At 38.3% G+C, this 72,089-nt stretch overlaps 3 protein-coding genes across 3 annotated transcripts in view; 2 read left to right on the top strand and 1 right to left on the bottom strand.

Moving 5' to 3' along the window:
• Positions 1-16,568: 16,568 nt before the first annotated feature.
• On the bottom strand, positions 16,569-46,163 carry LOC306858080 (DNA topoisomerase 2-alpha-like). Its single transcript, XM_079398473.1, has 35 exons — positions 45,627-46,163; positions 44,628-44,774; positions 44,229-44,319; positions 43,741-43,804; positions 39,927-40,072; positions 39,731-39,828; positions 35,028-35,240; positions 34,752-34,925; positions 33,991-34,092; positions 33,756-33,893; positions 33,315-33,453; positions 33,076-33,233; positions 32,850-32,975; positions 32,660-32,770; positions 32,465-32,570; positions 32,136-32,245; positions 31,938-32,030; positions 31,712-31,826; positions 31,365-31,486; positions 30,987-31,135; positions 29,773-30,004; positions 29,522-29,656; positions 28,904-29,104; positions 28,578-28,773; positions 27,647-27,738; positions 27,400-27,546; positions 27,227-27,310; positions 26,838-27,035; positions 26,515-26,641; positions 25,888-26,028; positions 22,220-22,385; positions 22,027-22,094; positions 21,808-21,918; positions 21,227-21,468; positions 16,569-17,030 (listed from the first exon to the last, which is right to left on the bottom strand). Exons 1-35 carry the CDS (start codon positions 45,651-45,653, stop codon positions 16,893-16,895), a joined length of 4,707 nt encoding a protein of 1,568 aa, XP_079254599.1. The 5' UTR covers positions 45,654-46,163; the 3' UTR covers positions 16,569-16,892.
• Positions 46,164-53,820: 7,657 nt separating this feature from the next.
• On the top strand, positions 53,821-65,515 carry LOC306857502 (sterile alpha motif domain-containing protein 14-like; the record flags this gene model as incomplete). Its single annotated transcript, XM_079397476.1, has 8 exons — positions 53,821-53,863; positions 59,221-59,378; positions 60,496-60,853; positions 61,303-61,390; positions 61,931-61,999; positions 62,119-62,254; positions 64,124-64,237; positions 65,354-65,515. 8 exons carry the CDS (start codon positions 53,821-53,823, stop codon positions 65,513-65,515), a joined length of 1,128 nt encoding a protein of 375 aa, XP_079253602.1.
• A 2,382-nt stretch (positions 65,516-67,897) lies between these two features.
• Positions 67,898-72,089, top strand: part of LOC306857539 (mediator of RNA polymerase II transcription subunit 24-like) — a 21,941-nt gene continuing 17,749 nt past the window's right edge. The window contains exons 1-6 of the mRNA XM_079397523.1: positions 67,898-67,967; positions 68,179-68,324; positions 69,388-69,470; positions 69,716-69,754; positions 69,840-69,913; positions 70,020-70,243. Coding sequence (XP_079253649.1) covers positions 68,195-68,324; positions 69,388-69,470; positions 69,716-69,754; positions 69,840-69,913; positions 70,020-70,243 — 550 coding nt within the window. The 5' untranslated portion in view covers positions 67,898-67,967; positions 68,179-68,194. The remainder of the gene's footprint in view (positions 67,968-68,178; positions 68,325-69,387; positions 69,471-69,715; positions 69,755-69,839; positions 69,914-70,019; positions 70,244-72,089) is intronic.

The raw sequence follows: 72,089 nt of genomic DNA, 5'->3' as shown, positions 1-72,089 counted from the left end.
TTTAGAAGACTCTCGTCAAGTCAAGTCAAATCAATATTATTTGTATAGCGCTTTTAACAATGCAAATTGTGTCAAAGCAGCTTTACATCGGCATGATATAAAGCTGGGTGTCTTTATATCAGCTTTACAGTATTTAGACGGGGAAATAGTTTGTCGAAATAGTGTCATTCTCCTCTGGCCAGACAAAATCATCAGTTTAAATCTAGGCTAATGCAGAATCAGATTGTGTAAAGGACTCATCTGGTTCCTGTGGTCTTGTCCCGATGGCCATCTTGGAGACAGGGTCTTCACTGGGGATCAGTCTCTGGGGCTCATCTAGGTGTCCTGGCTGTAGAGGTCATCTCTAGGTGCTGATCCACCATCTGATCTGGTTACAGTTTGGATACAAAAATGGACAATGTGCTAAATAGCACAAAAACAATATACAAAATAGGCAATTCAGTATGTACAGGTATGTTAGGTGCAAATTTGAAATGTAATAAGTATGTGTGTAAAATAAACATAAAAAGTATGATAGTGTTGTGTGTTTCATGTTTATTGTTAAGAGTTCAAGTGTTCATGAGATGGATTGCCTGAGGGAAGAAACTGTTCTTGTGTCTGGTCGTTCTGGTGCTCAGAGCTCTGTAGCGTCGACCAGACGGCAGCAGTTTAAAGAGGGCGTGTGCTGGATGTGAGGGGTCCAGAGTGATTTTACCAGCCCTTTTGCTCACTCTGGATAAGTACAGTTCTTTGAGAGTAGGGAGGGTTATTAGTCTTGACACAGCTTCTGCTGCCACATTAGATCAATCTCTCTGGGCTCCTTTGATCAGCTCCATAACCTAGTGTGAGTGGGGGTCCCGATTCTGTCCGGCTGTGGTTTTTGCTGTTGGGGTGGCCATATGGGCTTGGGGCATCTGGTAGTTCCCTGGGGGTGGGTTTCCTGGGGGGTTCGGCGCTGGGGCTGCGATCTTGGCCTGGATGGGGTATTGGTGACTCTTGGGTGCTGTTTTTCTGGCGGCTGCATGCGGCGCTACTGGGGATGCCTGTGCCGGCGGACGTAGGTTGCCGGCCTGGCGGCTGCACTGTTCCAGGGTTGGTCCGGGGGGGGCTTGGGGTTCTGGGGGCGCTCTGCCTCCCGGTTGGGGTTACGGCTGGGCCTGGGGGGCTTGGGTCCTGGTTGGTGTGCCGCCGGGAGCATGGGTTGGTGCATGCGCTTGGGCCCGGCCCTGGTGTGGGGGTCTTCGATACATCGGTGCCTCCGCGGGGGGGATCCAATAGAGGCAGGGAAAACGGGCTTAACCTGGGTGTCTTATTGTCTTATGTAGTCTGGGAGTTGAATGAGTGATGGGGTGGGGTAGTTTTTCCTCTGCTGTGGGGTCTGGTGGGCCGCCCCGGGCTGCCATGGGCCCTGGTCTGGATGGGCCTGGGCCCCCCGCCCTGGGCAGATTTGGGGTAATGGGGGTGCCTATGGGGGTCAGCGGGGGAGCTGGCTCCAAAGGGGGGGGTATTTTGCCCCCTCTGATGCTTTCCTCCCCATCCCTAAGGCTTCACTTCTCCCGCTCCATCACACCAACACATAGGTAGGGTTTTGGGGTGCGGGTGTGTCGCTGGGATGCGGGGGAGGTGGTACTCCTCTGTCTCCTCGTGGCCACCTGCATCTCAATCACACATTACAGCTTAGACATTCTCATTACTTACTGTCACATGACACATACATATAGGGCCTTGGGGGTGGGCACACTGAATGGCATCCGGAGGGCGGTCTGTTCATTCAGCCTTCCCTCTGGTGCCAGAGCCCACTTCTCAATTTTAAGTTGCACATAGACATTGAGGGCTCTAGGGAGGGGACGAGCTGACACAAGCTTGTGGAGGGTGCCCCTCCCCTGTTTTAAAGCACCCCTGTTTTAAAGCACCTTAGAACAACACACACCAACACTACATTTGAGCGGGAGAGGTGAAGCATGGGGTCTTTTTTTTTTTTTTTTTTTTATCTCACACCCCTGTTCTCTGTTCTCTGTCCGGGGCCGGGGGCTGTGAGGATGAGCTGGCCGCCCGGTCGGGGTCTGGGCTGGTGGTCTTCTCTGCTGCTGCGGGGACCGGGGTGGTCTTCCTGTCCCCACGCCAGAGCGAAGGGGGTTCAGCTCCGGGATCGGGCGCTGATTACCCCTCTGGGGGTGGTGGTGCCCGGATCTAGGAGTCTAGAGTGCATATAGGGAGTGTGAGTGTGGGTACCATGTCCATTTTTGTGTGTCTACATGTGGGGCAAAGGTGAGAATATTCGTTGCGTGCAAGAGGGTGGGAACGTATGCTTGTGTATATGTGTGCTTGTTCGTCTACGTCTATGTGTCAGGTCGGGCCTTAGACTCCACCTCACTCATCATCTCAGTCGACCCCCACCCCACCACCATGCCCTGCCGGTGGAGGATGCCGCCGGTGCGTTGGTGGTTTCTCGCGCCGGGGCAGGATGCTCGGGTGAGCGCTGGCCCACTCTCGGCGGTCGCTTGGCGGGGCCTGGCCCTACTGGCCTTGCTGGGCCCCGGTTGGGGGGTGGGGGGCCCTTGGATCTCCGGGCCCAGGGCTCGGTCTGCCCTGGTGTGGTCGGCTGCCGGCGGAGCCTGCGGGCTTGCCGCCACGGCACCCTGGGGTGTCTATACTGTGGCTGTCGGATGTCCCACCTTCGGGCTCTCCTCTGCCCTTTTCTGGGGGGGGGCCGCAGTTGTCCCTGCGGTGGTTCCCCTGGGGGTCCCGTGCCCTGGGGGGCCTCCGGATGTTTGGGGCCTGGGTCTCTTCCATGCCTGCTTCATGCCTTGCGGGATGGGGCTGTTGTTCCCCACACACACACTATTAAACATTTACATGGAGGACCCTTATGAACACAAGCGCGCTCACACACACAGGTGTACACTCAAGCATTCACATTGGTGTAAAAACGGGTGCTCACAGACACACATTGTTCTGATCTGCTGTTGCTTCAAAACTTATTTTGTAATATTAGTTATGCGTGTTGCTCAATAACATTTAACATTTAGAATTTATTGTGATTCATACAGATGTTGGTTGTTGCTGCAGTTTCTCTGATGTTGTGTCTTCTGTTGTGTCTTCTGTTGTTTTCTCTTTTTGTCAGCAGGTATCGAAGCAAATTGTTCGAAGCAAAATATCGAAGCAATTTTTTTTTTTTTTTTTCTCTCTCTCTCTATCCCCCATTCTCTTTTTTTTTCTCTCTCTCTCCCCCTTCTCTGTTGACTTTATCCACAATGATTTTTTTTTTGTTTATTTTGTTTTCTAAATCCTTTTTTTTTATTATTATTATTATTATTTTTATTATTATCATTATAATTATTATTATTATTTTTTTTTATTTATTTTTTTTTTATTTTTTTTTTATTTTTTTTTTTTTTTCTTTCTCTCTCTTGTTTTCTCTGTCCCCTGGTCTTGTCGGTCATAGTATGGTTAAATAAAAGGGTATATAAAATGTAATTAATTAATTAATTGAAAAAAATAAATAAATAAATAAATGTATAAAAAAAATATATTAAAAAAAAAAAAAAAAAAAAAAAAAAAAGGCTGTGAATGATGATAGCATAGCTACACATACGTACTGTCATGTGTTATCTGTGTTACTGACAGGCCGGGAAAAAAAAAAAAAAAAAAAAAAAAAAAAGAGAGTAGGGAGGGTTGTACCAATGATTCGCTCAGCAGTCCGGACTACCCTCTGTAGTCTTCTGAGGTCAGATTTGGTAGCTGAGCTGAACCAGACAGTTATTGAAGTGCAGAGGATGGATTCAGTGATGGCAGAGTAGAACTGTTTCAGCAGCTCCTCTGGCAGATTTTGGGAAGATTTTGAGAAGTGTTCCCGGTTCCAGTTGTCCTAATTAATGCAGCCTAACAATCCTTTTAACGGATTTGAATTACAGAAATGTGATAGTGTATTATGTGTAAGCCAGGTTAAAGAGATGGGTCTTTAATCTAGATTTAAACTGACTTCCCAACAGTGTTAGGTAAATTGTTCCAGAGTTTGGTCCCGCCCGCAGTTGATTTTGATATTGTAGGTATTATCAAATGGCCAGAGTTTTGAGATCGCAGCGGACGTGAAGGACTATAATGCGATAAGAGCTCACTCACAGTACTGAGGTGCCAAACCATTCAGGGCTTTATAGGTAATTAGCAAGATCTTAAAATGTATACAATGTTTACATGTCTTGTAGCTGCTCCTTCAGAGAAAAGGGATTCCACTGTTGCCAGAAGGGGTTTTGAGGAAGCACATCTTTGGCTGGGGTTGCAGCTAATGGACCTCTGAATCGAAAGTCAGGGCAAGAAGCCAAATTTTGCAGTAAAGCCCTAGAGTACAGATCTCCAACCCTGCTCCTGGAGAGCTACCATCCTGCAGACTTCAGTTCCAACACACTCTAAAAACACCTCCCTGTAATTATCAAGTAACCCAGAACACCTTTCTTTAGCTGGTTCAGGTTTTACTGGGGATGAAGCTTAATTCTGCAGGACGGTAGGTCTCCAGGAGCAAGGATGGAGACCCCTGCCCCAGAGGGACATAAAAGTTGAGAAGGGAGTGTCAATTGCCTCAAAATAGTTATCTATTTACTATATCAAACAAAGAAAATTACTATAATTTTATTATACTTCATGCTGATAGTCTAAAGTCTGGCTAGATTAAAATCATTTGACTGAAATAAAAAGCTTTTATTAAGTAACAGCTCTCACTTCTTAATGTGAAGACGATGATTAAAAGCCGAACAGAAAAATGACTGTAAGTAGAATCAGAACCAGAAGTAGAGGGGTGAGTGAGAACACTGTTGAGAAATTATTTCAAAAAATTCCTGGCTAAAATATTTTAGATGCTTGAATTTCTGCAGAATGTCCAGAGTATAAAAATATGTGGGAGAGAAAAGAAACAGGGGGAAATACCAGAAATAATGCTAAAACATAAGGAGAAATTAATAAATGGAGAGAAGAGGGCAGTTGGCAAAATGAACAGCTGATGTTGACACTTCTAAAAACCCCACAGATCCTTCTCTTTCTGCAGTTATACTATACATTTTCAAACCAGAGATATATTAAGTGTGGTGGCAGATATAAAATAGGAGTCAAAAATAAATAAATAAAATAAAATAAAAAATTGTGGAAAATGATTCTTTGATAAATGGAAAGTTCAAAAGAACAGTACGAAAGTCTTTACTGTCACTTTTGATAAATTGAATGTGTCCTTGCTGAATAAAATAGCTAATTTATTTAAAAAAAGAAAAGAAATCTTACTAACAGCATTTTGCAATGTAAGAAAATGCACACATGCTTTCTGTACTCTCTCCAGCTCCACTGGTCTACTTTCCTCTATACCTGCATATGAATACTCTTTCTCTCTCTGTCTCTAGAGGGCTGTCTGGATTTCTAGGAGGTTCTGTCAGACACTAATATACTCTTTTGTCTGATCTAAACCAGAGCTATAAAATTGTTGCTGCTTTCCAGTGGCAGCAAAAGCAAATCTCAGCCGATGTTTGATGCCTGTTATAAAGGTCAGTAATACATAGTCATCCTGTCAGTCAAATATATGACTACTGTGCGCTACATAAATTATACCATTACTTCAGACATACTTGTGTTTTTCTCCTGGTGAAAAAGAATAGGCCCAGGCCATACCTAGAGACCAGGATTTCATAAGACCTGACGGTGGGCTCTTTTGGCTCAGGGGAGTAAGCAAGTGCCCCCTGAGCCAAACCTTATTGACTTAAATATTGACTTATAACCACTCAGAAAACCTAGACTCTAGAAAATGTAAATATCTTGTTCTCACAAACGCATGCACTTGAAGCTTGAGTTTATATATATAATCAATCTGCCTCCCAAGGGCACCATCAAATAATGTCATTCCCTCATTTACCTGATTCTCTCTATCTCTATCTCTCTCTCTCTCTCTCCCTCTCTCTTTCCTCCATGTCACATCACATTTGGCGGTGCTCTCGGGGAAAAGGGCATTGTGGCTGTGGATGAGTCAAAGCTCCAGGCTGACAGGCAGACCTGTGGTAAAGGTTACCCAGGGAGGGGGGCCTGTGGCTGGGCCATCACACAGCGATCAGCAGTCGTCCCCCCAAGAACCTACCGTCAGTCTAGCATTCATCACAAACTCACCTGCTTATGCACCTAGAAACTCATCCTGGAATGGCTAGGGGCATAAAAACATATTTTCATATATAGGAAAATCGTACATATATGTTGTTCCAATATCCAATAAACATATTTTTGCTAAACACTCATGGAGATTCAAATAATTTTCATATAGTACAGCATAGAGTTTGTGTGAGAAACAGATGTAAATTTAGGTCACTATTTACTAAAATTATTCTCTTTTGCTACAGCAGCTCTCAAATGTTATTCTTAATTCTGATAGTGGTTAATTCATGATAAGAACCAATGGGATTTTGGCATTCAAAACTCAAATTCATCACTGAATCTTCAAAGCTGTCACTTGGAAAACTCAGATTAGTCATATTGACTAACTTGATGGTACTTTTATGATACTTTTATGGAACTTGACTGAAAAAAAAACAAATATTAAAAAAAAAAAAATAAATAAATAAAATAACAACATTCAAGCCATACATTCTGCAACTTTATAAATGTTTACAGAGAAAAACTGGCCATCACAAAATGAATAAGATTTACAGACTACACATAATAATCAGACTTTGAAGTCCTTCTGAAAACAGACTCATTGCAAGGAGACAGATGAAAAAAAGGCTAACAAAATGAAGCCTCTCCCCATCTTTCACAAAGCAATTTATGTGAAATCGGTCAAATCTGCTCAAAATCTGCTGATTAGCTTTGAAGTTTGTAGACTCGTCCAGACTGTAAATTAGGGCAAAAGTGTATTCCAGCCTTAAATGTTGAGCTAATTGTTGCTTTAATGCTCACAGAATAAATGAACAATTGCTGGTTCATGTTCACAAATCTCTTTCTCATACACACACTTGTGCATTTAATGGGTCAGTAGGCCTACTTTTCTTTGACACGCCAACAGCCAACAACTCCATCTAGAGGCCAGGATGGCTTTAATGGCAAACACACACCAAAAACACGTAAACACACATCTTTCACGAAGATCGGAGCCTAATAGCCTTTTATCTCTCTTAGCCATGAAAAAAAACTTTTTGACTAGAGGTTGCTCTTTCACATCTCAGGAGACTTCATGGATTTCTCGGTCTTGTTTCATCTAAGTAGAGATACAGAGATAGAGAGCTATATAATTCATGTGGATAGTGAAACCTGAAGATCATATTGAGATGTCTTTAATGGTAATTTTGGTATCTTGGCAAGTCTAAGCACAGTTTGAAATCTCTTCTGAAATTCTAGAGGAGACATGAGATTACTGTGATCTTTTTCTCAGAAGTAGGTGATGTAAGGAAAATAAAATTCAAAAATAATAAGAGACCTAATTTTTTCTAATAGGAAAAACATGCACAAACACAAATAAAAACTAAAATATTCTTAGCTTTATTTTACACAGCATGAGTTGCCATTACCAAATATAAACAACATTGCATCGTATTTCCATGGTCATTTGACCACTGCAGTGATGACATCGAAGTAGGATCCCCCTAGGTCCCTTTACAAAAAAATTAATAGGATTTTTCCATTGACTTTTTGATTATTGCATAAAATAAAGTTGGTGATTAACAAAAGTTATATCACTATGGAAGACCACTTCCACCACTGAAAAATGATTATTATTATTAATATATAATAAGTAGTTGCGACTTTTTATTTATAATTTTATTACTTTTTTCTTGCAATTGTGAGTTTATATCTCACAATTCTGACTTTTTTTCACGGAATTGCATGATATAAAACTGTAATTGTAAGTTGCAAAGTAAGAATTGCTTTATATAAAGTTGGAAGTTTGTTATACAGGCAGAACTGCGAAATCTTGCAACAATTTTTTTGTGGGCTTCCATATACAGTATGTCATATTCTATCACAGAAATATTTGATGTTATCTTACAATAACTACAGATTCTCTCTGCCATTGGGTGCAACCATATGATCAAACAAATACAAAGATTAATTGCAGATAATTTTATATTTACAAACAAACCTTAGCAAGGAAAACACTGCTTTATTGCAAAATATGTCTTTCTGCAACACTTTGTCTTGTTCTTAAATCATGAAACTCCAAGCTACAAAAATTGTTGAATGAGTTGTTTCTTTTAACCAACAAAGAGGCTTGAAAAGGTCCATACTGCAGCTAATTCAGACAAGAACAGCCATCTGATAAACATGTAAAGTACCACATAAAGACAACTGATAAAACATTGCTTAGTGGAAGTTGCAAAAATAGGTGGATGGATGGATGGATGGATGGACAGCTTAACAGGTTCTGTATATGGTAGCGGTGCTATATAGCACCTCAGTCATGCCAAAGAACCGGTGAAGAACCGCTGAAGAACCACTGAAGCACCAAGATTTGGAGCTATACAGCACCAAAAGTGGTTCCTCTATGATTACAAGCCAAAGAACCACTTTTAGTGCTATATAGCACTATTTTTAGTGTAGATAGATAGATAGATAGATAGATAGATAGATAGATAGATAGATAGATAGATAGATAGATAGATAGATAGATAGATAGATAGATAGATAGATAGATAGATAGATAGATAGATAGATAGATAGATAGATAGATGCTGTTGGTACAGCAGTTTTTGGCTTGTCACATCAAGTTAGAGTAACATACTAACAACACAATGCAGGACAGGACACAACACGCACATATTTTCTTTCTCCCACACAACAGATAGACGGATGACAATGAAGCTCGACTAAACGGATAAATACACTGACCCCAAAAGAGGAAGGAAATGAACCAGAAACAGGATGAGCTCCATGTCAGAGAATTTCTCAAGGTCGTAGAGCAGAATATTTCTGCTGTCACCAAACCTTCCCCCACCGTAGCTACGTCAATTTACCCTGTTTACATCACACAAAGCCATTCCCAGGCCTGTGAGCAACACGAGAGGGCCACGGAGTTCATGTGCCTGCTGGAGATGTACTGTATACTCTAAAAGCTTCCGTACATGAAATATGATGTCATCTTTGAGAAGAGAGAGACACGTGTCCTTGGGGAGTAAGAGGAAGATTATGGCACAATAAAGCAGGGAAAGTTTGGTGGTAAAACCAGATAAAGACAATTCTTCTTTCCAGTGCTTGAAATGGTCTGATGCATATTCTTATATATCAACAACTCTCAACACTCACTACTGTCTTCTGTACTCCTTAAAAAGATGGTCCTCTATTAAACCATATGTGTTTTTATTCAGGCAGTTCGCATCTAGCTATAAACATGAAGATAATTTAACTAACTTAAATATGTTTTAAATATGTCGATCTAAAGGCTTGTCCACACCAAGATGAATATATTCGGCACAATAAACATTTTAATTTTAATGAATAGCTATTAATATGTCCATTCACATTCGTCAATGCAACAATTATTTATTTATTTTTATGCTTGTGCTATATTAATATGAGATTTCAGTGTCCACATCCTTGTAGAACTCGTATTTACAACTTGTAAATTAGAAAATTATGAGAGCTCTTGTACCACATGACCGCCATACCACCTGACCTCTGCAGAATCATTTTGCTGTTGATAGTGTTGCCAAAGGACTGCGTAATTCACAGGGTTTCATCTTGTAATTACCGTAACTACAACATGCTGCAGTATAATATCTTTTCCATCACACTGTGAAGAAGACTGGCCAACCAGATTTGCACTTTTGGTCACATACTCACAGCTGCTGCTGTTACATTAAAAAAATTACAGCTGCGTTCCGACTGATAGGATTCCTACACAGTGTTTGCTGTTCCCTACTCCCTGAGCATAGGCTACAGTATCTGTTGAAGTTCATCTCACTTGACAATGCGTTAATCTAGAACACCCTGCAATGTCAGCCAACATAGTCGACACTTGAGTCCTGCATATTATAGGACAGGGGTTCTCAAAGTCTACATTCAAAGGTCCAAATCTGAATTTTCATCAGTGTCAAAGGTCCGGAACAATTGGTTATTACAAAACGTGTTTTTAATAAACATACATAACATATAACAAATAAACACTCATTAAAAAAAAAAAAAGGTTCCCTTTGCATTCAAAATACTTTAATAACAAGTGCAAAAGTGGCAAAACAATTAATTTAAGTGTCAGCAGTAGAAGTCGACCTATAATGTTTTTTCTCTGGCCAATGCCAATATTTAGAAATCAGGGCAGCCTATGGCCGATATATGATGCTGATTTTTTGGGCCGATTTTCTCTTTTTTTCCCTTTATATCAAAAGAGAGTTTGCGTAAATGGTTATTGCAGGGCACAAGATAGTAATAGTAGTAGTAGTAGCATAATTCATAGTAATAATACATGGCTCAAAACTTAAGCACCTTCTCAAAACAGTTCTGAAGCATGCTTTTTTGTTTATGTTTGCTGACAGACACCAGTGTTTCCCGCAGACTAGCAAATGCAAGTTGATTCTCTGCCAGCAGGAGGCGCTGTTGGAGCGTGATATATAGCTGTTTCCCCGGTAACGACTGTAATCAAATAAGCGCTACTTTATCAGCCATTACAGGAATACCAAAATGAAAATTGACATCAAAGCTTTTCTTTTAGGTTTGCTTTTCTGAAGAAAACGGACGGTTCTTTTAAAAGATACATTCATATAAAAACACCCGCGCAGCATTTTATTTTTGAAACGCGCAGTGCTCAGTTTATTCAACAAAGTATAAGCCTTTTGGAAAATCTATTTGTAGCGGTCAGTTTTGATATTGTGACAAGCCGCCACAAATAAATGTATACACTGGGCACTGCTATAAGACAAATTGCCATAATATAAGTGATAGCAAAACAAAACAAAAAAAAAAAAAAATATTAGCGGTGAAATGTCGCCCGATTACGTCAAACGTCATACGCTCACTGGATGTCATGATGACAACAAATGTCATGAAGGAAAAGTTTCAATATCTCGCCTGCAATTTCGGACCTTCTCCAAAAAGACATAAAAAATAAGAATAAATAAACAAATGATTTACAAGTTTAACGTGCGTTTATCAAAGTAGGAAATATAATTAGTGTTCTTGAAATATGAAATAGAAGCGGGTCCGGATTGAATTCCCTCCGGGTCCGGATCCGGACCGGAGTCCGGACTTTGAGAAGCACTGTTATAGGAGCTTAAACTATGATGACATAATATACTTATGTAAATAAATATGATATAAATTCACACCTGGGAGTAATTAAATACTGGAGTGATGCACAATGACTAGTGGGCAAAATCCCTTCTCCACCTCATGTGAAGTACTGATGTTCCCTTATTCCCTACATTGCTTGCAGTGCCCTTCCAGCTAAACATGTTAGTTCCCTTTGGATTGGAATCTCACTTAAGATGGTGGAACAGCCTGTGAAGTCCATTTAGCAGGGCACTTACGGTCAAATGGAACACATTGTACATCAGACTATTTTGCTAAGCAACAGTGAAAAGCAGAGAAAGCATCTGAAACCAACTCGTATTGTACAGCTGTTTGAAAAAAGTCAAAACATTTGAGTTGAGTTTATCTATTTATCTATAGTGAGGGGAAAAAAAATTATTTGATCCCCAGCTGATTTTGTATGTTTGCCCACTGACAAAGAAATGATCAGTCTATAATATTAATGGTAAGTTTATTTTAACAGTGAGAGACTGAATAACAACAACAACAACAACAAAATCTGAAAAACGCATTTCAAAAAGTTATAAATTGATTTGCAGTTTAATGAGTCAAATAAGTATTTGACCCCTTCGCAAAACATGACTTAGTACTTACAAAACCCTTGTTGGCAATCACAGAGGTCAGACGTTTCTTGTAGTTGGCCACCAGGTTTGCACACATCTCAGGGGGGATTTTGTCCCACTCTTCTTTGCAACTCCTCTCCAAGTCATTAAGGTTTCGAGGCTGACGTTTGGCAACTCGAACCTTCAGCTCCATCCACAGATTTTCTATGCGATTAGGTCTGGAGACTGGCTAGGCCACTCCAGGACCTTAATGTGCTTCTTCTTGAGCCACTCCTTTGTTGCCTTGGCTGTGTGTTTTGGGTCATTGTCATGCTGGAATACCCATCCACTACTACTGGCTTCAACGCCCTGGCCTTGATGGTACATGGCCCCGTCCATCGTCCCTTTGATGTGGTTCAGTTGTCCTGTCCCCTAAGCAGAAAAACACCCCCAAAGCATAATGTTTCCACCTCCATGCTTGACGGTGGGGATGGTGTTCTTGGGGTCATAGGCAGCATTCCTCCTCCTTCAAACACGGCGAGTTGAGTTGATGCCAAAGAGCTGGATTTTGGTCTCATCTGACCACAACACTTTCACCTAGTTCTCCTCTGAATCATTGGCAAACTTCAGAACTTTCCTCACCGTTCTCATGATCATTGAAACTTCACAAGGTGAGATCTTGCATGGAACCCCAGTCCGAGGGAGATTGACAGTTATTTTGTGTTAATCCATTTGCGAATAACCGCACCAACTGTTGTTACCTTCTCACCAAGCTGCTTGGCGATGGTCTTGTAGCCCTTGTACAATCTTGTCCCTGGCATCCTTGGACAGCTCTTTGGTCTTTTCCATGGTGGAGAGTTTGGAATCTGATTGATTGATTGCTTCTGTGGACAGGTGTCTTTTATACAGGTAACAAACTGAGATTAGGAGCACTCCCTTTAAGAGAGTGATCATTTCTTTGTCAGTGGGTACAAAATCAGTAGGGGATCAAATATTTTTTTTCCTTTATGTATGTATGTATCTATCTATCTAGATATAATTTTTAGATATTCAATTCAAGTTTATTTTATAGCGCTTTTTACGATACAAATTATTGCAAAGCAGCTCTACAGGAATTTAAGTTTCCACAATATATTTATGTATTGCAGAACCTTAATATGTTTGACTTATGGCAAAATTTAAATGTAAAAAATTAAATTTAAATCTATCTAAATATAAATATTTAGATAGTTTTAGAGTTTATGGAAATTTGATCTCAATGCATCATGGGAGCAGGCAGTCACTGCTGAGCAGCTTCACATTGCAAACACACACACACACACACACACACACACACACACAATTGCATATTGTAGTAGCCCTGTGCTTGGTAAGCACACCATTAGAGAGCAAATAAAGACTATATATTAGGTCTGTCACAATAAATATAAAGTGCTTTACAGATTTTTTAGACCACCACCCAATGTAAGGTTTGTGCTACAGCTGCCTTAAACTAACAGTATAGGTGATTAGCAAACCCTTTTTTATATGTTTTTGTAATTGTAAATCCACACCAGTGTGTGTAAAAGCTCTTTACTCACAGTAGTCTTTCTTATACTAAAATATAATTATTGTTGGGATTTAATTGATTCAAATATAGATCACACAAAATTTGAATCTTTGGAACAGCTAGGGACTATTTGGAAGTCAATAACAACAGAGACTGTGGAAAAGTAAATGAAAACAATGCCAGCAAGAATGCAAGCTGTTATCAAGGCCAAAGGATTTTTTTTATTTATTATTATATAAAAATTATTTTTTGGTTATTAGATATGAATAAAGACTGTTAATATATATATATTAGTTTTAAACAAGATTTTGACAGATTCCAGATTCAGATGTTTATTTTGACAGATGGTCTAATAAATTTGTTAATCACTGTACATCAGCATTGTCAGTAAATAACAAATATTTCCATTTATTCTCGTTTTTTGTTTTTGCTTTTAGGAGGTGATGTACATTTCAGTTTGCCTCTGTCTCTACCCACATATATATGCAAAGAAGGGGAGTACCGGCACCTATATTTCCCACAGCTCCTCTCTGTTCCTTTTCTTCATGCAGAGAATCACTCGTTGAGTGAGATGACCTAAATACAGACACAGCTCCACACCGCACACAAGCCTGCCAGGCTTCAGAAAGGGAGGGAGGAAAACACTGAGAGCAAATCAGAATAAAGTTTGAGACGTTAATCTTTTCTTCCTCTTTGGGCAGGAGAACAGTTACGTAAAAGCCATCTATAATTCCCTTCATGCGGATCAAAGGAATCTGCAAGAACCCAATCTGCATACATGCTGCTACACACCCGCAGGCACAGACACACGTGTGTGTGTGTGTGTGTGTGTGTGTGTGAGAGAGAGAGAGAGAGAGAGAGAAAGGGAAGACAGTGTCTTCCTTTCTTTAGGCAATCTATAAACCAACATTAAACGGTGTTAAACTTATCGATATGTTCAATGATAACTTATGAAACAAGATGACTACAGGGCTTTTTACCCTGGGTTATCATCGTTCTAGACCCTGATTTTAACCCTGTGTGGGGGAACATTTCACACTTTTTTTGCAAGAGAGGTTATCATTGTTTTTGAAATCCTACTCCACCGCTTTTGCAGGGATAACCCTGCGTTGCTGCGAAAGAAGTGTAGGAAAACAATGTCGTATTATGGGCCATTCACACAGAAATCAGTTTTTTTTGCATTTAAAAATGTGGGACACATATGTAATGGAAAAAAAAAAAAAAAATCTTAGACACATTTTTGTAGGTGCAATAATCTAAGGGGTCATTCATGCAGAATGTGTTTTTGTGCTGAAAAACGCAACAGAAGGCACTGGAATGAAAAAAAAAATGCAAGGTCTGAGATGCATTTTTTATAAGTTGAACTAGAGTGATGGATTTTTAGAACACGAGACTCTTCAAATGATGCAAGACATGAGCACAATGGTCTAAGGGACCGTTCACAGAATGCAGCATGAATAATAAATAAATAAATAAATAAAACATGGTGGCCCGTCTTACAAATGTTTACATAGAAAAACACTGGCAGCGCAGTGAAATGCAAAAAAGCAGCACACTGGAGCGCACAAAGCTTTGACAAGGCACCTGATCAGAAATTGAACAGTGTGTGCCTCAAATCAAAGACTTTAGATATACCAAGACAATGCACTGAAATTGCTATAAATGGGAGAAAGTGCAATGTGAATTATGACAGAATAAGTCCCGCCTTCTAAATAAAAGTGCCAGTCGTCAGGTGGTAAGTCATTGCACCAATGCAGCTGCTGTTAGGAACTTCAGTTGCCAGGGCCGTACTTTGGGCGGTTGCACCAGGCCCCTTGCTTTGAAGGAGCGACCAGACCAAGGGGATCCCACACAATGTAATGCCAAAATCATGCCTCTCTTGATTTTTTGGAATGACATTTGTAACTTTAATAAATGATTGAATGCCTTTCATATGGGATTTTGGCGTTCTTTGACAGTTTACTTCCGGTTGCTGCTGCAACTACTTTAATAAGAGTTAAGAAAGATTATGAATATCCATTATTAATTGTTAACCCATGCAAAATATGAGCAATGTGCAACAACACCAGATAACGCAGGATTCCATTAACCTGGGCTTTAGAACAGTGGTATTATGAGGAGAGTATGTTGGGGACATGAAACGGAAATTGTGATCATATTTTCTTCTCTTTTGTGACACACAGCCAAGTAAAATGGACGAGAAAAAAATATAGGATGGGACTTGGTTATGTTCATTGGGAATTTTAGATTGGATCATTGTTGTTTGCTAATTGCGTGACAGTTTGCTAAAGGGGAGGGATAATTGCCTACACTTCACGCCAGATCACACGTCATCAGCAGAATCAAAGCTTAGTCCACAATTAAAAGTTATATGTTTGATAGCTTTCTATTTAATTTGACCAAGTATACGTTTGAACATGACCATGATATAAATAATATATTTTGACCCTTTTTAACTAATGGAAAAGCTATTTTTGCATATTTTTGAAAAATAAGAGTTCCACCTGCTTTAACATTTAGGGTTAAATTTACACTGCTGAACAGTGAACATCGTTGATGAACAAAGCTGATATTTTTGTCTCAGTAGCAGTGAAGAAAAGCAAAGACAACACAGGTTGAAACAGTGTTGTGAGTAAATGAGACAATTCCACCATCTCCTGGCTGCAATGAGGTGTTGCAAATAAACATGCTGGGCTCCACTCAGCATATTTGTTTTGAAGGAGAGTTTTATATAATGATATGTCCTGTTTATTAGACGATTAGGTAACACTATTATCCACTGAGAGAGAAAGTCTCTTGTTAGGTTTACTTTATCTCAGATTATTTGGAAAGTATGGAAAAAAATATTATGAAAGTCAACGGCTACCAGCAACATTCTTCAAAATATCTTGTGTTCAACAGAATAAATTCATACAGGTTTGGAACAAGAGGGTGTACAATGACAATTTTCATTTTTGGGTGATCATTCCCTTTAAATCAACAGCCGTTAGGGATAGTGTCACATTTTCAACATTTTGCCAGTGCAGATGTCACATTTAAATTAATTCAGTTTCTTGCTTATGTGCATGAACCCACTTTGGTATTAAGAGACAAGTTCAAATTGGAGATCAGAATCAATACTATGGATAACAGTACATACTTTTCAGTCATTCGTGGAATTAATTAATTCTGATGTGGTAGTGTAGTACTGTAGTGTATTCATTTAAAAATTTAATATAAAAGTAGTTCATAAAACCAATCAATTCTCACTGAAAATTTATTACAAGCTTTGAACAAGAGAACATATAAAATATTTACAAGACAATACAACATGTATAAAAGGCAACAATGAACAATATAATGGGCGATAATGTAGCATGTTATAAAAAACAAAGAAACCTTGTCACATGTGAGGCTAGTTTGTCATTGATCGCTTTAAAAAAAAAAGCCAACATAAAACAGGCTTTCTGCAAGAATAAACTTCCTTTATGTATATTAAATTTTATTTTATTTTAAGTAAAACAAGCGATCAAAAAAATTCTAACAACCTGTGAGTATCATACATACAGGCTACTTCAGGACATTTAATAGTCATCAGAATCTGAATCAAGTGCGTAGGTCACAGGTTTGGTGGTACGTGCAGCTCGGCTCCTGGGAGCTGCAGACGTCACGATCTTCTCTTCCAGCTGAAAGCTGTCGTCTTCCTCCCAGCACTTTGCTTTCTGGAACAAAAAAATTAAATAAGGATTAAACTCAAAAGCTTGTCAAAGCTACTACACCAATGTCTACTATAAAACTGTGTGTATTTGTTTTATTGCTTGTAGTTTCTTAGTACCAGGTATGTCATGATTAAAAAAATAAATAAAAATAAAAACTTATGACAACAGAATACCAGTTTCACACAGACACAAACAATCGTCAATGAGGCTTAGGATCTGTAGCGCTTGCTTTAAGCTTTAATGTTATATAGTTTCCTTTCCTTTCTCAAAACAAATACTTAAAAATGATAGATTATTATTCTTACAAAAATAAAATAGTACAATGACAACCTTGCTTGTTAAAACTTTTAATCAAAATAGACAGGTGATGTACAGAGCTACATTCGACATGCACAGGGAGGGAAAAAAAACAAACAAAGAAAAAAGTATATATATACTGTATATATTATCGTGGCCACAAATTAAGAATTAATTCCTACGACTTTTCACTCTCTTTTTTTTAAACCAAGACCACTTTGCAGTAACTCCCTCATTTTCATTTTTCAAAATGAGAGAAAGAATTGGTACAATGTGGCCACAACTGTCCTATTGGTAAGCCCAGTGATGGGGACTCGAGTTTGAGACTCGGACTCGAGTGCGACTTAAGTCGCACACACAGTGACTTCAGACTCGACTTGAGACTCGTCCTCGAAAGACTTCAGACTCGACTCGGACTCGAGCTGCGGGACTCGTGAACAATGTTTATTTTTAGGAATGATGAGCTCGCTGTTATTCCCCTCCCTCCGTTACCTATAACCTGCCCATGTAGCACGTGACGTACTACGTATCTGCTGCGCACAGGCGTGGCCACACTTTTTTTTAAAGTTTTATTTTAGGCGCGGCCGCCATACATTAGAGGACAACGAACAAACATGGCGACTGCTGTGCTATTCATCGTTAGCTTTGGATTTAAGGATAGATTATACAGTTGGTACATTAGTAAAACCATTACGCCTATGGAGAGTCCCGTAAACCACATATCCGAGTGAGTGTGTGTGCGTGCGTGTGTGTGTGTGTGCGCGCGCGCGTGTGTGCTTGAGTGCTTGCGTGTGAGAGAGTGTGTGACCAGTGTGGTCATTGAAAATGTGTTCAGATATATATTCTTCACAGAAAATAAGCCAAGGCCAATGAGTCTGAGTTTGAAAAAATTATTAATAGTATAATTTTTCTCTAGTAAAAAATGAAAACGGGTCCTACAGATCCGAACACCATACAAGGGTTAACGTTGTCTGCAAACAGGTTTCAGGATTATTGTTGATCATGTAACATTACACTGGTTTGAGAGTTTGGGATGTGTTGACTTACAGTAGTTTATAAACTATGATTAGTTGCATTTTCATTGTCATTTAAGTGAAATTATTGAACTTAAATATACAAGCTTGATAAAAATGATCATTCTAAAGAATTTCAGATGGCTTTTGCATCTGAACTCTTCATATATTTCACATCGTTTGGTTTGTTGCAATAGTGTTTTGCATTTAGCTACAATGTGATGTTTGACCATATTAAGTCTTTCTTAATTTTTGGTCTGTACTGTACTGTGTGTTCATGCTACAAGGCAAAATACAGATAATATTAACTTAAAAGTAAAGCATTCTTGGTGTTTTTGTCATGTTGCAATAGCCTGTTTACACTGATTATATATAAAAATCAAAGCTGATACTGTATGCTAATAGATAAAGGAGTCATAATAACATTACATGCTTTGAATTCCTTATATATAGCTATGCAGTGTTGGATGGGTCGCTGTACGTGATGCAACACTTATTATAACCAGAGACTTAATATAATAAAGAGACTTGAGACTTGACTTGGACTCTAGCTCAGAGACTTGAGACTTGACTTGGACTCTAGCTCAGAGACTTGAGACTTGACTTGGACTCTAGCTCAGAGACTTGTGAGCATCTCTGGGTAAGCCCCTCCTCTCAATCACAGAATAGCCAATAGGAGCGGAACTCTGACATCTTTAGGTTTCAGCGCCATAAAGAAACAGGAAGATACTAAGCTCGCATCGGTTTTATGGGGTTTATGCTTCAAAAAACAATGTGCCTGGGGTACTTATAACACTGACTCCAGGTATCCTGAGAGGATGGGAAATATAATTTATTCTATTACATTTCCTGAATCCAAACTAGGGCTGGGCGATAAAACGATAACGATATGTATCGCGATAGACACGTGAACGATATCAATAAAAAAAGGTGTTCGATAAAACGTTCGATATTTTTTATTCTTCGTCGGAAGAAAACAGAGGTTGCGAAGCAAGTTTGGTTGCATTAACAAAGGCACTCGCTCTCTGGTAACCTAGCAACGTAGGGAGTGACACGCTAACAGCCAATCATGTAACAGTATCATGTTTGGTTGCGCCATATCGTTGTCTCGTGCTGGTCTGCTGGATTCCTCTTCATAAGCAGAAAATGAGTGCCGCAGCGAGCGAGGAAATTGTAAATAAAAGAGAAAGTCAGCTCGCCAGTATGGCAGTTTTTTGGATATTATAACTCTGACTTGACCGTAGTCAGACCTAATGTCGTCTGCAAATTATGCAAGACCGTCGTCCCCGCCAAGACTGGTAATACCACGAACTTGATGTACCACCTTAAAAAAATATCAATAATTATCGATATCGACCGATATGAAACACTGATATCGTGATACAGTTTTCAGCCATATCGCCCAGCCCTAATCCAAACAAAACAAAATGTCCCTAAGTATTCAATCCCAATACAAATGAAGACAAACACGTTAAATTTTCTGGTTGTCATTCACTCATTAAGCTACAATTTTCATCTGCTCAAGCAGAACATTAATGTTATCTTGTGCTTTAGCAAGGTAAGTCTGGCTAAAACTAGCTAACGTTAAAGTTAGTGAGTCCATGCTAACGTACAAACCTAAATAGCAAACTGTTCTTGCGTCTTGTACAGTGTAGGGCAAAAACACAAACAAAGGTCTACATTTCAATGTCTCTCCATATTAAACTGGTTAAATGTACATTAATTTAGCGTATATTGGGCTTAATTTGTGTGTCCAATACATGACCTCCCTTGTCCCGTTTCTGCCAACTACTGACTGATACAACAGCAGGAGTGCTGATCACCTGAAAATGATCACCAATACCCGTCATCATCCAGTCAGAGCCACCCTCACGCAGTATAAGTAAAGTAAATTAGAAATCGTGAATAACTGTTCGAGGAAGGCCGGAATCCTCTGCCGGCTCGTCGCTACCGCCTCACAGCAAGCGGCGTTCGCACTAACGCCAATTTCGTCCGTGTTTTGACTTCAGTAAATCAGTTTTGGTGAATAGAAACAACGTGATTATTTTTCACAAGTCCAACATCCAGCCGCGCAAGAGACGTGATCAGTAAGGGAAGTCGTCTTTAATTGTTGTTAAATAGTGAGAAACATTTTACATTTTGAAACAAAATGGGAAAAAAAAAAAAAAAAGTGTCAAGCACCAAAAGCAGCCCATAATTAATCTATAAGCGGACTTTAGTATGTGAAAATGCGTATTTTTCAATTGATGTATGAGTGTCTGTCATATATATATATACACACACATACACAACCCCCTCATCCTCCCCAGAATGCGATTGTCCCGTATTTTCATTCTCTGAAGTTGGCAACCCTAGTGATGACCGCCCGTAATATGAGACTTCTCCCGCTTGCATTGTGATCTGTAAAACCCTCGCTTCGAGTTACCCACCATATTTTTTTTTTTTTTATATTATAAATCCCTCCATGGAATATTTAATTCCCATTTGGTGGCCTTCTGTGTCCGAAATTGTGTAAAAAGATCGTGGGACAAGGTTTTCACACTGCAGCTGTCATTGTAAGACAGTGAGCAACTCCGTTTGTTTGTCCGAGGAAGTAACAGAAACTAAGGGGGGCAGGGCTTACCAATAGGTTAATTATAGGTTAATTCAATAGTCCTTCATTACGGATTTTTCTTCTTGTACTGACCAATTATTTGTACAGCAGTTTAATATTGAATGCTACAAGCAATTGTATTAATTTGTAAGTCCATTTATCAATATTGAAATGTTTGAAAAAGGAGTTAAACATCAGCTTATCCACTGTGAATGAGAATAAGATTTGATATGGAGTAGGCAAATACTGATTTCATTAAAACACTCATTTAGATCAACAGTAAAGTGTCGAATTACCTTTCCAGCAGTGCTTTTGCCCTTGAGGCGAGCCATCAGATTGCCACTGTCAGAGTCTGAGCTGTCTGATTGGTCACTGCTCAGAGCGGGCTTCCTCTTCTTGGCTGGTTTCTTCTCAACTACAACAGGGGCTGCTCCATCTGAGTCAGAAGACTGTTTGACAGCAGCAGGCTTCTTGGTGGCTTTGGTTTTTTTAGGACTTGTCTTAGAGAGCACGTCAAGGATTGAGGGCTGTTTTGCATCTAGAAAGTCAAAATCATTCATTAATTATTTAATAAGAAGCTGCTATACTGATATCCAATACAAGAATTTACACTCTTGTAAAATAAAGGTTCTTTACTGGCATTTATAGTTTCATGAAGAACCTTTAACATCCATGAAACCTTTCCACTGCATAATTTTTGTGGAAATTTGAGATTTAAAAAGAAAAAAAAAACCTGCAATTACATATTTTCCCCAAATCGCACAGCCCTACTAAAAATGGTTCTTCTGTGGCATCACTGTCCTTTTGGAAAAACTTTTAAGAGCATAAGTGCAATGAAATTCCACCATTCTCTAAAAAGGTAACAACATTCAAACACCTGTTGCTTTCTTCTTAGAAGCAGCACTTGTCTTCTTTGCGGCCGGTTTCTTGGTGGCTCCTACAGCTGATTTTTTCACAGGTTTAGGGGCCGGCTCTTGGCTGGTCTCAGCTAGTTTAACAAGTACAGTGAACAAGTAAACCAGCTGACAAGCAATCATGTTAGAGACAAAGCTAAAAGAAATTATCTGTGATGGGCAGAGAGTTGTGTAGTACTTACAGCCGGACTTGCTACTGGCTTCGTGTTTCTCTACTTTTGTTTTGCTGGCTTTTGCTGGTGCTTTTTTCCTGAAAGAATCAAAGAAGACGATATTATAGAAAAATATAGATAGAATTTAGAATACTGTAGACAATTATAATAGAGAACAGGTGAAATCTGTGAAGCAAAAAGTTAGAAGTGGTGTCAGTCTTACACAACAGGTGCGGGAGGAGGGGAGTCAATGTCACTATCAGGTGCAGCGCTGGGTTCTGGGAGGAAGGACTCATCATCCTCAATGACAGCGCGCTTCTGTTTAGAGCTCTTCGCCAAGTCGTCAAACTCATCTTCACTGCTCGACAGACTGTACTTTTTCACCGCAGCTGCAAAGACACAAAATTATTCGTTTTTTGTTTTGTTTTCCAATTTACTTTCAGGGATCCCACACTTTTGTCAAATGGTTTTCCATGATCTGCAGTCTCAACTTGATGCAGTTGCTAATGTTTATATGGCCAAAAATTAAGATGAAATTGCAAGAGCTTATAACGTAAATCAGTGAGACTTCTAGAACAATACAGCAGACCTCCATAAAATGCATATCAGTTGTCACTATAGCGGATGCAAGGACGCACTGTGGAAGCATCCATAGGAATGTTGATTTATACCGGAGACCGCGAACATTCAAGAACCGAAAATGCGAGTGTTTTTTTCCAAACCAGTGCAACGAATCTTTTCAGTTTCGCAAAGTGAAAACACAGGCCGTCCAATAAGATTTGAGAATTACATCATGTGGCCAGAGCAACTGCTTTTACCCAAAAGGTCGACGTGGTGGCTTTAAAAGCTCAGAAGACTGTATTGAGCACGAATGTAAAAACACCAAAGTAGAGGACTTTCAGAGTCTGAGCACATTCACTCTTTAGATCTTCTGTATTTAAAAAAAAAAAAAAAACATTTCTCTACACAAAATATGAAAGCAAATAGATATATTTTCTGTATGTGTTTTATGCAGCTCATGTTTTTTTTTTATAACAATAAAGGATGTTTATGACCAATTTTAATCAGTGTAGCGTTATTCAGACCTGCAAACTCAGAGAAAAAAAGGTGACAGTGTTGGCGGGGGGGGGGGTTGCAGAATGGGCGACGCCGACACTGTGAACGCATTAGCCTTGCACGTTCGCCAGATTCTAAATAGACATTGTTTACAAGTAATGCGGCGCATCCAATGCAACAAGACGTCAAATTGCTTTGTTACACTGTATTACTCTCGCATCAGCTGTTGTCTAAACAGTCACATCTACCCACATCAACACATCAAAAACACTTTAAAAGTAGGGCTACATCCAGCTGACTTGAATGACTGCTGCGCACACGACAACCTCCATAACGTGTCGTTAATCAGGGTAGCTCAGAATTGGAGTAGTAGCCAGAACTCAGGGCAGAGCACCTGGCTTAAGTTAGGGGCTAATGATAAGGTTGCAACCTAAGTTGGCTATCTGAAATACTATATACTTACGTAGCAAGCTAAATGGTTAACTTTAGTTAGCAAGACGGTCAGACAATGCAGGAATTAACATTACAACTAGCTAACAATGTTAGATGGCTAGAAAATTTGCTATCTTGCTAACGGAAATTCCAGCATTGGATCCGCTTGTATTGCTTGCTATTAAGCATTTTGCTCGAAGCATAGGCTAACTGTATGAAAAAAACCGCTAACTTAGCTGACGTTATTTGACTTAAGCAAACAAATATCTGTTGTTTAGCTCCAAATAGGGGTGGGCGATATGGGAAAAATATCATATCACGATTTTTTTTAGAAATATCACGATTCACGATTTTATCACGATTCTTTGTCATGTTAGTTTTACTATTTTGGTTTTACAAGTTGTCTGAGCATTACAGCCAAACTAGAAAGACAAAGACGCATGGCAGATATTTAGGCCAAAGTGGGTGAAGATAAATCTTTTTCGTTATTTTATCTTTCTTATTAAAAAATAAGAACAAAGATACACATTACAAATACACATAATATACAAATAATAAAAAAGTGCTTTATTTTCAGGTACAATAGGTGTATTTAGCAGAAGCATTCAATGAAATTGAATGAACAAATATAAAAATAAAACACTAGATAGACTGATTCCTAAAGCAACTGTATTAAAGATTTTCAGTCAAGAATGTGATTTTTCTCTTTGTGTTTTGTTGTTTTGTTAACGTTAAATGAATAGTTCCCCCCAAAAATTAATATTCTGTCATCTGTCTGTCAATTCTGTCATAATGTTTTATTTTTATACCATCATTTACTCAAAAGTTGTTTTAAACCTGAAAGAGTTTCTTTCTTCTGCTGAACATAAATGCTATTTTGAAGAAGGTGGAAAACCAAACAGTTTCTGGTCCTCAGTGACTTCCATAGGATTTTTCTTTCCTGCTATCAAAGTCAATGTGGACCAGCAACTGTTTGGTTACCCTCTTTCTTCAAAATATCTTATTTTGGGTTCAGCACAAGAAATTAATAGAGGTTTGGGACAACATGTGAGTGAGTAAATAATGACAAATTAAATTTTAGGGTGAACTATCCCTTTAATGACAGTCGACAGCATGTTTAGTGTCCTGTCCCTTTAAGAGCTGCACGCATCTAATATACAGGCACGCATCTGTTTCTCTCTTAATTATTTACTTTCATTTTAGAGATAACCAACTCAGTCTGTATGTAAACCTTGTGTGTTTTGACAGTATTAGCGCAAAAGATAACTTAGTTGAGTAATCAGGCGCTCGCGCTGTTAGACAGGGTTTTTAGTGCGCGTGCTTCAGGTGTATGCGCTCAGAAAAAGCGCACGTCAGACCAGCGCGCGAATTAAACATTTAACCAGCAAGGCTTGTGTGCAAATAATGTACTTTTGCGATCGCGAATAAGTGCAGTGTCCTGTCAGAGTAACTCTACTGCTGTATGTCGTGTTGTACAGTAGAGACGGAGGCGCCAGAACTGTATTTGATATAATGTGTTCTGTAGCACGATACATTTTTATCGTCCACGATCAAAAATCGTCATATCGCACACCCCTAGCTCCAAAAAGACTGATTTACCTTGAATTCAATTTCCATCAGAGTTTCCACATTAGATCAGGTGTCTCTTGACAGGCGCGAACACAGATGGCAGTGTGTTTCAAGATCCTGAAGCAAGCGCTGAGATTCCGATTGGTCCAGAAACAATGTCATTTATAAGAATTGTCCAATAATGGCCTACATGGCACGCAAGCCCACCCCCACCTCCCTCTCTTGACAGGCGCGAGCTCAGTAGAGATTCCGATCGGCCCAGATGTCAATTAACGCAAGACCTGGTGTAGATTCAAACTTATTTTAATGCTTAATTCATAATTCTTAACGCATAATTTAATTCATCTTAATTTAATGCTGTATATTGAGCAGCGGACAACGTTAAATCCATATACGAGATGCATATCTGGGGAAAAATGCATTGCTGGTCGGCGCCACCTAGTGTGAATTAGTAGAAGACGAACAATCGTTTTGCGATCGGTGTGAAAGCACCGTTCGTCTGCGATTTGCCTCGCTTTTCTGCCTCGTGCTCAGTGTGGAAAGGCCTAAAGGGAGAGTAAACATGCATGAAGATTCTACCTACTTATTCTACCGTGCGACTCCACCGGGCAGGGACACTGGTATCGCTTTTTATTTTAGTTTTTTCATTTATGTTTAGTATTGAAATGTTGTTATATGCATGTGTCAATTTTATTTCATTTCTTTATTTTTTTTAAATATGTGGGTATATAGTATTTATATAGTTGTAACTTTAAGCAGACGCTTTTGTCCAAAGCGACTTACAAATAAGAAAAAGTAACAAACTAAATGACAAAATTAAAGTAAGATTTTCACCTTTGCGCTCTCTCTTTTCTCTTGGAGCCACTTCCTCAGGGATGAGCTCCATGTCAGATTCAGACTCTCCCTCAGAAGACAAGGGGTTCTTCTTCTGGAGTGGTTTAAAGGAGAGGGTGGTCTGCTTGCCTGACTTTGTGCCTGACACAAAGACGAGATGAAACCTTAAGATCAGAATTTGATGACACTGCATGAATGCATCTGATAGGTCCTATCAAAATTGCACGTTACAGAACTACAATGGACTCTGAAATGGTAAATCAACCGTTTATTCTTCTGTAAATTCAAATTTCCCCATTTAAGAACTACAGTCACGTAGATTGGGGACGTTTGAAACTCTGCATCAACTGTGTGATGGTGCATTTGTGTGCGCTACAGACTGAGGGCCATGTTGTCTCATGGCAATTCATAATCCACAATCTCATCAAAATGAAAACTGGTTATGATTGACTTACACCCTACAGAGGATTAGGTTTAGGGGTGTAACTTTAAATAATACGAAATCCTGTAATAGTCACCTCATTAAATAGTTATATTAATAAAAAGTGTTTTACTAATTTCGACTACATAAAAAGCAGCAGTCCATACACATTCAGCTTCCTCTATTTTCATACATGTCTGTCTTACTTTTGTCTTTGGTTGGCTCTTTCTTGACCTTCTTAGCGAGTCTTGCAGTCAGTCCCATCTCAGAGCCATCGGCTGCTGCGTCTGCCTCATCATCAAAATCCATCTTCATCACCACACCAGCCTCTTTCTGAAAATACAAGTAGAATCAGTGAAACTTCTAAAATGTCTGGCTATAGAAACTGATTGAATTTGCTGCTGTAAAACAAACAATCTGAATAAACAGCTAATGAAAAATCCACTTGAAATGCAGTACTGTGACCATTCAGAGATTTGCATACTTGCCGTTTATGCATGCACGCAAATCTCATTCTGCACACACATACCTTCACAGCTTTGCCTCGTTTGGCTCCCTCCTTCTTAACAGCCTGGACCTTCATGGTGCTGGTGATGCGGGGGATGACGCGGCGGCCCTGTGGGGTGGGCATGGTCTCGTTCTTTACCTTCACCACCTTTGATTTGCCCACTTTACCTTTCACTACAGGCACTGCATTCTGTGATTCAATCTCCTTCTGTTCCAGACGCTATATGCAAACACACAGATAACCATTGATGACTTTGCAAATCACTAAATCACACTAAATGTTAATTTTGAAATCAGGTGCGATTTTCATTATAATAGCTGAAACGTATTTCTTCATACAAAGCAATAGCAGTTAGATGTTTGGTACATGAACTTCCAAATGCAAAAAAAAAAACGATCCACATTGTTTACCTCCAGCTCCTCAGTAAAGGCTGCCAGATCCTCTTTCCACAGGTCAGCAGGTGCTTTCATCTTGAGCGTGTTCAACTCAGTCATCTGCAGAACAAAAGCATGACAATCTTTGTAAACTCCACTGCTATACTAAAATCACCAGCTGTGCTTCCATCCATTACAGACTTAGTCACCTTAGCATCTCTCTGTCTACACAGCTCATCTTTCTTTTCTTTGGTCAGGTACCACATGGGCATGCTGAGAAGGTAGTTATAATCAGGGCCAGATGTGTCCTCTTTTTCCTTCTCCTCCTCATCCTCCCCAGCATCCTCATCTGCATCCTGCCAAACACACAATGAAAATGATACTGATGTAAGTAACCGATCAAAGGAAGAAAACAAAAGTATTTAATTCAATAAATGAGGTTGTTGTAGGGCATACCTTCTCCTGAGAATCTTTCCAAGCCTTAACAGGGTCTGAGTCATAGCCCATCTGCTGAAGCATGCGGATCAGCTCCTTCTTAGGTTTATTTTCTAAATAATAAAGATAAGAAGCTTGATATCAAAAACAGTTACCTTAGAATATGTATTTACTTTAACACCTAGAGATACACAATATATAGTACCATACAGTTTTTCCCATCAAGCAACTGGCCAGCCAGTTTCAAAATGAACCAAAAATACATTTAGACCTGTCATAATGCATGTCATTCCACCAGCAGGGAATAGTTAAGGTACGGGTCTGTGACGGTGAATGTGATTTTGTGCCTCTTTAGGATGGCAATGTAATGAGCTTCTGGAGGGCACACAAGTCTGAAGTAAGTGTAAATGTAATGTGATGTCGACCAAGACATTATCACAGCTAAATCCCATAGTCTAAAACTCTGTGGGAAACATGGATATTAATTCTGAGGTAATACTGCACATTTAATAAGACATTCATTTTGAGATCTAAATGTAATTAAAAAAAAAAAAAAAAAAAAAAAAAAGGTCAAATGAGTATCCACTTTCCCCATGTACCAAGGTTGTCATTGTTATAATTTTATCTGTATTGGCCAAATAACACCCATAAAATATGAGCGTCATTAAATAATTTAGTAGCTTAATCCATTTTATTGTAATGTACACTTAGAAAGCAAAATAAGTTGATAGCAGATAAATAGGTTGAAAGTGCACTTGTAATGTGTTGAGGTTAGTGTATGGCACGAGGCAAAAACAGACTTCATGCCAAAACATTACCAACTGCCACATCCATGACACTGGTACTATACAGTACCAGTCTTGTGTAGCATGAACGCTCTATCCTTTTAATATGTGCTGCTTTCTACGTGTGGTGTGAAACCAAAGACAAAGAGAGAAAAAGCATGTCTCACCAATGACCAGTGTGCCCTGGATCTTCTCCAGAATGAATCGGGCCTGGTTGGAAAGTTTGGCACTTTCAGCCCCCAACATACCTAGCAACCAGTCTTTCCTGAGGACATAATACTTCATTCTGAGCTCAAAGAAATCCTTCAAGATGTCCTGAACAGACTCATACTGCTTAAGACTGCCCACATGATCAAACAACACCTGCATGAGAATGAGAACGAACATAACGGAAGACAAAATGATTTCAGGATTAGGCAAAAATTAAGATTATTTTTTTTTTTTTTTAAAGGATGCATATTGTGATATAAAGTATGCGGTGTGCGCGGTTCACCATGGAGTGACAGGTGAGCAGATTCTGTAGTTTGAAGACTTTGTGTAGTCCAGCTGCCTCAGCCTCTCTCAGGCGCTCCTCTGTCATCTTAATGACGAAACGCACTGTGGTGTCTGTATGATACTCCTTATAGTCTGTGATCAGAGGAGGAGCCTTCTCCGTGCCATTGAGCATCGCCTCCAACACATTCTCCTTATAGATCTGAGAGATGTCACGTTATTCATCATTCATTCCAAAGAAAATGTTCATTTTATTTCTTGAACTGCCTGGCATAATTATCTGCTCAATATTCTGCATCACACAGCTTTACTCTAAATTTCACAGGTTGAACACACTGCTAATTTTAAATTCAGCATGAAACATGAATTTGCAGTGAAGGAAACATTGGCATAAGCATTTTAAACCCTAGCAGATTTTCATGAAATTCTTTGATGAAAGTCCAAAGTCAAGATTTAGTTGCACTAATTTTACTAGTTTCTCATGTCAACTGAATATTTCCAACCACTACCTTGCCACATACCAAATGGGCATGGGTTATATAAAAAAAAAAAAACCTGAGTCCGACAAGGAATCGTGAATAAACTTCCCAAAGAAAGTATAAAAACAGACTTCACGCACCTGTGTCCAGGATTTGATTGGCAGTTCAGTGATCTCAATGGTTGTAGAGTCAATGATGGCCACCTCTCCATTATTTACATACTGATTCTTTGCCAATTCATCAATGGTGCCTTTGAACCCCTTATAGCTTGGCAGCTAGACATAAATGGGACGAAATGAGTACGTGAATCAGTTCTGGTTTGGAACAATATGCATTATGAAAAGAATTATGCATTTATGGTAATTAAATTTAAAACATGAATTTCTTTTACCATGGTAAGTGGATCTTCTCCATTGAGCATGCGGAGAATATTGTTGATGATCTCTCTCACGTCATAGTTGGGGATGCGGCTGGCCCATCCTGTGCCGATGCCCTCACCTCCATTAGCCAGCAGTAGAGGAATGATGGGCATGTACCACTCGGGCTCCACTCGCAAATTATCATCATAATTATACTTCAACAGGTTATCGTCCACAGCAGGGAACAGCAGACGAGCAAGTGGACTGAGAATTAAAAATAAAAAAAAAAGTTTTACTTTACTAGTTATTAGGGATGTAACAAGATTATCAATTTCGAAATATTGCGATAGCAAAACTGTCTCGATATTATCGTGGTCACATAATATGAAACGATAGGTCTTCTGGGCAAAAATTGTAGTTTTAAAATATTCAAACTTCTTAACTTTAAAGACATTTTATGCCTTTTAGAATGCGTTTTGGGCCGTTCACACAGAATTCGAGGTGTGCGATATGACGATTTTTGATCGTGGACGAGCACATACACCTGAAGCACGCGCACTAAAAAGCCTGTCTAACAGCGCCTGATTACTCAACTAACTTATTTTTTGCGCTAATACTGTCAAAACACACAAGGTTTACATATATACTCAGCTGGTTATCTCTAAAATGAAATAGTTAAGAGAGAAACGGATACGTGCCTGTATATTAGATGCGTGCAGCTCTTAAAGGGACAGGACACCAAACATGCTGTCGACTGTCATTAAAGGGATAATTCACCCTAAAATTTTATTTCTGTCATTATTTACTCACTCACATGTTGTCCCAAACCTCTATTAATTTATTGTGCTGAACCCAAAATAAGATATTTTGAAGAATGTGGGTAACCAAACAGTTGCTGGTCCACATTGTTGTTATTATTATTACAATAATATTCTAATTTGTTTGGCTTCCTAAAACACCAGTGTGGATGTAATTTAGACTGTGACTGATCAAAAGTAGGTTGAGTTCCCTTTAAAGTTCAGTCAATTCACTGACTTTTCCCTGACTTAAGAAAATGGGTTGCAGCTCTTCATTTTGAACTCTCAGAGTGCATTAGATAGTAATTTAACTTTAAAATGTACAAAATTTTCACTTTGTTTTTTAATAAATCACCATAATTGTTTGATTTTGATTTCGTTACATCCCTACTAGTTATGAATTTTTTTGATTTGTTAGCCGTAACCATTCGCAGTGTGCACCTGTATACCTGAGCATAGTAAAGATATATCTGGGGCTGGCAGAGTCTTTGCCTCCATGCAGACGTGTGCCAAACTGACCCAGAGGCTGAAGCAGGTTCAAATTATTACTGCCCACAAAGTTCTGAGCAAGACCCACAATGGTCATCATTAGAGAGACCTGAGGAATAGAAAAACATTTAAAGAGTTGTATCATGTGAAAGCTACCAGGTTCACTGGTTTTATATTATAGTCATATGACAGTAGCTTGATAGACATGTTAGCACAATTTTACTTTTAAATGTGTATTTTCAACAGGACAGAGTCTTGCTAAAAACAAAAGCAATGCGACAAGATTTTCCATATACAGACTGAACAATGAATGAGATGAGTGGAACAAAAGTCCTCACCTCTCCATGGTGGTATGCTGACATTTCAGCCACTGATCCAGCCAATTGAGCCACTTTCACCTCTCTCTTATCATTTCTCTTAAAACAGCAGAAAAGCACTTTCCTTTGGCCTGGTTTTAGACCTGAAACATACATGCATATTACTTCTCTCCATCTTTGTTCAGTAGTTCTTTGCTTGTATTCTGGGATTGCCTTGACCATGAATGATACATGCAATGTTAGACTTGAGTTAATCTTACAAAAGCAGCATAATTGCATTATTTTACTAACTAGCCAATGTTAGCCTTTAAAACTATACACAATAATTCAATGACAATTGTAATGCTGGGGAAATTCAGGTTTCTCACCATCCACCAAACAGGGGATTGATCTCTCGTTGTCAGAGTTGGAGAACTGCACAAGCTCTTTATTGATAAAGTCATGGTAGGTGAGGGATGTGGTTTCCTGTCCGTACAGGTACTCCTGCACAAAGCAGAAACAAGATCATGCTTTCTAGTGGCAAACAAGTCAGCTCCATTAAAAAAATAAAAATAAAACTCCACATTGATTTTTTTTTTTTTAGGGTTATAGCACCTCAGGCAGGTTGTGTTCTCTGCGCTGACGTCTGTTGATCATGAAGCTGGTCAGCCATTCCTTCCTCTCATCTACCATCTTCTTACTAAAGGCCTGCAGATAGACAAAAAGTCATAAATATCATCTTTAGGAAACTTACATTTTTATTAAAAGTTGCTCGATTGTGTCCACTGCAAATTCAAACTGAGACATGGTTACCAGGGTGATAGCTTCATCATCAGCCGGCCCAGAGTACTTAAAAGGGATTCGATGTCTCGCCATATCCGAAAAATACTCTTTGGCCTCCTTAGATGTGCTGGTACCCAAACCTGGAGAGAGGCAGATAGAAAATTACATGAGATATTTGCAAATGACCATGTATACATGCACGTTTCAGAACCACTTTCAAATGTTATTGGAAACACCCAGTGTGTGCTGGCTACCCAATCTGTGACCCCTTCACTTTCTACATCACTTAGACACATAAAAACAAAGTAAAAACACTGCTTACGTTTGCCAGTGGACTACCACAGGTGTTTGACATATACCTTTGTAGTATTTGATCTTCCAGGATTTGATGTTACTTTGTTTCTCCTTCCACTCACTGAACTCTGGGATACTATAGAAAGCAAGCTCCTGCTTCTTATTGGATGCCTAGAGAGCGACAACACCAGCAGTCAATGAAATGTTTCCACAACCAGCATTTTTGCATATTGTTGACGACAAGGGCAGCTGGAATCTACCTTGATGATAGGTGTGATAAACTCTTCTAGGAAGTTGTGGCGCAGCAGTGATGGCCAGTTATGATGGATGAAGTTGATGAGAAGACCTTTAATGTGAGATCCGTCTTGATCCTGCAGAAATCACCCATCATTTTACATACAACAAACTACACCCTATATTCTGTAACGGGCACACTGTGTACAGTCTGACCTGATCTGTCATGATCATGAGCTTGCCGTAGCGCAGGCTCTTGAGTGACTCAGGGTCACTGTAGTTCTTCTTGTACTGCAGACCCAAGATCTTGATGACGTTATTGATCTCCGCATTCTCCATGATCTGCAAAAAAAAAAAAAAAAAAAAAAATTGCTTTTGTGGGGTCTGTAATTGATACAATTACCCATGAAGCGGTCAATAAAATTCTTTTGAATTTACTGACCTGTTTGTGTGACGCCTCTCGAACGTTGAGCATTTTACCACGCAGAGGGAAGACACCATAGTGGTCACGTCCCACCACTCCCAGACCCGACACAGCCAGAGTTTTGGCCGAGTCTCCTTCTGTCAGGATCAGAGTGCAGCTATTGGAGTTCTTCCCACCTGAAATAAACCAGCAATCCCAAAATGAACATCCAGGCTGAAAGTGTTTTTATATTTTAACAGCACAACAAACCTTGTTACCTGCATCGTTGGCATCATCCAGCTTGGGTACTCCCTTAATCTTAGTGTGTTTGACAGCGGAGCATTTCTTATTGAGCTGAGCCTGGGCTTTAAACTTCACCCAGTTCATAATGCTCTCCACAATTCCACAGTTATTAGCCTACAAGCAAGACACAGAGGGGTGAATTAGCTCAGGAGTTTATGCAGCTGTAAAGCATCTTAAAATCACAAACTACGTGCTAGTGACAAATTAATCTCAACATCTCAGTAAATGGAACCAATAAGAGTAATATTTAACAGTCCTTGATACCAACTTCACCAATGCATAACAATCACCAATTTGGAATTATTTAACAATCATGGCAGCAGCAATTCATCAAATATTAGAAAGAGGAGCATTGAGTCCAAATTATACAGCATGGTTCAGGCAATTCAAGATGGTTTAAGAGTCCCATGTCTCACCTGTTTAACAAACTTGTCACTCAGAGGGCAGGTGGAACCGAAATTCTTCTGCTGTAATGTTAAATTCTCTTTGGTCTGAGAGTCAAAGCTGGGGTTCTCAATCAGACAGTTCACAAACAACCACATGTGGTTCTTCACCTGCACACACATAGTCCAACCACCACTTTACATCTGATCATAAAATTAGTGTCATAATCTTTGAGATGTAAAAGTTTTGATAATCATCAGGATGTACCTGGAAAGGTTTGACAGTCACTCCAGCCTTGTTCTTCTTTTTCACCACTTCAATCAGTTTGGACACAATCTGGTCTGAAACATAGTCGGTGTGTCTACCACCCTGAAACACAACATCATATTTAAAGCATTTTCTACTGTCATCTTAAAGTGGCCAAGAAGGATGTGTCCATCCATGTTTACAGGTCAACAACATTTAATGGAGTTTCAGATAACCACCCAGTTAAGGCCCCTACAAAAACGATACTACAGCATCAACACCAACGTATGTTAATTTTCTTGTTATCCAAATATTCAGTTATGTCAGATAAATTTAGGGTGGCCGTCAGTGTCTTTGCTGGAGGTGGAAAAATCAAAGATATCTTTTCCTGCCCCATTATCATTAGCTCTTACAGTTATGGCTGGCTCCGATTTTGGCAACATGCACACTGCGGCTGATGTTACGGAAAATTATGCCTTGGTGACGCTCAAAGAGTTTTTGCTTGGTAGAAACTGACATTTTTTCACTGCTTAAACTTGCTTGATGCATGAGAACAAACAGTGTTCTCTCACATCAAGCTATGATATGCTCCAAGTATACACATTGGGCAACATTTATATGTGAATAAGTCTAAATCAAATCCGTTTTTCATATAAAGAAGTCAAGTCCCTTTGGAAGATCACCAAATTCACTTTAATACCGGTTGTAAGCAGGCCTTTTGGAAAGGTTTGATTAATGCAGAAACATTATGCTGAACATATTGCAAACATGAAGATGTTTACCTTAGTCGTGGCGATGCCGTTAACAAAGCTGACTTGCTGGAAACCTTTATCACTAAGGGTAAGACACACCTCCCAGCGCTCATTCACAACATCATGGACTATTGTCAGGGGAGAACCAGTCTCATCCACCTTATCCTTTAGATACAGGTCCACATAGCTACGGAAACTATTAACCTGAAAAGATAAAAGGAAATTAAATTTAGGTGGAAGATACAGTTGTGTAAACAAAGAGAAAAGTTTCATGAGGTCAAGAGCAAAAACTAATCGTATACTCACTGGCAGCTTCTTGCCGTTGAGAAAGACACGGACACCCTTAGTGGACCCAGCGATGTCATAAGCTCGTCGTGTCAGCAGTGCAACAGTGTCTTTATCTAAAGCCTGCATCTTAAACTTTGCCAGGTCCGGCTGGAACATGATGCAGGTGTAGTCATCACCATCAAAGGGTTTGATTTTACACTCGCTTGCTCGGCCCATGTTATCAAACCATGTCTTTGGGGAAAAGATTAAAGAAGTTTTAACATATTGGTCCAAGATAAAGCACATCAGTTCTGATCAATGTTGCCACTATTAAATCACATTGATTGCACAATAGCTGAAGCATCAAAATCTGACTGGATTGCTCACAATTCTAAACTACAGGAGTGTTCAAGTGACAATACTGCTTTTTCCAACCACCAGAGGGCCTAGACTAAAACGACCTGGTGTGCAATAAAAAAAAAAAAGTCTCCATGATCTACTTCTGAAGAAATATTGTAGTATCGTGTTACAGTGTACATTCTATCAGATGCAGTTCTCAAGACACATACATTCACTTCAGTGTCAACTCAGGGGTAGAGTTACTCAGGGACACTGCACTTATTCGCAGTCACAAAAGTACATTATTTGCATCTGCTTAAGGCCCTTGCCAGTTAAACATTTCTTTCACGTGCTGTTCTTTCATGCGCTTTTTCTGAGCGGCGCCTACACCCGATGCGTGCACACTAAAACCCCTTGTCAAACTGCACCTGATTACTGAACCAAGTTATCTTTTGCACTAATACTGTCAAAACACACAAGGTTTACATTAGGGATGTGCAACAGCGATCGAGTACTCGGCCATGACAGCGATGATCGATCATGAAAACGATGATCGTGGGAAAACAAATAAGATTCTGATTGGTTAGAGCAGCACTTCGGGCGGCACCCTGAGCTCTGATTGTTTAACTTGCAACAGCATGCGGTTCAAAGTATCGACGTGAAAAGAGAGAAGCTTGGCTTTGAAGTCGCGTAGTGATGTCTGGGGTAGCTACATACATAGGATTAATCTAATATAGGATGCGTTGGGATATTAACATTTATTTACATGCTGAATGCGCTGCATATTACCAGTGTTTAGTTTCATGCTCAAACGCAATGGCCGATATTGACTGAGTAATTTGAGACTGTCGTATTGCTTTTAGAAGTTTCTTTTTCAAAAATACTGATCCTATAACAATGCTGCAGTGATTTTTCGTCATTTTTGTTCAACAGTAGGCATTAGAGCTGGGCGATATGGCCTAAGAAAAAAAAATCCCCGATTTAAAAAAAAAAAAAAAAAAAAAAAATCTGATTTACGATTTAAATAGATTTTTTCCCCCTACTTAAAATCAATCTGCAAAGAAATTGTTCAAAACAAGTTTTAACTTCATTTTGTTTTGATTTTCCCTTCTGGGATTACTTTGTACGCTCAGGACGCACATGCACACTGAAGTTATTTAACAGTAATTCGTTTTTCCACATCGTGGCAAAACTGTCACGGGCCGTTGTTTCACAGTTGAAAACAAAACTAAAGATACGGACAACAAAATAGCGGAGACTGCAACAACAGACGCTCACATTGACAAGCGCTTGTGAGCGAGAGGGTATGAGACAGCTTTGGTTTAAAAGAGTAAAAAAAATTTGTTATCAGTCATGACTTAACGGGGAAAAATAGAGTAGACTAAACATGGTTGAAGCTTTCTAGAGCGCGTGCGCCGACCGCCCGCATTCGCGTACAACTTCAAATGGAGTATACTTTGAAAGGCTGCTTGCAAAAACTAAGTAACGTTAGGCCTTTGAGATCATGATGTTTATCAGCCATCGGCGATGGCATCGTCTATCGGCCAAACCCTATATGGCAAACGCGCGGGGGAGGGCTGAACCCATTTGGAACTACGGGAGTCCAAAGGGGAGCATCGGCGAATGTTAAAGAGAAAACCGATTTTCATTCAAACAAATCGACGTAAACTACACATTCAAGTTAATCGATAAAATCGATTTATCGCCCAGCCCTAGTAGGCATACGTCAATTAAAATTGTTTTTGTACTTCATATGGCTTCGAAACCACGCAGGCGATTTTAGGAATCACTTGATAAAGTAGATGAAAATATAGCACAAATCTGCCATAAACATTAATGACATAAGCATTATAATTTTATTACCGATTTTAGCCTAGGATTTTCAAAATTTGTCTCAGACAACCAAATCGTGGCCAAAATCGCACAGTGTGAGCCAGGCTTTAGTCATTATAATCAGTAATTATGTCCCTACTTGATGCAACAAATGCCTCGTTTATAATGGGTTTTATTGTTTTAGTCTTGTCGCGCCGGGAAACGCCATCATAATACGGTGAGGGGCGTAACATTTCTGTCACACGCTTGAGGTGTTCGGCAAATTACAATGCACTGGATAGCTGGCTAATCAGAGCACGCCTCGCATCTCAGAACGATGAGCTTTGTAAAAATCGACACGTTTCAGAAAGGCAGGGCATAGAGGAGCATAAACATTGCATTACACAAAATACACAAAATCCTGTTCTTTTTAGTAACGTCATATGACCTCTTTAAATCAACAAAATGTGCAAAAATCCCAGAATGGCGGCATCTCATGACATATGCAATCTAGTTCTTTATTATAGATCATGGATCACAATAGAAATTTGTATCATGTACAGGGCTCGCAAAACTTCAAAATCCCTGGTAGCCCTTCAGGCAGGTACTCTTCAGATTTTGTTAGCCCGAAAATTTAACTAGCCCAAATAAAATAAAGACCAAAAATGTTAATCAAAAACATTTTCAATACACAAATATCAAGGAAAGAGTTTTATTTTACTATTCACAAGGTATTTGCAGAATTCTTAATCTATTTAAGGCAATTTGAAAAATTATTTCTTATACCATTTAACGCATTTAAAACTGTCTAAGGCCTTAAAAACTCTTCAATTTAGTCGTATCAAATTTAAGGACCCGTGGGAGCAATGTTGTCTCTAATTTTTTTTTCTTGCTGAGCAAAACTTCTCTATTTTGCAGACATTTCGGGCACCTGAGCAAAAGCATTCTTTATACCAGACCTGTACAGCACGCACAAAAAAAGTGTGTAACTTTTAACTTTAATGTGCTATTTATATTTGATTTGACCCTTGATGTAAATAAATGTACATTTTAGGTTACCTGAGAAAACATTTTTACTGTACAATACACTGCAGTTCAAATGTTTGGATCAATTTTTAAATAAGTTTCTTATGCTCATCAAGGCTGTATCTATTTGATAAAAAAAAATACTGAATATTATTTCACAAAATAATATTGTGAAATATTATTGCAGTTTAAAATAAATGTTTTCTATTTTAATATACTTTCAAATGTAATTAATTCATGTGAAGCAAAGCAGTATTTTCAGAGTCACATGATCCTTTAGAACTTTTGATTAATCAGAATCAATGACAAAAGTAACAGGTTCCAAAAAAATATTAAGCAGCACAATAGTTTCAACACTGATAATAAATCAGCATATTAGAATGATTTCTGAAGAATCACGGGACACTGAAGACTGGAGTAATGATGCTGAAAATTCAGCTTTGGCATCACCGGAATAAATTCTATTTTAAAGTATAGGTATTAAAATAGGAAACCAATATTAGAAATTGCAATAATATTTCACTATATAACTTTTTTCTGTATTTTTGAAATTAATACAGCCTTGATGAGCAAGAGACTCAAAGTCAAAGACTCAAAAACAAGGTCAATTATTTATCAGGTTTATAATATAGCCCTAACATAATATATTCTCAAAACAAACTATTTAAACTGATAGAACAGAATACAAACTGAAGCAAAACTTAAGCTGAGATCTGTAATTTAAATATAAAAAAGTGAACATAAGAATTATTCTATAGCTGTCTAAACATCGTTATGAAGTACAGTTTGTACAATACTCTTGTGACTGTACATGTTTCAGAGTTTTGTTATCGTTCTTTGCCCATCCTCCACTATTTCCAGCACTTAATCAAGCCACTCTTTAATACATGAGGACGTTTTATTTCATGTCGCATGTCATTGCGTTTGCTCTCGTGCTTCAGTATTCAGTTTCTACAGCGATTCATTTGGTGCATATCGTTCTCTTTCTATGTGCATATCGTTCTCTTCTACCTGTAAACTGCATTCACCGGCTCTAACTCTGTCGTGACATAAGCTCTACAGCGGTTTGCCCGAGCATTGCTATTCTTTCCCTTTTACTGTGGCATTCAATCAAATGGCTTCCCAACTCATTTTTGTGTGTGCGAGGCACATTATTTCTTCTGCGCGGGCGCGTTCAGCTTAGAGGGAACACTGCATGGGAGCCCTGTATTTAAGGTAGCCCATCGGGCAGGGCAGCGATACATTTTGGTAGCCCGACTGGAAAACACAACAGCCCCGGGACGTCAGGCTAGTGATTTTGCGAGCCCCGATGTATAATACCACTCCATGTATCAATGTTATTAATATTATAACAAATATTCTAAACAATACTATAGTAATCAACATTTGAAGTGGATCAAAAAAGTTCAAAGTTATCCTAAGACAAGAATGCATTTTGGTTTTAGGACAACTTTGATGAAAGGCTTTGACGATCCACTTCAAATGCTGACTACTCTGTATTAGTTTTATATTTAAAAACATTTGTATAAAACTTTTGTTCAACATGCATCAGGTATCAAGCTTACCTGTTTGAAACAGTGTTTTGACTCTCGGCACGCAGTCTCCACCGTGAACTTGGTGCTGAAGATGTTACACAGCTTCGCACCGTATCCATTACGGCCACCTGTTGACAACACACACACACACACACACACACGATTAAACACTCCAATCAAGTTAAGTCCATTCATATAAATCCATGCACTTCCAGCTCGACCTCACCTGTGACCTTCTTCTCATCATCATCATAGTTACTGGAGGTCAGGAGTTGGCCAAAGATCAGAGCAGGAACATACACCTTTTCCACCTTGTGCTCAACCACAGGAATACCCTTTCCGTTGTTCCACACGCTGATGGTGTTATTCTCCCTGCACACAAAAACATGCATCACTTACAGTGGGGCAAATAAGTATTTGATACATTGACGATTTTTCAAGTTTTCCCACTTACAAAGAATGGAGAGATCTGTAAATTTTCATTGTAGGTACACCCAGAGCCGGCGCCAGGGCACCTCCATCAGGGGGGCATTTGAATTTCCAGGGGGGGCACAAATCACGTGTGTGTGTGTGTGTGTGTGTGTGTGTGTGTGTGTGTATTGGGGTGGGGGAGGGGGGTGAGTCGCTGACGCTCGCTAAAGCATGCAATCGCTTATGTGCGCTGTTTTATTGGTTTCACTTTTGAAATCGATCATGTTCAGCAAGGAGATTAAAAAGAGATTGTCAGTTAAAACTTCATAACGCCATTGGATCCTCAAGATCTCAGCGAAAGCTCGTAACTAGAGCCCTGCACTGGCCTCAAATTTAGGCCCTAGCCCGGCCCACGTCCGACAGTTTATCAGAATTACTGGTCCGAGTCCAACCCGAGCCCGTTTCCACCAGCGCGGCAATTTTTTTTCATCGCCAATGGATAGATGTCTACAATATAAAATAAGGAGAAACCCAAAACAGGCCCGATGCCCGGCCCGCGTCTGAACTATGATGTGGAAATTGGCCCAAAGCCCGGCCCTAGAGGCGTAAAAAAGTCGGGGCCCGTCTGTTTGTCTTTAAGAAGCACTCCTATCCTCCACTCATTACCTGTTTTTAATTGCACCTGTTTGAACTCGTTACCTGTATAAAAGACACCTGTTCACACACTCAATCAATCAGACTCCCACCTCTCCACTATGGTCAAGACTAAAGAGCTGTCTAAGGACACTAAGGACAAAATTGTAGACCTGCACAAGGCTGGGATGGACTACAGGACAATAGACAAACAGCTTGGTGAGAAGGCAACAACTATTGGCGCAATTATTAGAAAATGGAAGAAATTCAAGATGACTGTCAATCTACCTCGGACTGGGGCTCCATGCAAGGTCTCGCCTCGTGGAGTATCAATGATCCTGAGAAAGGTGAGGGATCAGCCTAGAACTACACGGGAGGACCTGGTCAATGACCTGAAGAGAGCTGGGACCACTGCCTCAACGGTTACCATTAGTAACACTACACCGCCAAGGATTAAAATCATGCAGCGCGCGCGCAAGGTCCCCCTGCTCAAGCCAGCACATGTTCAGGCCCGTCTGAAGTTTGCCAAAGACCATCTGGATGATCCAGAGGAGGCATGGGAGAAGGTCATGCGTTCAGATGAGACCAAAATACCGCCGTGTTTAGAGGAAGAAGGATGAGTACAATCCCAAGAACACCATCCCAACCGTGAAGCATGGGGGTGGAAACATCATGCTTTGGGGGTGCTTTTCTGCAAAGGGGACAGGATGACTGCACCGTATTGAGGGGAGGATGGATGGATGGGGCCATGTATCGTGAGATTTTGGGCAACAACCTCCTTCCCTCAGTGAGAGCATTGAAGATGGGTTGTGGCTGGGTCTTCCAGCATGACAATGACCCCAGACACACAGCAAGGGCAACTAAAGAGTGGCTCCGTAAGAAGCATTTCAAGGTCCTGGAATGGCCTAGCCAGTCTCCAGACCTGAACTCAATAGAAAATCTATGGAGGGAGCTGAAACTCTGTGTTGCCCAGCGACAGCTCCAAAACCTGAAAGATCTGGAGAAGACCTGTATGGAGGAGTGGGCCAAAATCCCTGCTGAAGTGTGTGCAAACCTGGTCAAGAACTACAGGAAACGTCTCGGTAATTGTAAACAAAGGTTTCTGTACCAAATATTAAGTTCAATTTTTCTATTGTATCAATTATTTCATGCAATAAAATGGAAATTAATTATTCAAAAATCATACAATGTGATTTTCTGGATTTTGTTTTTATATTCTGTCACTCACAGTTGAGGTGTACCTACGATGATAATTACAGATCTCTCCATTCTTTGTAAGTGGGAAAACTTGAAAAATCGGCAGTGCATCAAATACTTACAGTTGTGGTCAGAATTATTGGAACCCTTGGTAAATATGATCAAAGAAGACTGTGAAAATTAACCTGCTTTGTTAATCCTTTTGATCTTTTATTTAAAAAAAATTCACAAAAAGCTAACCTTTCATTGGATAATAAGAATTTAAAATGGGGGAAAATATCATTATGAAATAAATGTTTTTCTCAAACACACGTTGGACACAATTATTGGCACCCCTAGAAATTCTTAAGAGTAAAATATCTCTGAAGTATACTCCCATTCATATTCACAATTTTGAGCACTCTAGGGTGATTATGAACATGAAATTATCCAGCCATGGCTTCCTGTTTCACAGAAATATAAATAGGAGGGAAAACAAAGCCCAAATTCCCTTAATCATCCATCACAATGAGAAAAAACAGAGAATATATTTCTGATGTGCAGCAAAAGATAATTGAGCTTCACAAATTAGTGAAGTGGCTTTAAGAAAAGAGCTAGAGCAGTGAAAATCCCCATTTCCACCATCAGGGCAATAATTAAGAATTTCCAATCAACAGAAAATGTAATGAAACTGCCTGGAAGAGGACGTGTGTCTATATCGTCCTAATGCACGGTGAGAAGGAGAGTTTGAGTGGCTAAAGACTCTTCAAGGATCACAGCTGGAGAATTGCAGAAAATAGTTGAGTCTCAGGGTCAGAAAACCTTAAAAAAATAAAAATTGTCAAACAGCCCCTACATCACCACATGTTGTTTGGGAGGATTTCAAGAAAAATTCTCCTAGCTCATCCAAAAACAAACTCCAGCATATTCAGTTATCAGACAGGACTGGCACTTCAAATGGGACTGGCTTCGATGGTCAGATGAAACTAAAAAATGAGCTTTTTAGCAGCAAACACTCAAGATGGGTTTAGTGAACACAGGGATAAAAAGTACCCCATGTGTACAATGATATACACTGCTGTATTTGTGATGTTGTGGGCCTATATTTCTGCTGGAGGTCCTGGATATCTTGTTCAGACACATGGCATCATGGATTCTATCAAATACCAACAGATAAAAAATCAATAAGTGACTGATTCTATTAGAAATCTTATAATGGGCCATGTTTGGATCTTCCAACCGTACAATAATCCAAACACAAACCTCAAAAACAACACAAAAATGGGTCACTCAGCACAAAACCAAGCTTCTGCTGGCCATTCCAGTCCTCTGACCTGAACCCTGTAGAAAATGAGTGAGGTGAACTGAAGAGAAGAAGCACCGTCATGGAGCTGTGAATCTAAAGGATCTGGAGTGATTCTGGATGAAGGAATGGTCTCTGATCTCTTGTCAGGTGTTCTCTAACCTCATCAGGCATTATAGGAGAAGATTTAGAGCTGTTAAACTGACAAATGGAGGTTTCAAAAAGTATTGAATAAAAAGGTGCCAATAATTGTGTCCAACGTGTGTTTGAGAAAAACATTTATTTCATAATGATATTTCCCCCCATTTTAAATTCTTATTATCCAATGAAAGGTTAGCTTTTTGTGATTTTTTTAAATAAAAGATCAAAAGGATTAACAAAGCAGGTTAATTTTCTCAGTCTTCTTTGATCATATTTACCAAGGGTTCCAATAATTCTGACCACAACTGTATTTGCCCCACTATAGATGCCTTCCCAATCTACAACAGTGAACAATCAGAGCATGAGAAGTACTTACGAGTCAATGTTGACCTTGATGCAGTTCATAGCTTTGTCCCTCTGTTTGTTATCAGCAGCATTCACTATGAAACAAAGAATGAGTATTATACTCATGAAAGAGCAATGGAGCATAAGCAATAAAGATGCAAAAATGCATACTAAAAATACTGTTGTGCGTTCATTATGTTTGCACTTGTTTTTATATTTAATGAAAAGAAAACATGCACTTGAGTAGTTCAAATCAAGTGAAGAAAAAAAAAAAAAGAGCAGGCCTATTTTATCAATAAAAATGCTAAAGCTGACTTTTCTTTAAGTGAAGGTAATTATTCAATATAGTTTTCATAATACAATAAAAGGTAAACTGTTTAATTAAGAGCTGTTGGTCAAAGCAATGACTTCTAATTAATCATTGTTCATGTTTAGACCATTAGTAAAAGTCTTAGTAAAAACTGGTAACAGCAGACTGCTTGACATTCCCCACACACACACACACACAAAAACCCTCACCCAGAATCTCGTCAAAGATCTTGTAGAGTCCTGGCACATATGTGATGTCTCTGCAGTTCATTCCCTCATTCTCATCAAACACCCACATTTGCTAAACAGGAAAGAGAAAGCGAAGGGACGATGGGTCATACTACAGTTGTGATGGCACCGCCATCTGAAAACATTTGAATTATTTTGAAGAAATACGAGGCCAGGTTCTTGACAGAATGAAAGACAAACTTTTAATTGTTATTTTTTAGTATAGTTCAGCAAGAGTTCTTGCCTTAAAACGAGTGACCACTTTAGAATAACCATTGATTCTACTGCTGTATTAATAAAACATGTCATGGGCAGTATGCATTATTCATAAAGAGTGGGTGCCAGTGGCCCTGATAATTAGCAGATGTGGAAGATCTCTACCTGGGTAACAGGCTCCACAGAGCCTATGTAGGTGTCAGGCCGGAGCAGAATATGCTCCAGCTGGGTCTTCTTCTGATAGATCCTTTCCACAGACAGACGCTTCTCATCTTTCTTGGCCTTACTGAGAGCCTTATTCTCAAACAAACTCTAAAAAGAGACAAAAAAACAATGTTACAGCAAATACGATGCAAGGTAAGATTGCTAAAAGAAACTAAAGCACTTTTTGAGAAGTCGAGACATGGATGATGTGGGACAAAGGAAAGTATGTTTTATGACTAAAACCAGTCTATAATATACACATATTTTTATTTAAATTTTACACACGTTTGATAAAGTTTAACATTAAAGATTTTTTTTCTTCTTTATAGTGTGATTTTTGATCAATAGGATGTAGTCAAATTATGGTCAATTTGACCCCCCTTCATAAAATCAGCAGAGATTTTGAAGATACAAAGCTTAAGATGTGTTATTAGGGTGAAGGCCAGTCTCAATCTATAAAGCATTTTGGACAAAATTTGCATGGCGCCATCAATATTGTGGACAATTTACTAAAACAGATAACAGGCATCTAAAATGTTACCGCTCAACTTTCAGAAATACACGTGCTAACCTCAATGCTAACAGACATGGCAGACTAAAAGCCAGAGTTTGCAAATCTAAGTGAAAAAATAAAGCGTCACTTTCTTTTTCTGCTTTCGGGAACACGTGACGAACACCACGCTATGGAACTGTAGCGGAAATGATGGCTGTGTAATGCAATGTAATGCAAAATGTGATCTAACGTTACAGTAAAAAAAAGCATTATGCCACAGAACGCAGTACAAAACATTTTTCAACTATTTAAGTAAATACTTGAACAAATAGACAACATGACACTGTATCCCACAGAAATATGTATTCTTTCAACTAATATTTTTTTCATACATAATACAAGAACACGGATTATACATCATTAAGGGTCCCGGTTTTTTGACAATGATCTTGTATAAATGAATTTACCTTCAGAGGTCCTTCTGTTCCAGACATTTTTACTGTTTAAGTTAACGTTACCTCTCTCACGAAGCAAATTAAACTATAATGCAAACTGATCTGCCTTCAACTGTAACAAATCACTAAGTTAGCCCTCCTAATTTACAGAAAATGATTCAAACTATCTGAATTAAACGTATGAACGCAGGAACTAATTCACTGACACGCGCGCGACTACAAACCAGATCAACAGTAACCGATTTTCACATTTCAAATCACGCATATGTCCTCTCGCCAAGGACGCTGGCCAATCACTGTCAGGAGTGGGTTGGGTTTTTAGTGTTTCTTAACCAATGGCGTTACATATTTTGAGCAGCGACCCGCCTACTTTCATAGGTCCAATAACATAGGCGATAACACTCGTTAAGCCAATAAGATTTGTGTTCCGGTCTCTCTCGGTCAACCGGTCAACCGGTCAACCTCTCTCGGTCAACCGGTCAAAACATTAGGCTTGTTTGAGATGAGCAAAATCTGCGCAGAACCGATCGCCGGTGATCAGCGCGAGATGCATGCCGGTTAGAAATGTGTCCGAGGGCGGTCCGCCTTGCTCTGATGTCATGCTGACGTATGTCAAAAATCTCTCGCGAGCGCAAGGCGCACGTGTCGGATTCTGCAGTCGAGCGCAGTTGCTCTCCACCAACTGCGCTGATCAAAAGCATCATGGGAAACGACTTGCTGACGACACAGCTTAATGCTCATTGGCTGCGAATGTCATCTGATATTTTCTCCCCTTAATCCTAAATCCATTAGCTATAGCCTAATACTATTTACTTTTTCTATAGTAATTTATTAGTAATTAGGACATATGCTTTATTTATTTACCCTTTTATTTTTATTTTCTTGCTTTGAAGTCCTGTTTGTTGTAATTTTCTCTTTATGTATTGTATGCTGGTGTTAATTTTGTACATTTTTGTACAACATTATTCCATTAAATAAATTAGTCAATCCATCCTACATGCATGCATAGGCTACATCTAATGTGACGGTTTTGCAATTAGGCCTCATGTTTGTGTGTTTTTATCTGAGATCTTTATCTGGGTATGTCTTATTTCAGGAGTGCAGTAAACAAAGCCCACACATGCATGCTAATTTCTTAATTTGAAATGTGTTTTTGTTTCATATTAATTTTGAATAATAATTTGCTGTACACACTTTTCCTAATCATTAAACATGAAATTCAAATTTAAATTAAGGTGACAAACAATTGTGTAATATATTTATATGGAATATGTTTCATGTAAAAAAGGTATAGTTCACCCAAAGATTTTTTTTGGGGGGGGGTAAACTGTCCCTTAAGTAGGATACACATAATTAGGTTAATCAGCTGTGCCATATCCCACTCTGAAAAGTTTAACCCATAATTAGGGATAACAGTGTAAATTTAGAGCAGCATCTGTGTGCTCCTCATTTCTCATTATGGCTTTGATTATAAAAGGCATCCACAAAGTGCGATAAAGAACGCGAACGTGATCTCTTCCATTGCTGACGTTTGCAGTCCAACGACACAACGAGATTCAGGAAGTGTCCGGCTTGCCTGCACTTTTTTCACTCCTCCCCTCACTGCAGCCGCCTACTCTCGACTAAATTGGTTCCAAAGAAACACAAAATTACTGGACTTAATGACTACAGACCTGTGGCCCTAACGTCTGTAGCCATGAAATCATTCGAAAGACTGGTTCTGGCTCATCTGAAGGACATCACTGGACCCTTACTGGACCCCCTGCAGTTTGCCTACAGAGCAAACAGGTCTGTGGATGATGCAGTCAACATGGGACTGCACTTCATCCTGCAGCATCTGGACAGACCAGGGACTTATGTGAGGATCCTGTTTGTGGACTTCAGCTCTGCTTTTAACACCATTATCCCGGAAACCCTTCAAAATAAACTAACTCAGCTCTCCGTCCCCACCTCCGTCTGCCAGTGGATCAACAGCTTCCTGACAGACAGACAGCAGTTAGTAAAGCTTGGCAAATTCACATCCAGCACTCGAACCATCAGCACTGGAGCTCCTCAGGGCTGCGTACTCTCCCCACTGCTCTTCTCCCTCTACACCAACGACTGCACATCTAAAGACCCCTCTGTCAAGCTCCTGAAGTTCGCAGACGACACCACACTGATCGGCCTCATCCAGGACGGTGACGAGTCTGCTTACAGACAGGAGGTTAAGGAGCTGGCTGTCTGGTGCAGTCTCAACAACCTGGAGCTTAACACGCTCAAAACTGTGGAGATGATCGTGGACTTCAGGAGAAACCCCCCTGCTCTCCCCCCCACTCACCATCATGAACAGCACTGTGACTGTAGTGGAGTCATTCAGATTCCTGGGCACCACCATCTCTCAGGACCTGAAGTGGGATATTCACATTGACTCCATTGTCAGGAAGGCCCAGCAGAGGTTGTACTTTCTTCGCCAGCTGAGGAAGTTCAACCTGCCACAGGACTTACTGAAACAGTTCTACTCTGCCATCATTGAATCCATCCTCTGCACCTCAATAACTGTCTGGTTCAGCTCAGCTACCAAATCTGACCTCAGAAGACTACGGAGAGTAGTCCGGACTGCTGAGCGAATCATTGGTACAACCCTCCCCACTCTCCAAGAACTGTACTTTTCCAGAGTGAGCAAAAAGGCTGGTAAAATCACTCTGGACCCCTCACATCCAGCACACAACCTCTTTGAACTTTTACCATCTGGTCGACGCTACAGAGCTCTGAGCACCAGAACGACCAGACACAGAAACAGTTTCTTCCCTCAGTCAATACATCTCATGAACACTCAATAAATAAACGTAGAACACACAACTAATACATTATCCATTCACCACACTCACTTATTTTATTTTTATTTTCTCATTTCTAATTTGCACATACTTGACCTGTACATACATAGTCGCCTATATTATATATTATATATTGTGTATTTTTATTTTTATTTATTTTTTGCTGCTTTGTACATTGGTTATTGGCTATTTCCTGTTATTTTGTTTCATTACCTGTGTCCTGTCCTGTTACTGTCTTTCTGTTGCACTGTGGAGCTTCTGTCACTATAACAAATTCCTTGTATGTGTAAACATACTTGGCCAATAAAGCTCATTCTGATTCTGATTCTGATTACAGGCGAGGCAAGGCGCATCTCAAACAAGCCTATTAGCTGTGTTCGACTTGAAGCGGCGCTGCGCAGACTGATCAGTGTATGACATCAAAGTACCGCGAGAGCGATTGGAAAGCATAAGGATCCATCTGCTCTCTTATCGCTCTCGCGGTACTTTGATGTCATACACTGATCAGTCTGCGCAGCTCTGCTTCAAGTCGAACACACCTATTGACATTATTGTTGTCAACAAACAGAAGAAATGTTTGCGTTGTTATCATTATATTTCTGCGAATGGCATAAAATACATTGAGAAAAGGATCCGAAGAATGAGAGTTTGAGGATAAAATACTAAATCCCATTTAAATGTCTATAACGTTTATTCTTAATTTCTTCTTAAAATTATTATTTAAAAACAATAGTGTTAAGAATAGAGTAAGGTATTAAGTACAACAATTGCATGTCTACTCTGTTGCCATATATCTAATAATAACTGTTAAAAATGATTTAACCTATAAATTCAAATGCTATTATTAATAGTACACATATTAAAATGATCATTTATATGTATTTAAAGTAGTGTTATTGCATTTTTAAAGATGATAATCCACTTCAGATCAGATATAGTCAGATTCACCATACATAGCCTACTCTTTTTTTTAATTTAAATGTATTTGTAAGTGAAATGGAAGCAGACACACAGATAGATTTCCTCTGTGATGGGGCATACAAGCTGATTGGTTGTTGGAGTGGTAATAACATTGATTCATGATGCACATGTGCCTCTACCTCCCTCCCCTTTCTGTCTCTCCCTTCCTCTCTCAGCCTCCTTCATTTCATCACTGTCCTTGGGTGTGTATAGCAGAGTCTGACATTCTGTTGCTGAGCTCTATGTGTGTGTGAGTGAGTGTGTGTCTGCACGCAGAGTAGCCCAATGACGTTGTAAATTTGTGCTTATCCAGGATCAGAAGTCCTCCAGCAGCATCCCGTGAGCAGGGCAGAGGAGCGGTATGTCAGCCCATCCCAGCAGCTGAGCTTTGCTGTGGGATACGCAACTACATAGAGGTGAGTCTGTTTATCCATCTTTCCTTTTCCACCCTGTCCCCCTGCCATCCATTTGTCTTAATGAAATATTCATGATTTACAGCCTCTGTTTGTCCTGATTGTCATCTGCAGCTCTTATAGCAGAGTTGAGCTAGGTTAATGCTTTCTATAAAGAATGTAAGTACTTCTTTTCACACGTTTTTCTTGATCAGGCATTGTGTGTTTTGAATACAAGGTTATGCATCTCGGCGTAGCCAAGGAAATGTTGATGAGCATTTACCATTTCTGTTGTTTTAGCCCTGCAGTGAAAGTAAGCTTTTATTTGCTGATATGTGCACACAGGTCAGATTCGTCCCCTCCCATCTCCATATCGATTTGTTTGCTATTGCCATTCCCTGCCTGTCAGCTACTTAACAGCCCCCCTCCCCTAATTCTTATAGATAGGATAATGTGTGTGGGGGGCAGTTTTATGGCCATTAGCTTCATATCTCCATCACAGTGAGATGACTTGTGAAAGTGAGGCACTTATAGTTATATAGACAGTGTCAGTGGCCTAGACAGTCAGATTACAGTGATTGCTCAATAAGTTAGACGTTTGCTGTAAAATTGTAGTCCTGTCTTGTGTTTATTCTGTATTTACTGACTGTTTAGCAGAGAAGAAGGTGTAAAGGCTGTCACTGGATTAGTATCATTTCAAAAGGTACCTTTAAGGTACTAATAGATACCTTTTAGTGGTAGCTAAGGCATGAAAGTGACAGCTTTTTACCTTCTTTTTTTCCTGAGCGTGTTAAGAGGCCTTGGATAATGGATCAGAGGTTTGAACGTAACCACAGGGGAGATGAACCTTTTTCAACCACCTCTCCTAATCACAATCCCTCTCTACATGCTATTCCATCACTGTAAAAATGCTGCAGTAAAAACCTGTTAATTGGTCAATTATTTGGTAAAAAAATATATAATATATGTAATTGAGCATTTTGTGTAATTTTACAGCAAAATACTACAGTTAAATACAGTTTTTGGAAGTGAAAAATAAGTCATCTTATAGTTTACAGTGGAAAAAAAGTAAATTTACAGAAATCTGTGACAGGTCACATTTGATGATTTTCCATTTAAATAACTGTTTCTGCTTATTTTCTTATATTATGTGCATTAGGGTTTTATATTATATTTTATGTTGTTAAATAAGGCTTATTATTTTAGTGTTGTTTAATGTTTGTTACCATGATGGTGTTTTGTATTTGTTTGCACCTTCTATTATTTACCTCAGCTTGTGGAAGATCTACTTGTGATTAGCTTTATGTTTATATCTTGTGTTTGTCAGTACATTGTGAAGGTAAAGCATATTTTAGTAATACCTTATAACATTATTTCAGTTTATGAAATATATATTTTTTTAACTGTACATTTAATTTCAATCTGTAAAACTTAAAATGTTCTAGGCAACCACAGCTGCCTTTTTGATACCATAAAATTCACATTTTTTTTTATTATTTATCTATTATTATTATTATTATTTAGTCATTTAGCAGTCGCTTTTATCCAAAGCGACTTACAAATGAGGACAACAGAAGCAATCAATTGTAGTATTAAAACAACTAAAACAGATCCAAAACTAAAAGCTAAAACGTTATAAATACTATATCTACACATTTAAAAAAAAAACAAATATTAATAATATTTAAAAATGAATGTATTAATAATAAAGAAATTAAATAAAAATGACAAATGCATGCAACAAAATATCAAAACTTAACATTTAAATGAAAACAAAAAATAAAGCATTAAATTAAAAACATTAAAGAACAAAGGGTATAAGAGTATAATAGTGATTCTAACATTACACAAAGCCAAACACAAAAAAGCCACTACATCTGTGTATGTACAACCACACACATACACATTTATAAATTCAATATTCTTTCATTTCAATGTAGTTTGTTGAAGTATTAAAATAACTCAAATAAAATAAAACCTAAAATAAAAATAAAAAAACTAAACAGACAATATAAAGAAACGAATAAAATGACAAACGTTACTCCAACTTTAACTCAAATTAAAATAGATAACAAATAAAAAATCTAACTACATTAGTTTAACAGTAATCCTGAAAAAATAACACTGAGCCAAACACGCATGCTAAAAAAACAACAACTTACTTACACATAGTAATAAAAGGTTATAAAAACTGAAACAGAAGTCAAACAAGTAGTAGGAAAGAGGAGAAATAAAAGTGATATTTATTTTTCTTTAACAATAAAAATACAGATAAGCAAAAATGTGCAGATCAGCCAGATAGACAGACAGACAGACAGACAGACAGACAGACAGATAGACAGACAGACAGACAGACAGACAGATAGCCAGACAGACAGACAGACAGACAGACAGACAGACAGACAGACAGACAGATAGACAGACAGACAGACAGATAGCCAGACAGACAGACAGATAGACAGACAGACAGACAGACAGACAGCCAGATAGACAGACAGACAGACAGACAGACAGACAGATAGATAGACAGACAGACAGACAGCCAGATAGACAGACAGACAGACAGACAGACAGACAGCCAGATAGACAGACAGACAGACAGACAGCCAGATAGACAGACAGACAGACAGACAGCCAGATAGACAGACAGACAGACAGACAGACAGCCAGATAGACAGACAGACAGACAGACAGACAGACAGACAGACAGATAGACAGACAGATAGCCAGCCAGCCAGACAGACAGACAGATAGACAGACAGCCAGATAGACAGACAGACAGACAGCCAGATAGACAGACAGACAGACAGACAGACAGACAGACAGACAGCCAGATAGCCAGACAGACAGACAGACAGACAGATAGCCAGCCAGCCAGACAGACAGACAGATAGACAGACAGCCAGATAGACAGATAGACAGACAGACAGACAGACAGACAGACAGCCAGATAGACAGACAGACAGACAGACAGAGAGATAGATAGATAGATAGACAGACAGACAGACAGACAGACAGCCAGATAGACAGACAGACAGACAGACAGAGAGATAGATAGATAGATAGACAGACAGACAGACAGACAGACAGACAGACAGACAGACAGACAGACAGACAGACAGACAGACAGACAGACAGATAGATAGATAGATAGATAGATAGATAGATAGATAGATAGATAGATAGATAGATAGATAGATAGATAGATAGATAGATAGATAGATAGATATTATGATGAATATTATGGTAAGGGCACCGACCGTTCTAAGGTGCTGGGCAGCAGATGGTACAGTGGCCTGTTGCCTGGACACTGTGTATGTGGCAGCCAAATCCAACCTGGCCAGCTGGTCAGTGCCGTTTATGTGTGTGTGTGTGTGTGTGCATGTTTATGTGGTTTATGAGGACACAAATTTGTATAATGACATGGGTATGACAGAGGTAATACAATATGAAGGTGGTTTATGAGGACACTGCCTATGTCCCCTTAATTCAAAAGGCTTAAAAAACATACTAAATGGTGTTTTTTGAAAATCTAAAACTGCACAAAGTCTCCTGTGAGGGCTAAGTTTAGGTGTAGGGTTGGTGTAGGGCAATAGCACACACAGTTTGTTCAGTATAAAAACCATTATGCCTATGGAGAGTCCCCATAAACCACAAAAACCAACATGTGTGTGTGTGTGTGTTTATTGTGCCCCTACTAAAGAGGTTTTTTTGTGTGAATTTACCAGTTCTAGAGTATGTAATATAAAATGCTACGCATAAAACTGCACTTGGTTTCCCCTGTAATTCAACTACAATAATTCAGAAGTACTTAAAAAAAAGTTCTGAGCTTGGTCAATTATTTTCAGTTAATTTCATTTAGTGGTGGTTTGAGGAGCAGATTTTAGAATCAGCATTGCACTCACAAAAAGAACAGATTTTAGTACTTTGCAATTGAGCAGTTAAAAGCACAGACTGCCACTGCTCTGTTTGTGGCCAAGAAATGTTTTCTTGTCCATATGCAGTTAAATTTTAAAGTTTAACTCTTTCAGATTGAAGATGTCCTCCACTCCACTGGCCGAGGCAGAAGAGGATGTGTTTGGTGAGTGACCTCTCCCTTCTGCCCATCCCCTCCCCCGTCCATTAATGTCCAGATCTTCATTTCCACACTCCCAATGCACTGAGCACATTACAGGAGAGAGCAGCTACAGTCTGTCCTCTAAAAGCTCCAGGGGCTACGATTCTCTCTGAGCATGTGCACTGGTTGGTTTTAGAGTCGTAAATATTTTATTAAACATTTTTGTGAGTTTTTAGATGCCATCTATCATGGTTGAGGAATAATGGTAGATGTAATGGGAACATTCAAGACTTTGGTTTGACAGGATTTTTGTACAGGCTTTGAAGGTGCAGCTTGCCAGTGCAGTGTCTACGTAACCACAGGAATTAGTGCTGAGATCTGAAAACAAGTTGGGAGAAGAAAGGTTGCTATGGAATAGAGTAGAACCATGTGACAGGGTTTAAAATACAAAATGCTTATAAGCATGTTCCCACTCCCCATAAGAAGCCTACAACAGAGAATGCATTAGTGCCCACACACTTTTTCTGTGGCGTTGATTCGAGTATTTTTTCCATTTATTTTTCCTATAAGGATTTGTTTTTTAAAGTATTTGTTAAAGCGTTATAAGCCATGAACCAAGCCAACCAGCTTTGAGATGAATCACAACATTACATATTTTATTTGAAGCAAAACAATATTTGAAAATATGACAAAAAGACCAAGGTACAAGATTGTAAAGGGATAGTTCACCCAAAATTACATTTCTTTTTACTCTTGTCATTCTTTCATCATTTACTCGCCCTCAAGTTGTTTAAACCAGTATGAGTTTTTTTTTTTCTTTTGCTGAAAACAAAAGAAGATATTTTGAAGAATGCTAGTTACCAAACAGTTGACGGTAGCCATTGACTTCCGTGAGTATGGAAAAAAATACAATGGAAGTCAGTGGCTACCGTCAACCATCAAGAAAACTCCGGTTTGGAAAAACTTGAGGGTAGAGTAAATGATGACAGAATTTAAATTTTTATCTCTCTCTCTAACGACTTTAGTGAGGGAAAGAACTACATCCAAGGATTGCGAATGACATAGTCAAATAAAAAATGATGAAGAAATATAAAACTATTAATTTAGAGTTGTTGATTACATCAACGTTAAAGTATATATGTATATACAGGTGCATCTCAAAAAATTTGAATATCATGAAAAACTTTTTTTTTTGTAACTTAATTCAAAAAGTGAAACTTTCATATAGATTCATTACATGTAAAGTAAAATATTTCAAAAGTTTTTTTGTTTTAATTTGGATGATTAGAGCTTACAGCTCATGAAAGTCAAAAATCAGTATCTCAAAATATTAGAATATTTCCTAAAATCAATCAAAAAAAGGATTTGCAAAACAGAAAAGTTCAAGTTCTTTAAAGTATGTTTATTTATGCACTTAATACTTTGTCGGGGCTCCTTTAGCACAAATTCCAGCATCAGTGAGGTGTGGCATGGAAGCGATCAGCATGTGGCTCTGCTGAGGCACTATTGAGCCTTCAGCTCGTCTGTATTGTTGGATCGACTGTTTCTCATCTTTCTCTTGAAAATATCCCATAGATTCCTTATGGGGTTGAGGTCAGGCATTTTGGCTGGCCAATCAAGCACAGTAATATCATGGTCAGCAAACCACTTGGAAGTGGTTTTGGCAGTGTGGGCAGGTGTTAAAGTCCTGCTGGAAAAGGAAATCAGTATTTCCATAAAGCTTGTCAGCAGATGGAAGCATAAAGTGCTCCAAAATCTCCTGGTAGACGGCTGCATTGACTCTGGACTTGATAAAACACAATGGACCAACACCAGCAGACGTCACGGCACCCCAAATCATCACTGACTGTGGAAACTTCAAACTGGACTTAAAGCAGCTTGGATTCTGTGCCTCTCCAGTCTACCTCCAGACTCCAGACCTTGATTTCCAAATGAAATGCAAAATTTGCTTTTATCTGAAAAGAGGACTTTGGACCACTGATCAACAGTCCAGTTCTTTTTCTCTACAGCCCAGGTAAGATGCTTCTGACGTTGTTTCTGTTTCAGAAGTGGCTTGGTAGCCCTTTTCCTGAAGACGTCTGAGCGTGGTGACTCTTGATGCACTGACTCCAGCTTCAGTCCACTCCTTGTGAAGCTCTCCCAAGTGTTTGAATCAGCTTTGATTGACAGTATTCTCAAGCTTGCGGTCATCCCTGTTGCTTGTGCACCTTTTCCTACCCAATTTCTTCCTTCCAGTCAACTTTGCATTTAAAGGGGTCCTATTATGCTCTTTTACAAAGTCTTGATTTTATTTTGGGGGTGTACTAGAACATGCTCTCATGCTTGGTGGTTCGAAAATCGAAATTATTTTTCACATAATTGACATTATTACAATACCTTTCTCCCCAGCCTGGCACAAACGGCTCGATTAGTTCCGGGTTTGATGAAGGCCCGCCTTCCAAAAAATTGGTTGGTGTGTTGTGATTGGCGAACAGCTTAGACGGCATTTCAGTACTGCCCCGCCCCTTGCCAAAGCAACAAGCCATATCAGTTCACGTAGACGTATTATATCTATGTCAATTCAGACCCCGAGAATATTGAACAAGAGGATCGGGCAGAGCCTTTGCATGCACGGATATTGCAAGACACATTAAAGTGGTAATGTTATTGTTGTTTTTTTTTTTGCTAAATCACGTTTTAGATGTCAACGAGCTTAACTGCATTTGCTATGTACAGATAAGTGTTCCTTAATTCTAACATTATAACATGAATTGTAGTGAAACTGTTTTACAGTTGAATTTATTTATACCAAAGTCCCACAGAGTTACACTATTTGTGGCGGCATATATATGCAAATTCATTCTCTGCCAGCAGGAGGCATTGTTGGAGCAGGAGAAATCGAGGTTTCCCCGGTAACGCTGTACACAAAGCAGCACTCCGCTCACAAACGCTGCTTTATCAGACATTACATGCAAGATGAAATGAAAATGACATCCATCATTTTCTGAAAACAGTCGGTTTCCATCAGAAATACAGTGATATAAAAACACCTGCACCGGGATTTGATTTTGAAACGTGCAGTGCTCAACCAAGCGTTCTCCCCACCCGCCAACCATTCGAATTTCGGTAGGCGGGATTTATTTTTGTTATATCACAAATACAGGAAAACAACTTTGTAGTCCAAACGAGCCATTCGTTGTAGTTCTTGCAAAGGGATTTTTTAAAAACGAAATATCTCCCTTTGGAGTGGACTTTGAGATTTGTTACTTTGTAGATCTTTTTATGCCCAAACATACACACTACACAATGACTAAAATGCAAAAATTGAAAAAGCATAGTAGGACCCCTTTAATATGCTTTGACACAGCACTCTGTGAACAGCCACCCCTTTCAGTAATGACCTTCTGTGACTTACCCTCTTTGTGGAGGGTGTTAATGATTGTCTTCTGGACCATTGCCAAGTCAGGAGTGTTCCCCATTATTGTGGTTTCAAAGAACAAGAGTTACCCAGAATGTATACTGTAGAGATGATCATTTAATGAAACTCAAATGTAAATATTCTAATATTTTGAGAGACTGGATTTTTCACTTTCATGAGCTGTAAGCTCTAATCATCAAAATTAAAACAAAAAAACTGTTGAAATGTTTTACTTTACATGTAATGAATCTAGAATATATGAAAGTTTCCCTTTTTGAAATTAGTCACAAAAATAAATTAATTTTTCATATATATAAGTGCTGTCAAACGATTAATCGCATCCATAATAAAACGTTTTGTTCACAAAATATGTGTCACGGACACGCCAGGCTCTTCCACCTATCAGCATTTACAATCACCGGAATTCTAATCACGCACACCTGACTGTCGTTCATTAATCACCCACACACCACAAAGAACACACAGTTCACACAGCCACATTGTCTGGTCTCCCAAGTTGAAAAGGACTTCAATTGTGTGTAATCAAAGTGTGTATATAAAGACAGACACATACAGCATATGTTTTGAAAATATGTGCATGTGTATTTATATTCATGCAATTTAAATTGTTTAATTTAATATAAATTGTAAAAAAAAAAATTGTGTGTGTATACACCCACATCTCAGTACACATATAAACAAAGACTTTGATTTTGGATGTAATTAATTGTTTGACAGCACTAATCTATATATCTATATATGAAAATAAGTTGAACTAATGTGTGTTGGTCATTGTAAAGATTGTAAGTCTATCTCTCACAGCCTGCTTTTCATCCGTTTTACACTCAATATGGTGTCTGAACTGATTGTATGTGTACTATGCTTAACCAAATTTTTTGTAGGCATAGAATACTCGGATTACTTGCGTTTACCAAAATATGCACTGTACAACACCGCATATGTCCAGAAAAAACTGCTGTCACTAGGATGGTACCCTTCCAAAAGGTACCTTATTTACTCTTAAAAGGGTGCAGAGTAGTACCTTAAAAGTACATATTACCTAAAGTTTACAAATTAGTATGTAAATGGTGTATATTAGTACCTCTTGAAATGGTACCACCTCAGTGACAGCTTTTGTACTATTTTATTTTTTATTTTATTTTTTAAATTCAATGTTTTCTCATGTGATATCCCTTAGTCCAATGCTCTCAGTTGACCTTGACCATGGCATATGGCTGCTTTTGCTGCCTTTACTTGACCCTCGCAATTAAAAATTCATTGCAATGGGGTCATGTGACAATGATGTCATGTGCCAATAAAGTTGTACTAACATGGTACTAACCAAATAAATAATTTGTGACATGCACATATTGTTTAAAAAAGTACAGTTCCGCTACATGCTAAATACTTTTTTTTTTTTAAGTACAGTGTAAAGAATCCAAGTGAGACAATTTTTCTAAATTTATATACTTATTTGGTTCACAGAACCATTTTAAATCACATCAAATGTTATACTTATGAATATAATAATGTGGATTTGTGCAGGGTTTTTTTTTTTCACAAACACAAAATATGAATACTTGTATGAAGTTCTTGTTGATGTAGCTGCACATCTACACACTGCCCAGTGCCATTCTCTCACTTTAGTGTATTTGTTAGTGTGTGTTTGTGTACTTCCTGTTTCATTGACCCTCACACTCACCCCCAGGGTGTACCTGAGGAATGGCCGCCCATCATTCATATAAGTAATCTAGGCTGTTGACAGCTTAATAGAGCTCCAGGCCTGCTTTACGGTGTCACTGCATCTTCTGGATTGTAACGAGAACACTTATGTGTGTGTTGAGAGCAGTGCAGCAGTCTTTTATCAGGATTTTCATCATATTTGTGGTGTTAGTTTGTGCGTCTTGGGCTTTTGTCTCCAAATGCTCAATTTCAAATGAACTCAGGGAGTAAACGTACGTCTGTGTGTTTTATACCACATTAGATCTGACGGAGGTGGTTCCAGAGACCGAACGACTTGACAGCAGTCTACAGAAAGCCAAAGCACAACTGTCAATCAAAACCAGGAGGCATCGGCCCTCCCGAACCCGCCTGAGAGACAGCGTGAGCTCGATAGATGGAGATGACAGCACTGATAGAATGGTGTGTGTATGTTATAGATTTCATGCATGTGACTGAATGAGTAGTTCATCCAAAATTGACAATTTTATGTCATGTTATTTTCTCACCCTCTTGTCATTCCAAACTCATATGCTGTTATAAAAGCCATCACCTTACACTTATTTATTTTTTTTGATGGCGTGACAGTCCTGACTCACTTAATGCCCTATTGGTGAGAAAATAGAGTCATAAGCACTATAAATAAGCATTTATTTGATTAAAAATACAGTAAAAACAGAAAGTATAGAAAACTGGTTTCTATTTTAATATTTGTTTAAATGTAACTTATTCCTAGAAAGCCTTAAGTTTTAGCAGCTATTACTCCAGTTTTGAGTTACATTTTGAGACCGTGATTTGGTGCTCAAGACACTTTTCTTATTTTCTCTGAAAATAGTAGAAAACCATGATACATTTTGTCATTTTTAATGAGTAGAGAGTTCAAAAGAACTGAATTTATTGAAATATTTTCTTTAATGTTTGATCAGTTTAATGCATCCTTGCCTGAAAGTATTAAGCTCCTTTATTGGAATTATTCATGATGCTTTTTGGTGGTCATTTTTGGAGCTGAACAGTTATTGTCAATAAAAGATTTGCGTGAATTTTTTTTTTTTTTTTTTTTTTTTTTACTTGATGGATAATTTATCTTTTTCGTCTGTTCCCCCCAGGAAAAAAAAAAAAAAAAAAAAAAACGGCTTATGTTTAATACAGAATTTTTAGGTAAACAATTCATTTAAATGCAACCTTGAGACATAAACACCTGTTATTATAGCATAACTGAGAAGCAATTATAGTTTTTATTATCATTTTTAATAGTTTATATTTCATGTTAAAATTTAGTTTTTTTTTGTCTATTTAGTTATGTTTTTTATTTTATTTTAGTTTGTTATTGTAGTACATCAAGTTTAACTAAATGGAAATGAGAAATGTTACTTTGGCAACCAGCTGAAGCAAAATAAGTTTACATTTTTAAAAAAAAACAATTGTTTTTATTTTATTTCATCTGTTTATTTTATTTCAAGTAGTGCTAGTTAATTTTAGAAAACACCCATTCATGTGAGGCTCATGGGATATGATGTCATTGTGTGTGTCTGCGGTCTAGAGTTATGGCGGCTCCGTGCAGACATCCTCTTCTCCAATCCACCCTTCTTTTTGCTGCTCCTCCCCCTCCTCTGATCTGCTCATTTCCTCCCCATCCTCACGGAGAGACCGAACATTCACCTTTGACCCGTACACTGTGGTTGGAGAAAGGGAGGCACAAGATGAAAGACGGAGCTACAGGCACCTCCTGAACACCTCCTCTCAAGAGGCTTTGCCCCTCACCTCATCCAAGTCTCCCTCCAGACCCTGCGTCCATTCAGAGACATCTTCCCCAGCCCATCTTTGCCAGACGGACCACCTCAAGTCACGTGAGGGCAGCCAACCCCTTCTACACTATGGAGAATACTCACAGAGCGAAGGTTTGAACTGCATATGAACATCTCATCTAATGGAATATCATAACTATCATTAACTTGGAAAATAAATATGAATTCTGATCCTGAAATTAATTGGATTCTATAGTGACTCTGATCTGGATTACTATAGAGTCTAACTTTGAGTTTCTATTCTGATTCTGTTCTGGACTAAATTATGGGCCTGCAGTTTTTCAAAACTTTTAATCTGGATCAGAATGATTTATATTTGGAAATCCCCTGTTTTGCTATCCCGGATCAGGTAAACATTTTTTTTATTTATTTTATTTTTCTTCAAAAGCAACATTAGATCACCATGATCCAGATACAAACTTTTCCAGATCACTGAATCCAGATTACCAGTGCTCTAAATGGGACTACATATCACAATGTAGGATACGTTTTTAAAGTTTTAAATGTTCCTGAAATCCACGAATATAATCATCTGTCTTCAGACGACAGTCATGACACAGGCCCTGATGAACCTGATAGTCCAACGGTGCTGCTGGACAAGAAAACCAGAAGACGTTTTCTTGATCTGGGGTTAGTATCATTCAAGTTTCGAGCTACAAAAAAATCAGCAATTAATTGTTTTATGTGAAGGTTGGACTATTTATCTAAAATGTGTTTTAATGCCACTACTGATGAGGATTGTTTAATCTTTGAATAATATTGGTCTTTAAATGCGAGATATTTAAAGTGTACCTAAAGTATATTTGCAATAGTTCCACTTTAGCACAATCAAATATACTTCAGTATGTCTTTAGTTGGGCCTCAGCACTACTTCTGCACAATTAAAATGTATTAAGTACAAAATTTGTTTCACCAATTAAGCATACTGTAAGTATACTAGTTTAGTATACTAAAAGTACAATTGCATAAGTACATAACATGTAAATTTATGTGTAGTATACTTAGCATGAAATAAATGTATTTCAAATCCATTTTAGTAGATTTATTTTTCACTAGGGTACTTTTTGATGACTGTAAACACTCTCCTGTATGTGAGAGCAATCATACAGATGCTGAAGTAGTAGCCAGAGTTGTGCTCTAAAGGTTATCTGCTTGTTTTTCTGCGAGCAGGGTCACTTTACGTCGCACATATGGAAAGGTCAGGAAAGACAGATCCAACAGACTATCAGCAGGAAATCGGTATGTGTGTGAGTCTGTCATGCATTTATTCAGCTAATGCCAGTAATCTAAGCACCAGCGTTTCCTTGCATACCTGTACAGACGCAGATGTGTGAGGTATTTTGTGTGTTTGTGTCCAGAGATTCAGAAAGAACAGAGAACCAGACCTCGCGTTCCTCTGGTCCACCGTTTGTGCCTTTCTCCTGGTTTAGTGAAAGATTAAGAGGTTCTGGCTCCCCCAAGAACACCCAGTCCCCATCCAAACCTTTCACCCAGGTAACCTAACCTCAACCACAGGCTCTGTAATTGTTGTATGAGAAACAATAGAATGCTGCAGTGATGATTTTTATAGAAAAAAAAAATTGCAGATGCAAATTACTATCACTGGTAGACAGTTACAGTGAGTGAGCCATTTACATTTAAGTCATTTAGCAGACACTTTTATCCAAAGCGACTTACAAATGAGGACAATGGAAGCAATCAAAATCAACAAAAGGGCAATGATATGCAAGTGCTATATCAAGTCTCAGTTAATGCAGTACATGTAGCAAGTTTTTTATTATTATTAAATAAATAAAAAGAAAACAGAATAGAAAAAGAATAGAGCAAGCTAGTGTTAGAGGCCTTTTTTGCTTTTGTTAATTGTATAATAAATAAAAAGAAACCAAATAGACAATTTTTTTTTAAGAATAGAATTAGAATAGAGTGTGCTAGAGTCAGAGGGTCAAATAAAGATGGAAGAGATGTGTTTTTAGCCGATTCTTGAAGATGGGTAAGGACTCAGCTTCTCAGATTTGAGTTGGGCAGGTCATTACACCAGGACGGAACGTTTAAAGGTGCCATAGAATGCATTGATACAGTATTTTTAAATTGTTCTCTGATATCTACACAGAAGGTATGTGGCTTAGGTAAGGGCAAAAAATCTCCAGAAACGATTTTACATGTCCATTTACAACCCTAGGATTTCTCCCTAGAATGAAACGGTCTGTTATTGGCTTATTTGGCAGGGTCATGAATAATAATGAGCTCTGCTCTGATTGGCTGTTTCACAGTACGGCTCATCAGCAAGAAGGAAGCACAGGGAGGAAAATATATATTTAAATACTTTCTCTCGCAGTTATATCGTCGGGTAATTATACTGTATATAAAACGCGGGCATCAGGGAGCCGTTATTAATATGCGAGGCATTGAAACTGCTTTTGAACGATCCATCGATCGCGTTATAGTTTCACTTCCAAGAGACGCGATCACACAAACCATGTTTACATTATGGAGCAACAGTACTTACCACACATTTCACAAGATCAGATGCTTGTCAGTGGTGCTCAGGATCTGTAAGTCATTCGCCATCATCCTCATCTCTCTTTACTGAGAGTGAAATCTTATGTACTGTAACAGGCTACCGCTAGCAAGGAGCTAACCATGTCCCTTTAGTGGCTCGCGTTATTTGCTTTCTGTGCCTTTCTGAATACAGACACCAACCCATCCCTGCACTTCACACCCCCTGCACGGCCTGGAACATAACATTTATTTTGTTATTTTCGCTGTTGTCCGCGCTTGTTTATTTACATTACCTGCAGAGCTTCTGATGGTTCGGCCGGCTTAGAACAAGGGCGGGTTTATGCAAATGTTGGGGGCGTAGTGATCCCGACTGTTGCGTCACAGTCGGTGTTATGTTCTGATTCGCCTGTTTTTCAGTGGTCTTTTTTAATCACGAGATTTACATATGAAGGAGGAAACTATGGTGTTTGAGGCTCACTGTATGTCATTTCCATGTACAGAACTGTTATTATTTAAATATGCCAGGGTAAAGACAGTTTTTCATTCTATGGCACCTTTAATTTAAAAGTCTGTCAAAGTGATTGTGTGCCTCTTTGGAATGAACAATAATGCGACATTCACTTGCAGAACGTAAGCTTCTAGAGGACACATAAGTCTGAAGTAATGAATTTAGGTAAAGGGGTGCAGAGCCAGTGGTTGATTCATTGGTTCAATTTAATGGAATGAAAATGATACACACTGCAATTTCTATATGAATTCTCACAGATTAAATTAACAGCCTCTTGGACAGAAGTTAATTATTTATTTTAAACGGCCAATTATGGAGTATTTCAGCACTGTAACACTCATTCCTCTTTCTTCAAGGGCTCCAGTACTGATGAGGACTTTGATTCTTCAGTGGGTTTACTGGAAGACCACAGACCCTGCAAGACTGAATCATCACAACCCTATCAGACCCTCCCCGAGCATTCAGATGGGGTGAGATAACAGAACTTAAACTCTATTGTAGAAATTACTCACTCAAAAGCTGAATTTTCAGCAGCCATTACTCCAGTATTCAGTATCACATGATTCTTCAGAAATCATTCTAATATGCTGATTTGATGCTCAAACTTTTTTTTTTCTTTTTTGTCATTATCAATGTTAAACAATTTTTGCTGCTTATATTTTTGTGGAAAATGTGATGCCATTTAAAATTTTGGGTTCAGCTTTAAACAATTATAAAAGTATTAATACCTTTATTCAGCAAGGACACATTACATTTGAGCGAAAGTGGCAGTAAAGACATTCATAATGTTACAAATGATTTCTATTTCAAATAGATTGTTTAACTTTTTATTTATCAAAGAATCCTTAAAAATTATCAACATTTCCATAAAGGCAGCAAAAACTGCTCTCAACATTGATAATTATAAGAACCATTATTACTAATAGAGAACCAATAATGATTAATAATATCTGAGCCCCAAATCGGCATATTAGAATGATTTCTGAAAGATCATGTGACTGTGTTACTGGAGTAATGATGCTGAGAATTTAGCTTTGCAATCACATGAATGAATTACATTTTTAATCACATAAATGCAGCCTTGATGAGCATAAAATACTTTTTTCAAAAACATTAAAAGTTTTCCAAACCTTTGACTTTTAGTGTATGTAAATACACCTAAGAGTGCAACTATTTAATGCTAAATCCAAAAAGGGACAAAGGTTGCAGAACTGCTTGCAAGAACATCTTAATATACAGGTTGAACATTAATATGGATTTTTCATGAAGTGCCGTTTCAGTCCTGTCAAATGCAAAGAGGAACATTTGGAGATGGATGGCGCTGGCACATTGCTACACAGCATCTTTCAATGAGAGGGACAATCATATTATATTGAAGTGAAACAGATTCACACTAGCTTAATCATATTAAAGGTGGTTTGTGCTGCATGCTCAATCCATTACTGTGCTGTTTCAATATGCTAAATTAAAGCATTTGGTACATTTGCCTATTGGTTTGCTTTAGCGGTCATCCTTCAAACATTACACCTCTAATCAACAAATATATTTTGTTCCTTGTGAATTAATATTATAATTTTTTTTTTCAGAATGACTGTGACAGCAGCCGTGGCACAGATTTCAGTTTTAAAAAGAAAATGCTTTCTGCTGCTGGTAAAGATAGGACAGAACGACAGAATGGGGTTCACGGAAAACGGGACGGCGGGAAAAATGGACACAGTGAAGATGGACAAAAATTGCTGACCACTTGATGGCATTTCTGAAAGACTGAATACAATACGCTGCAGGTGCCATTATTAATGTCAAACATTGCTTTGGCTTTCACAATGTATTATTGATGAATAAAGTAATAAAGATAACTTGCAAAATTTGTTCATTTACATATTGTCTTCAAAAACTGATTCGGGAACGTGTGCGAGGTGTCTGAAGGTGAAGTGTGATGTATCGTACTTTTATTTTTTATTTTTATTTATTTATTTTTTTTTCATTTATTGTACATTTAATGAGACCTCATCAGCATATTTGTCATGAAAACATTCACAAAAGAACAATTTATATATATATATATATTTTTTTTTTTTGTAGATATGCTTGAATAATCTGGATTATGGATAACAACTGGACCATGAAGTGAAAGTCATGTTTCAAAATCCTGCTTTTGAATCTACAGGCTGACAATACTGTAGCCTGAACGAATGAGCCGGTACTTTTTAGTGAATTAGAAACATTTAGCGCAACCAGAGTACCCTAAAAATTGTAAATTGTCCATCATCGATATCCCGTACCTCTTCACCCACTGAGACATTTTGCATCAGACATCAAGAATTGATAGGCAATATCAGAATTCAGTTGAATTGGTTCACAAAGCAAACTGGGGGCCGGTGGCATAAACTGCTTAGACTAAAGTTAGCAATCTAATTTGTTCTCCTCTGGACTGGTCATAACTGTTTAACGTTAGTTACAAAAAATGTAGATTTGCCCAATTTTAATACGTATATTATCTCTGGGCTAAATACTTAAGTCTTTAACTTAATAGCCTGTTTATGCAGCTGGCCCCAGAAGGATGCATTTTTGAATTTGAATGATCCAATTACAGCAATGAACAACTCCCTGATTCAATGCTACGGTAAAAGCAATATTTCAGTATTTCGACTGTGCTAACACACAATTCATAATGTCATATTTAGCTCCACCTTTTCTGTAAAACTGATTTAGACTGTTTATATCAAATAGCCAAAAGTACTTTACTAAAGTTTAAATGAAAAATGAACACTTGCACCTTTAAGAACAATGGAGTCATTAAGGGACAGAAATCGTTCAGATGAACCCAAATCGGAATTATTATAACTATTTTGAGCTCGTATTGATATTGTTCATTATAGTATAAGAAAACAAATGACCTAATGTTGTAAAATTTTAAAACCACATCGTTATATTTACAAAATAGCACTGCACTTGGAAACCTTTATTTTTAAGAGCGTGTGGAGTATATGGCACAGTGATTTCATGCTACTTTGATTTATACCCTAATACTGAATTACCATATATGTATTTACATCTAAGAAAACCATGGTATCGCCATGATATCGTGTCAAGACATAGTATTGCTTGTGATGTATTACATACTTTATGGTTATATTGAAAACAAGCTGTTTTACAAAAATCAGCAAACTACAACAAAAGTGAGAACAAAACTCATTTCCAATCACCTGTGAGCAGAATAGGATTGGAGAGATGGAAAAAGAGAAAAACACAAGAGCTTCAAAGAGGAGCTGTAACATAGCCACATATATATAGCCTAAAATATATAGGGGTCATTCTATGGAAATGTCCATTTTTCTGCCCCTAGCCTTTACAGAAATATTACACTTGAAAAACACTTGGTTACAATATATATATATATATATATATATATATATTTATATTAAAATGAAACAATGTGTTATTGGAACAATAATTGGCAATAGTTGTTTTTAATTAATTATAAAAAATTCCAAGCCCCACAAAACTGCTCGTCCCCACAGCAATGTACAGAGAAAAAGTGCTTTATTTTGAGGACAAAAACTGTTTTTTCTACCATTTAAAATAAAATAATGCATAACTATTAAATAAATTACATAAAATACCAAATAAATATTACAGAAAAATACATAAAATATATTAAATTATAATATTATATAAAAAAATAAAATATTATATTATATAATAGTATTAAACAATTATTATAATAATCATTAAGCTGTCATTTATGCGTATTCATGAAGTCAAAAGGTAATCTAATAATGTGGTCTAAGTTTAAATGTTAAAAAAAGAAATAGCCTACATTTTAAGACATCTTGCCATACCAGGCTATTCGAACCAAATGTATTTACCTTAAGTATTAGGATATGGCTACTTGTTTTTTTTATTATTATTACAGCCCGACGCCCGTGATAATGAATACATTACAAAAACATTGTAAAAATGAGGCTAAAAGAAAGTCATCCCACTCCTCTACGTCTACTTCTATCATCCTATCTCCCGTCCAATCAAGAGACGCTACATCAGACCACCCAATCGGATTGATTTGTACTACAGCAAACAGACACTCTCGTCCAATCAGAGGACGCGATCTTACAGCCCAACATGGCGGCGTTGAGGTGAAGACAATTGTAAATGAACAAAAACCTGATTCATTTACTGCATAAACTGGACTGTTTTGTGGTAAGCTGGACTTTAGTAATAAGTAATAATAAATTGGCATTTTATCACATTTTTTTACACGTTATACTGTATACTATAAATATGTGTTTTTTTAGATGAGTTTGGAGATCATGAGTATCAAGCTGGTGGTATCTGACGTTCTCTTGTCATACACTGGGATGCGACTTTAAATCAGTTTATGCTGTTGATTAATTGATGTTTTGATTTAGAGTTAAAAACCAGACAGAATGAAGGTGGTGAATCTGAAGCAGGCTATCCTGCAGGCGTGGAAGGAGCGCTGGAGTGATTATCAATGGGCCATTAACATCAAGAAGAGCTGTCCTAAAGGAGCTACATGGGACTACCTCAATCTCGCAGGTCATGTCTAAATGTTTCACCTCATATTCAGCAGACAAATTACTGTATCATATTATACACAACCCAGTTTCAACCCAATTCATCTTGAGGACACATGCACATGACAATGTTATAAGGTGTGGAGTATTTTATTTGATTAAACATACAGTAAAAACAGTGATATTGTGAAGTATTACCACCAAATTAAAATAATTGTTTCTGTTTTTGAAATGTAGTTTATTGCTGTGATGGCAAAGCTGAATTTTCAGCAGCTATTACTCCAGTCTATATATATATATATATATATATATATATATATTAGTACTGTCAAACGCATACAAAATAAAAGGTTTTGTTTGCATAATATATGTATGTGTTCTGTGTATATTTATTATGTGTATATATACATACATACACACACATGCATGCCATATATTTTGAAAATATGTACATGTATTCATATGTCTATATTATATTCATATAATTTAAATGTGTATATATATATATATATATATATATATATATATATATATATATATATATATATATATATATACATACATACATGAATATATAGTAAATTTTTGCGGCTTAATATTTTTGTGGAAATCATGATATGATTTCCACAAAAATATTAAGCCGCAAAAACTTACTTGCATGAACAATATATTCAAATAAAAGATAAATTCAAATTAAATTGTAATCATATTTCACAATAATACTGTTTTTACTGTGTTTAATCAAATAAATGCAGCATTGGTGATCATAAAAGACTTCTTTCAAAAACATAAAAATGATTCCAGCCTTTTTATATACCCATTAACTGCCAGGGGCTCAAAAATATCCTAAATTATTACATCATAAATTATTTTGTATTTTTTTAAAGAAAAAAAAGGGAAATTTCATAAATACTGTAGATATACACATTTATTATTTTTATTATTATTATTATTTTCTTTGTTGCCCAAAACCCTGTCAGAACAGACCTGCAGCCCTCCAGAGTGGCTGTGTTAGATAACTCTCTGTGATGCATGTAACCTGTCTTGTAGTTGTTAAGGTGTGATTACTGTTTCTCCTGATACAGAAGCTCTTCTGGAGCAGGCTATGATTGGCCCATCACCTAACCCTCTAATCCTGTCCTACCTGAAGTATGCCATCAGTTCACAGGTGAAAACAAGTCATATCTGTAGCCTGATTAGTTTTTTTATTTATTTGGCATGTTCATTATCACCAATACTACTTAACATTGCTTGTTATTTGCTCACACAATAAATGCTCACAAATGTCTTGCTAATAGCAAATTGTAAACTTGTGCATAACAGCAGCACTAGGTGTCAGTGTATGTGTACGCTATAGGTCAAGCACTACTTGACATTATATTGATGACATGATATTCTTTCTCCTGCCTGTAGATGGTGTCGTATTCTAGTGTGCTGACTGCAATCAGCAAGGTTAGTGGTTTTATTTGTTTATTTTTCATTTTAAACAAAGTTTTACTTGGCTAAAATGAAATAACCACACTCTTTTTATTTACAGTTTGATGATTTTTCACGGGAACTGTGTATCAAGTCATTGCTCGAGATCATGGATATGTTCTCCAACCGACTCAGGTGCACATCCGTCAATCAGTCACATCCATCCATCCTAGAGTCAATGAGATGCAGTTTTTCTAGAACGCATGTAATCTGTTTTCTCTCTTGTGTTTCTCTCCTGCAGCTGCCATGGAAAGGCAGAGGAGTGTATTGGGCTGTGCCGTGCCATGCTGTGTACTGTGGTGTGGCTCCTGCACGGCTGTGCATGGTACTGTGAAAGATTGCGGGAGTCCGGCGCTCTGCCTGCGTTAGAAAACAGTCTGAGAGCCTGCCTGGAGCGCATGACCAATCTGTTACACAGTACCAAGAACAGAGCCCTGGTGCACATCGCACGCCTGGAGGAACAAAGTATGTATATTTACTAAGGATTTTCAAAAATATTTATCTTTGACGTTTTTACAAAATTGATGTTGCACGAGTAATGCATACACTGCTTAATCTCATATTTCACAATATTTGCTTTGTTTTTATTTTTGTACTGTGTTTTATTTTCTCATTCAATTTTTGAGGCACCCTTGCCCACTCTTGTCAGTTGCAACATAATGAGGCAATGTGACACTACAGCGTACTGCTGTTTATTGCATAATGCATGCTGTTTTTTCACTTGCTATTTAAAAATAATTGTCCACATGATTCAGTAAGTAGTCATCTAGTATTCCATTCCCAAAATAACATTTTAATGGCCACAATCAGCTTATTAATCAGTGTGATTCAAAATTACAATTGAGGAGTCTGACTAATATTCACAAATCATTTCTTTTAAATGCTCTCTTTCGGGGAATCAGGGCCCGTATTCACAAAGCATTTTATCTTACCACTAAGAGTTCTCCTAAATAGCAGTAAAAGCTTTTAGCTAAATGTTCTCTTAAAACCTATTTACAGAGCTGCTGAGACAAATATTTACTAAGGAAAGATATAGAGGAGTCTTAAAGGGGTCATATGATGCGATTTCAAGTTTTCCTTTCTCTTACAAGCTGTTCATGCATAGATAAGATCCTTAAAGTTGCAAAGACTAAAGTCTCAAACCCAAAGAGATATTCTTTATAAAATTAAGTCTTGTCCAAATATTAGAGTGTGTGTGGCGCAGTTTACTGAGGACTATTTCCTGAACCTGGCTGGAGAGTAGCCTACAATGCTGGCTTGCACAAAGGCTGTTTCTATAAAGTGGGGCAATACTGTGAGGGGCGTAACATTTCCGCCACACACTTGAGGTATTCGGCCAATCACAATTCACTGGATAGCTGGCCAATCAGAGCTTGTCTCGCTTCTCAGAACGATGAGCTTTGTAAAAATCGACACTTTTCAGAAAGCTGGAGCATAGAGGAGCGAAAATAATGTTTTTTTTTTTTTTTTTTTTACTTTAAATCACATAACCACATTGCATTACACCAAGTACACAACATATTTAGGTTGAAAAATAAAAAAAATTTATTTGCCACATTCAAATAAAGATTTTAAAATGCAGGATAAGTGTCACTAATTAAACAATTATATGTGCAGCTTATTGTCAGCCTCTTACATGTATGCTTCTCAAAAACAATTAGCGGATATGCATATAAACAGTCTTTTAATTAACAGAGTAGAATAATCATGACTGATAGTAATACATGCAAACGTAAAAAAAAGAAAACAAAACAACTGGACGCAAGAACAGCTGTTACTTCTTGCCCAATGGTTATGAAAACAAGTGTATAATCAAAGGAAAATTTCGAGTTGGGGTAACCTCCAAAACCAAAGGTGATAACTTTTTAAAAGGTTTTCATCATCAAATGTTTCTAAAATGTTTACGTTCAGAGGCAGATTGCCGCCAACAGCCATTTTAGGATGGTTTGGGGTTCGGTCTTAGTGACTTCGAAGTCCTCTTCACTACTCCTAATGTTTCACAGATTTAGGAGCTAGTTTTAGTGCTAAAATGTGTGGAATGTTGTGAAATACTCTTAGAGCAAAAATTCAGGAGTCCTAAATTTAGGATTGACACGCCCATTTTAAGATTTTCTCCTAAATCGGCAAGTTATGAGCTTCTTTTAGCCTTAAGATGTTTTTTGAATACGGGCCCTGATTACCAATTTGTTTGCATCACCAATCAGAAGTTTTTGTAGACATGCATGCATAAATAAAATGTACCCACATAAATGTATTGTTTATTGAATAACTATGTAATATTAAAAAAGTATTGTTATATCATTATAAAAAT

The sequence above is a fragment of the Barbus barbus genome (assembly GCF_936440315.1).
Source record: "Barbus barbus genome assembly, chromosome: 38".
Classification (NCBI taxonomy): Eukaryota; Metazoa; Chordata; class Actinopteri; order Cypriniformes; family Cyprinidae; genus Barbus; species Barbus barbus.
The sequence above is the reverse complement of the archived record's forward strand: the minus strand, read 5'-3'. Positions and strand labels throughout refer to the sequence as shown.

What these genes read in the sequence shown, in the direction of transcription:
- LOC306858080 (XM_079398473.1), bottom strand. Translation starts at nt 45,653, where the DNA reads ATGTCTGGAACAGAAGGACCTCTGAAG. An exon ending in CTGTGGAGCCTGTTACCCAG is followed by an intron (nt 44,320 to 44,627) that starts GTAGAGATCTTC and finishes TTTCCTGTTTAG; the next exon opens with CAAATGTGGGTGTTTGATGA. An exon ending in TCATGATCATGACAGATCAG is followed by an intron (nt 32,771 to 32,849) that starts GTCAGACTGTAC and finishes TGATTTCTGCAG; the next exon opens with GATCAAGACGGATCTCACAT.